Source organism: Centroberyx gerrardi, chromosome 6 (assembly GCF_048128805.1).
Source record: "Centroberyx gerrardi isolate f3 chromosome 6, fCenGer3.hap1.cur.20231027, whole genome shotgun sequence".
NCBI lineage: Eukaryota > Metazoa > Chordata > Actinopteri > Beryciformes > Berycidae > Centroberyx > Centroberyx gerrardi.
Window position 1 is genome coordinate 32,121,604 of NC_136002.1, and position 71,277 is coordinate 32,192,880.

General features: G+C 42.5%; 4 protein-coding genes across 7 annotated transcripts in view; all 4 read left to right on the forward strand.

The window, feature by feature from the left end:
* The first annotated feature begins 6,283 nt into the window (after window positions 1–6,283).
* Window positions 6,284–10,697, forward strand: LOC139927507 (zinc finger protein RFP-like). Its single transcript, XM_078284339.1, has 2 exons — window positions 6,284–6,376; window positions 8,753–10,697. The coding sequence occupies exon 2, from the start codon at window positions 8,755–8,757 to the stop codon at window positions 10,495–10,497; it is 1,743 nt and encodes a 580-aa protein (XP_078140465.1). The 5' UTR covers window positions 6,284–6,376; window positions 8,753–8,754; the 3' UTR covers window positions 10,498–10,697.
* A 2,058-nt stretch (window positions 10,698–12,755) lies between these two features.
* Window positions 12,756–22,671, forward strand: LOC139927508 (ras-related protein Rab-1B-like). Of its 4 annotated transcripts, none has more exons than XM_071919673.2 (10): window positions 12,756–12,838; window positions 14,414–14,506; window positions 15,019–15,123; window positions 15,344–15,448; window positions 16,562–16,633; window positions 18,140–18,209; window positions 18,385–18,480; window positions 18,960–19,055; window positions 19,355–19,486; window positions 21,873–22,671. In XM_071919673.2, exons 1-10 carry the CDS (start codon window positions 12,813–12,815, stop codon window positions 22,029–22,031), a joined length of 954 nt encoding a protein of 317 aa, XP_071775774.2. In that variant the 5' UTR covers window positions 12,756–12,812; the 3' UTR covers window positions 22,032–22,671. The 4 variants fall into 4 exon arrangements, with proteins under 4 accessions (XP_071775774.2, XP_071775775.2, XP_078140452.1 ...); XM_071919674.2 differs by having other exon boundaries at window positions 19,355–19,429; XM_078284326.1 differs by lacking the exon at window positions 18,960–19,055.
* Window positions 22,672–32,051: 9,380 nt separating this feature from the next.
* Window positions 32,052–52,075, forward strand: LOC139914248 (scavenger receptor cysteine-rich type 1 protein M130-like). The gene is made up of 13 exons (XM_078284218.1): window positions 32,052–32,169; window positions 39,429–39,461; window positions 39,563–39,865; window positions 45,044–45,349; window positions 45,445–45,741; window positions 46,961–47,045; window positions 48,230–48,387; window positions 49,733–50,038; window positions 50,134–50,439; window positions 50,705–50,791; window positions 50,876–51,034; window positions 51,388–51,473; window positions 51,593–52,075. Exons 1-13 carry the CDS (start codon window positions 32,127–32,129, stop codon window positions 51,779–51,781), a joined length of 2,358 nt encoding a protein of 785 aa, XP_078140344.1. The 5' UTR covers window positions 32,052–32,126; the 3' UTR covers window positions 51,782–52,075.
* A 9,087-nt stretch (window positions 52,076–61,162) lies between these two features.
* The window catches only part of timm50 (translocase of inner mitochondrial membrane 50 homolog (S. cerevisiae)), a 46,736-nt gene continuing 36,621 nt past the window's right edge, over window positions 61,163–71,277 (forward strand). Inside the window, exons 1-3 of the mRNA XM_078284169.1 lie at window positions 61,163–61,378; window positions 63,656–63,803; window positions 66,428–66,459. Of these exons, the coding sequence (XP_078140295.1) occupies window positions 61,169–61,378; window positions 63,656–63,803; window positions 66,428–66,459 (390 nt within the window). The 5' untranslated portion in view covers window positions 61,163–61,168. The remainder of the gene's footprint in view (window positions 61,379–63,655; window positions 63,804–66,427; window positions 66,460–71,277) is intronic.

A 71,277-nucleotide genomic window follows, 5' to 3' on the forward strand; every position in this document is an offset into this window, starting at 1 on the left:
TTACTTCTTTCATCCTTCCTTCCCTTCTTCCTTTCTTTCCATTCTGCATCACCAGGCAAGCACTGTGTAGCTCAGGGGTGTGTGCGTGTGTGTGTGTGTGTGTGTGAGAGAGAGAGAGACAGAGACAGAGAGAGAGAAAGAGAGAGAGAAACAGAGGGAAGGCAGGCTCATTGGTCGACTGCATCGTACCAGCGACGGCGAGGCTGAAAGCGCTAACGCTAACGCTAACGCTCCCTGTCCATCACTAGCTGCTGACAGCCTGACTGGATTAAATCTATATTCCACTTTAGCAAATGGACAGGAGGCTGAAATCCATCCAGCACTCCCTCCATCATCCATACATCCATCCATACTTCTATCACCATGAGTCTAGAATAGAATAGAGTAGAATAGAGCAGTTAATTATTCATTCTGGCTGGAGAAGACGGTTGACCACAAATCCTCCTTTGGAAAAAAAAAACCCCCAATAATACTGTTCAGATAAGAGCTCAGATAAAAAAAAAAAAACAACAACACAAGAATTAGTAGAAATGTAAGAGCAAAGACATTTACAATCACTAAAATTAATTAAAACAAATACAGGTTTTTTTTAATCTTTGTTTTTTTTAATTGTCCAAATGAAACCAGATTATTGATTTTCAGAAAGTGTTGGGATGTATTCCAAGTGACTGGCCATGGAAAAACTGAGACAAAAAGCAACACCAAACACTGTCAAACCACATATGAAAGTGGCTTGAATCTGATTTTAAAAAGATTGGATTCCATGTGGGTTTTTTTTTGGTTTTTTTTGCTGTTCACACATGAGAAAAAATATCCCGCTTATATCGGATATGTGAAAAAATCAGATTTGAGGCAGGTGTCTGATCACAGTGTGAGGAACAGCCTGAGTCTGGAGGCTGGATGGATAAACAGAAGACGACCAGCTGAAGCTTCTTAATCTTTCACACAGCTGTGTTATCTGTCTGTCTATATCTGGAGCTTAGGAAATGTATACACACACACACACACACACACATTAGTAGGTCAACCCAGGCGCATAAGACAGTCCTATAGTCTGAGCTGTACAGTGTTTTCCTCCCTGTGTGTCTCATCTACACGCCGCAGATCTGGATCCATGGCAGCTCCAGCTCTACATCCACCAGTAATATCAGATTTGATTTTATACGACTTAAGGCCCATGAAAAATGTGTGAAAATGCGTTATTGTTGTCTCTACATTCAAAAACTCGCTCTGAGATTGATCCAAAAATGTAGTTCTAGTTCTGGATGTTTTTTATAGTTATGGTTGTAGTGGGAACACAGACATATAGTTATCTTTATAGTTACTGCTAGATGTGAATGTGCCTTTACAATACAGTTTAAATAATTCTTCAATTTAGGAGCGGACCTTTAACCATGAGCCATCTGCTGGAGGCTTTTATCAGCCTCCATGAGTGGAGATATTTCAGTTTGGGTGTCTCCAGTGGGAACTGAACCGCTAGCCCAGACAGTGTCAGTGCCTGACTCGACCCGATGACTGGAGTCAACAGAAGAAGAAGAACTTGGGTAGTTAGCATGAGCAGTGATAGAGAAAAGAGAAACTCAAACTGCAGCAACAGAAAATCCAAGCTCCGCCCACACTGTTTGATTGACAGGTGATCTGTGGGAAGAGCAGTGCAGAAACACCACAGTGATGAGACTCAATAAAGATAATGAGGAACTTGCGGATTACCACCTCTCTCTCTTTCTCTGTCTGTCTCTCTGTCTCTCTCTCTCTCTCTCTCTCTCTCTCTCTCTCTACCTTCACGTTTTCTTCTTTGTGGTTTATGTAATCTCATCTGGTCTCATCTGGTCGAACAGTAATCACATCTAAACAGGAAGTTCGGACACTCCGCTGATGTGACGATAAACGTTACGCAATATACAACCATATGAGTCAGCATGGGCTCATATGGACACACACACACACACACACACATTAAATAAACTTTATTTTCAAAGGCTTAAGCCAAATTCTCCTGCTACTGCTATTTCACAACCTATTCTGTTGTATTCTATTCTATTCTATTCACTCTATTCTATTCTATTCTATTCTATTCTATTCTATTCTATTCTATTCTATTCCTTGTCAACATTACTGACATTTCAGAGAATTAGAAGATGTTTTCCCCTTCGTCCAGAGTTCAGGCTGCAGGCTTTAACCAGGGAAATGATGGGGAGACAAATGATTGTTTTTCCTCAGATTTTCCCCAAATAATACTTTAAAACAAGGAGGGAGTAATATAGAATTTCTACAATAATAAGTAGTGATGCCTCCTGCTTTCAATCCCCATCAACCCTGCTGACAATATTCTGCTATAAATTCTCTGTGAATGTGAAGAGGTTTGATCCAAAATGAGAAAAGCATGAGAACTAGCCTTCAAAATGACTGATTGCATAAAAAATAACACAAATTAATGTAGGTTTTAGGGTATAGTAGGCAACAAAAGTCCTTTGTTGACAACATGACAACATTTACAAACTGGATCGTCTGAGTTTAGAGATATTACAGTGAACACTTCAGTAGATATTCAATAAACTGAATGACAAATATTAAGTGAAGCATTTTCTTTTCCCAAAATGTAGCTTGTGTACAGTGTTACTGGAGTCAGACTCTCTTATAGGATTACAAAAATATATACAGTAATCCTATATTACCTTTTAGAAGGTTATTGTACAAATACTACAGCAAAAATGCAAACCCTTATAGGAATATTATAGGAATACTGTAGTGATGAAAAAATACCAATAAATACCACATGTGTAAAATCAATACTGACAGAGACATTCTTTCACTTTCTATAGGAATATTATAGGAATATTATAGTGATACCATAGAAGATTAAAAAAAATAACATCATACACCATAGGATCACTGTAAACTCACTATTAAATACTACAGACACACTGTAAATTATAGGAATATTATAGGGATATTATAGTAATATAGGCCTAATGGGGATTTAATGTTTTGTTTTTTATACTGCAACTTGATCTTTATTCTCTTTTTATGCATTTTAATTATTTATTTATTCTCTCTTCTTACACACTTCATTATCTCTTTTTATTTGTTTTTGTTTTTTTATTGATCGTATCCTGTATTTCTTATCTAATGTCTTATATACCTCGTGTAAAGCACTTTGACTTGCCTCTGTGTATTAAATGTGCTACAGAAATAGATTTGCCTATTGGAACTGAATATACAACACTTTAGTACCATAGAATCACTATAGACTCACTATTGATCACCACAGATTCACTATATGTCCCTATAGAAATATTATAGGGATATTATAGTAATATAGACCTAATGGGGATTAAAAATGCCAGTAATATTATGGGATTTTTATGTCCTATAGTAGCACTATACTTTTCCTCAATATTGAGTTTATAGTGTTTTGTTTATGGTTTCAGTGGTATTATTAGGCTATAATATTCCTATAATCTTCCTATAGGAACTGAAGTACCACAGTACTTAGAGAAAAAACACCATAAACATACTATTGATCACCACAGATAGGCTACACTATAAATCCCTATATAGGAATATTATAGGGATATAATAGGAGATTAAAAAACACCATAACGTGCAATAAAGTCACTATAAACTTAATATTGAGCACCGCAGACACACTATAAGTGCCTATAGGAATAGTATGGGTATTATATATAATATTACAGGTGTGATTTGTCATCATGGTGATCATTTTAGTGGTATAGCCTATCAGTAATATTTTTGTTGTGTTATGGGTGGGTGTGTGAGCAGGCTGGGAGGCAGGAGGAGGCCTGTCTGACCCGGGAGAGAGGGAGGCAGCATCCTCCACCCTCCATCCTCCATCCTCCATTTTACACAAACAAACACAGTCCGACACGCAGAAACCCCGGGGATAACCCGTCGGTCTGTCGGGTTCACGCCACCAGCTCTCCCTCAGCGTCCAAATGCGCATTACAGCGCTGTTTTTTATCAAGGTTTGGTCCAAAGAAACGCGACCGTTCCCGATTTGTGCCAATGTGCGTAGCAGGAAAAAAAAACGCCCCGTTGACAAACAATGAGAGAGACGCACGGAGAGGAAATAAAGACGTGATGGAGTAAATATTAAACCCAAACTAATATGAAATGCGTTATGGACGGTTTACCTGCCTGTCATCAAACGGACGGAGGAAAAATACATTTATTTCTGTTTTTGTATGAACAGCGTCTCTCTCTCTCTCCCTCTCCCTCTCTCTCTCCTCAGCATCTCCATCTTACCAGCAGACGGAGGAAGAGAAATAATATGAAAAATAATACAAAAAACTATTAATAAATGCATCCGTTAACAGAAACTGTGATAAAAAACGGTAATATAATGTGTTTTTACCTGAAAACAAGCCTCAGGTGGACGTGATGAGCCTCTCCTCTCTGATGACGCTGCTGTGCTCAGACAGACTCTCTCTCCCGCTGTCTCTCTAAGTCTCTCTACCACTCTCTCTCTCCCGCTGTCTCTCTACGTCTCTCTACCACTCTCTCTCTCCCGCTGTCTCTCTACGTCTCTCTACCACTCTCTCTCTCCCGCTGTCTCTCTACGTCTCTCTACCACTCTCTCTCTCCCGCTGTCTCTCTACGTCTCTCTACCACTCTCTCTCTCCCGCTGTCTCTCCTCCCCTCTCTCTCTCCCGCTGTCTCTCCACCTCACTCTACCTCTCTCTCTCTCCCTCTGTCTCTCTACCTCTCTCTACCACTCTCTCTCCTGCTCCCTCTCTCTCTCTCTCTCTCTCTCTCTCTCTCTCTCTCTCTCTCTCTCTCTCAGATCTGTATTCAACCGTCAGCAGGGAAATAAAAGCTTCTGGCTCTCACTTGTGAAACGAAATATAAAGAACAACTACAATAATAACTGAAAAAAGAAAATAAACAGAATAAACTGAATGACTGGAATTAACAGAAAAAAATATAAAACTGTGTTGGTTGAATTTCAGCCTACTACAATTAAAAAAACTACAACTACCACTACTATTAATCCATCATAATTATTAATATTAATATAATTGTTGTTGTTGATAATGATGCTGATGATGATGATGATGATGATGCTGATGATGATGATGATGTTTTATTGATATATTGTTATTGCCAAGCCTGTTTACAAAGCCAGGACAAGTTCACATATCTTGATCTTTAAAAACTTGAATATGATAACTGATATTTTCCAGGATATTTAGTCTGTAAACTCCTCATTCATCCTCTGCTGCAGTTTTCTCTCTGTCCACTAGGCGTCGCTCTAGATAGGAGGAAGAGACTGCAGTCAGTCTCCATAACATTTGTTTTACCTCCAAAGACTTCTGAGGAGTGGGAAGCTGCTCTGTTTGTTATTTATTTGGAAAGCAATCCAACAAGAAGACCAGAATTCAGATTCATATCAGGATTACTGAACGAAAACAGACAGCAGGGACACAAATTAGACATCAAATGAAGAAATGCTTAATGGAAAGCAAAGTAAAAATCATAGAGAATTATTGTGCAGCTCCACCGGAAAGGGTTTAATCTGTTAAAGCCGAAATATGATCCTCAACTTCTTGATAGAAAGTTAAAGGAAAAATCCAAACTGAAATACTCTCACACTGTTATATCTCTAGGAATGTAAAGTAGACATCACCAGCAGCAGCTGTTTTTAGCAGAGTTGAAGTGTTTTTGGGTGGACTTTTCCTTTAAACTTGTCACTGCTAACATAGCTCTGTATGTTAGCATGGGGATGTTTTTCTGTGAGCTTATAAACAGATGATGTGTTGTGTCATTATGAAGGGTTTTATGTGTTTCTGTTGGCAGGACTCATCAGCTGGAAACAGAATAATAGAAACCCTTCAGTTGGTCTGGGACTTTATTTAGTTGTATAGCATCTATCCTGTCTCTCTCTGCTGTTAAATACAGGCTGAACATGGCAAGAAGCTTTTGGGAAACCTGACACATCTCAGCTTTTGCTTTTGGAGAGAGGGAGAGAAGGGAGGAAGGGTTGAAGGGAAGTGCTTAAGGAAGGGAAGAAGGAAGGATGGATTTGAAGCGGTGGTAAGGTGCTGTCAGGGCTGAATGCTTTCGTTCAAGGTTCAAATTGTTTGGCTGGGTGTGTCAACTAAGTTTTCATGAATGCAAAGCACTCGTTCAGGTTCCTGTACAGTGTAACCCAATGGCCACGCCTCTGTGTTGTGATTGGTCGCGCTGTGTTCAGGTTCAGCCTCCCTGCCTTATCTCACTGTGCCAAGTCGTGCTTGGTGAGCGAGGGGAGAGGCAGTCAGGAAAAACGAAACTTACTGGAAATCACTTCCTCAGCTTTCCCTCTCTGGTCAGTTCCCTGGTTCTCTGCAGAGAGACAGCAGTCCCGTCTGAACAGGTGAAGTTTGGCTCCTTTGTGTTCATGTTTGCAGTTTGCTGTAAAATTTCAATGCTATGTGTCACCATGTGTGGATCAGTGGACGCGTCATTCTGTTAATAATAATAATAATAATAATAATAAACTTTATTTGTGTAGCACCTTTCATACAAGAAATGCAGCTCAAAGTGCTTTACAACAGAGAAATTACATGCACCAAGTGCTTCACATAAAACTTGATAATGATAGTGAGAATAAGATAAAGAGGAGAATAGAATACATAAAATGCATCTTCACATGAAAATAGACATAGAATGAGCATAACATAAGATGGAAAATAAAATCCACTGTAAAATAATAATAAAAAGTTAAAAAATAGAGTACATAGGATGCATAAAATCAAGTAAAATACAAATTTTAAAAGAAGTGCAGCAGTGCATAAGTGCGAAGCAAAGTGGGGAAAAAAAAAAAAAATAAAAAAATAAAAAAATAAAAGAGTTTAAGGCCTGTATCGGGAAAGTCATAGCTAGTTAAAGGCTAAAGTGAAGAGATAAGTTTTTAGCTTTCTTTTAAAAATAAAAAAGAAACTTCTGAACTGGTCTGTGTGAATGCTCGCCCTGGATTATGCGGCACAACGCACTAGATATCTGTCCAGATCATGTCATCATCCAGAAAACCAATACATATGAGCAATGAAATGCTTTTTCCTCACTCTAATTCAGCCGAGGTGATACACTAGAAAATAAATCATGTGATTTCTGCTTGTATCTGATGTTTACAACACTGTTTTCACAGAGAACCTCAAAGTGATATCTGATCTATTCTTACATCTACTCCTTTTTCATTTCCCTTATTCTATATCATAAGGAAAACTGTTCACAGACCTACCCTAATTCTTTAAGAGGCTTCATGAATGTTGCCCTTTTTTTTAAAAAACTTTTTATACCACATCACTGGATTATACAAGCAGATAGATAAGCTCACGCTCATCCTGTTGACCTCTGTTTCTGAAAATGTCTCTCAGTACTTTTTGTGCAGTGAATCTGCCAGTTCAATGATACTTTTTCCCATGAAATCAGCAGCACCCTTTGGGCTACGCACCGATGTGCACGAGTACACACAACTGAACTCGAGTTCCGGAAAGATTTTGAAATAAATCACAATAATTTGAATATCAAACACAGACACAGACTCGTTAAACTGTTGCACACATTTGATGTAAAAATATTGCAATGACGAGAAGTTGTGACGGCATCGACTTCATTTGAGATGATGGTTTTGAACCACCGTTTCATGTTTTTAGCAGAGGAAAATAATTGTATGCAGCAGTTTCTGAGCACTGAACCTTGTGGTACGCCGAAGTTAACTTTGAAGCATTCGGAGATGATGTAGTTGTGAGGAACACTGTGCGTTCGATCAGACAGATAAGACTTAAACCATGAAGGTGCAGTAGGTGTCGTTCGCAAGAAGATTTAGAAGGATGTTGTGATCGACTGTATCAACGGCTGCGCTCAAATCAAGTACAACTAACACTAAGGAAGAGGTAAGGAAGAGGTCATTTACCACCTTTGTGAGTGCGGTCTCAGTTCTATGAAATGACCTGAAGCTGGTTGAACTTGTGGGTCCATGTGACATTTGTTTACAAGCCCTGGTTCACTTGTAATTGAAGTGTGAACCTTAATGAACCAAATGCAAAAATACAACAAAGTTAACATTTCCACAATAGTTTGGACCAAAGAAAACAAACTGTAGATGTGATCGATCCCTAAAACATATTTAAAGACTCCTCTCCTCTCCTCTCCTTTCCTCTCCTTTCCTTTCCTTTCCTTTCTTCTCCTCTCCTCTCCTCTCCTCTCCTTTCCTCTCCTCTCCTCTCATCTCCTCTCCTCTCCTCTCCTCTCCTCTCCTCTCATCTCCTCTCCTCTCCTTTCCTTTCCTCTCCTCTCCTCTCCTTTCCTCTCCTATCCTCTCCTCTCCTTTCCTCTCCTCTCCTTTACTCTCCTCTCCTCTCCTTTCCTCTCCTCTCCTCTCCTCTCATCTCCTCTCCTCTCCTTTCCTTTCCTCTCCTCTCCTTTCCTCTCCTATCCTCTCCTCTCCTTTCCTCTCCTCTCCTCTCCTCTCCTTTCCTCTCCTCTCCTCTCCTCTCATCTCCTCTCCTCTCCTTTCCTTTCCTCTCCTCTCCTCTCCTCTCCTCTCCTCTCCTCTCATCTCCTCTCCTCTCCTTTCCTTTCCTCTCCTCTCCTTTCCTCTCCTATCCTCTCCTCTCCTTTCCTCTCCTCTCCTCTCCTCTCCTTTCCTCTCCTCTCCTCTCCTCTCATCTCCTCTCCTCTCCTCTCCTCTCCTCTCCTCTCCTCTCCTTTCCTCTCCTCTCCTCTCCTCTCCTCTCCTCTCCTCTAGACATGGCCTCATCCAACACTTTCCTGTCTGAAGACCAGTTTCTATGTTCAATCTGTCTGGACGTCTTCACTGAACCTGTCTCAACTCCATGTGGACACAACTACTGCCAGACCTGCATCACGGGCTACTGGGCCGGCCGTGAGCTCAGCCAGTGTCCGCTGTGCAAGGAAACCTTCCACACAACACCTGAGCTCCGAGTCAACACGGGATTCAGAGAGGTGGTGGAGCATTTCAAGAAGATGAGAGTCGTGGGTGACGATGACTCCCCTGCTGAACCAGGGGAGGTGCCCTGCGACGTCTGCCCCGGGACGAAGCTCAAGGCCCTGAAGTCCTGCCTGGTGTGTCTGGCCTCTTACTGCCAAACTCACCTGGAGCCTCATCAGAGAGTCCCGGCATTAAAGAGGCACAAGCTGATCAACCCTGTGGAGAACCTGGAGGAGAGGGTGTGCAAGAAGCATGACAAGGTGATGGAGTTTTTCTGCAGGAGAGACCAGATGTGTGTTTGCGCCATGTGCTTGAAAGACGACCACATGATGCATGAAACTGTCTCTTTAGAGCAAGAGTTTGGGGAGAGGAAAGCTCGGCTGAGGAAGATGAAAAGGCAAATAAAGTGGAATTTAGAAGCGAAATGCTTCAAGATTCAGAAGATTAAACATTCGGTAACACAAGGTCGAAAGGACGCAGCGGGGGCGATAGCAGACAGCATTAAGGCCTTCTCTGCTCTGGTGGCCTCCATTGAGACCAACAAGGCAAAGCTGGTTGAGCTGTTGGAGGAGAAGCAGAGAGCAGCAGAGCAGCAGGCCAACGGCTTCATCCAACAGCTGCAGCTGGAGATCGCTGAGCTCCAGAGGAGGAGCAAAGAGCTGGAGGAGCTCTCAAACACAGACGACCACCTCCAACTCCTCCAGAGCCTCCCGCCCCTCTCCTCCCCTTCACACACCGAAGACTGCTCCGAGATCACGGACCGTAGTCTCCTGCATGCGGAGACGGTGAGGAGAGCCGTAGCTAAGCTGGAAGAGACACTCAGCAAAGAGATGGAGGAGATTTTCAGAGAAGTCAATCAGGTCGATAAAAAGAACGAGACAGCCGAGGAACAGATGAAAACCCCTAGCGGTGAGCCGGAGAACCTGTTCGAGGACGAGCTGAGGAAGATCCAGCGGCAGCATGCGGCGGACGTGACTCTGGACCCGGACACAGCGCACTCCTGCCTCATCCTCTCACAAGACGGGAAACAAGTGAGGGATAGAGGCGCGAAGAGGAATGTACCCGACAACCCAAAGAGGTTCGACTTTTTCCATTTTGTCCTGGGGAAGGAGGGGTTTTCCTCCGGCCGGTTCTACTATGAGGTTAAGGTCGAAGGGCAGGCGGGGTGGGAAGTCGGAGTGGCGAGAGAACACATCGACAGGAAAGGTGTCAATGTCTCCCTCAGCCCCGAAAGCGGATGCTGGACCGTGGGATTGTACTGGGGACATTACCAGGCTAACGCCAACCCGCCGGTCGTCCTGCACCTGACGCAGCAGCTGCAGAAGGTCGGGGTGTTTGTGGATTACGACGGAGGGGAGGTCTCCTTTTACGACGTGGAGACCAGGGCTCTGATCTACTCTTTCACTGGCTGTACCTTCACCGCAAGTCAACCGTTCCTGAAAAATCTGTTTCTGTTTTACAGCCATGGTAGAAAGATTTACCCGTTATTCCGACCCGGGACGGAGAGTTCTGCTCCTCTACAGATCACTCCTGTCAGCTGAGAGAAGCCCAGTTTACACAGAGGCTATCACAGTAAACTAAAAGTAAAACTAATGGTAACTAATAGGCTCTAAGCTATGTTTGGGGACAGTCTTTATTGTTTTAACAGTCTTTACTGTATTTCCATATGTAGGCCTACTCTTTTACATTATACACATTTTCACATAATAGTAATTGAACTGCATTATTACAATTTTGTCCTATCCAGTGCATTTGTTTGTTTTGGTATCACATAGGCTTGGGCCAATATTCGATATTATCGAAAAAAAAAAAAATCAGCAGTTTTGAATAATTAATAATAATAATAATAATAATGATGATGATTATTATTATTAATAGACTAGAAATTTGATATGATTTAGAAGAAATAAAATCAAATACAAGAAAACAACCAAACCCCCCCCCTCCCGTGATAATATTGTATATTGCAATATTTTGGTGGGACAGTATCGCAATATTAAATTTTGGATATCGCCCAAGTCTATCACAGGTCATCAGACTTAACATTCACACCGTCTTACATGGTCTTTAAATCTTAAAGATCAGGCATGGAATCAGCCCTGTTAAGGTAAATAAATAGAAATTAAGAGAAAAAGAAAATCTAAAGGTAAACAAAAGTAATACAAAATATAAAAAATATATATATATATAAAACTGTATTCTGTTATGTAACCCAAAAAAACGATGTATTCTGATTACAGCTACTTAGAGGACTAGCTAAAGAATTAGAGGAGTACTTCTAAAGTGAAAGTGAGAAATTAATTTTAAAAAAAGGTGTCTTTATAAAATGTGGCACAGAAGAAAATGTGTGTTTGTATGCAAACCTGAAATAAATAAATAGGCTTAAATTTGAATGTGTGTGTGAACTTGCAATATCAGTCTCATGTCTTTCATGGTGTTTTCTGCAATACAGCCCTATAGGAAAACAGCAGGAGCTATTTTTTGTGTTATTTTCTTTCAAACATCAAAGGTCCTGACTCCTGCTCATATCAACCAAAACTGATACCCATAAATACTACTAAATGATACACAATCTGCTTGAGCAGCAGCAATAATTAGGACAAGACAGGAGATAAAAACTCCATGGTAACTCAGATTTACCATGGAGGTTAGGAAACATCACAACAGATTTATCACTTATGTGAATGTGATGGTGTGTGTGTGTAGTGTTGTGTGGGAGTACATATGGGTGTGTATCTAGGAAGGAATGGTGTATCTAGGTGTGTTCGAGTGTGTATGTGTGCTTATAATTGTGTGTGTCAGTGTGTGCATATTTGAGTGTAGATGGTATGTGTAGACACACACCGTGTGTGTGTGAGTGTGTGTGTATTTTTTCTTCTGAACAGACAGCTGCAGGTTTCTCTCTCCACCAGCAGTGAACAGCGGCGCCCTCTGCTGGCTAGAACAGGAACAACAGCTGCAGAGAAGTAAACATTAAAGAATAATCTGTGACATTTCCATCTAAATGAACGTCTGTTCTGCTCCTCTCTATCTGATTTCCATAACTCAACAGTGATCCAACCTGTATCCAGTTCATAAATCTCCTCTGTCTGTTCTAAACAGCAGGTGTCTGGTCGCGCTTTCCTGCTGCACAGGAAGTGATGCGTTTTACATTTCGGGTTTGTTTGGAATCAACAGAAGAAGAAGAACCGGGTAGTTAGCATGAGCAGTGATAGCCACCATGGCTGAACAGACAGAGAGAAGAGAAACTCAAACTGCATCAACAGAAAATCCAAGCTCCGCCCACACTGTTTGATTGACAGGTGATCTGTGGGAAGTGCCACTACCACTACTACACTACTATCACACTGATAATTGACAATTTAGATATAAAATGTTTAATATTGTGTATTTATGATATTGTACACACACACACACACACACACACACACACACACACACACACACCAATTTGAAGTTTTCATGACAGCTATGAGATGGATGGATAATAAATCAATTGCATGTCTAATTATTCGCAAAAGTAGCTCTGTGCTGCCTACATTATTGTTATAATAACAATAATAACAATCATAATTACTATTATTCTTATCATTAAGAATAAAATTGACAGCAACATTTTTTTTTTTTTAAATGAAAGCAACATAAAAATAAACAATAAAAGGTGACTTCCCGAATCAAACAACAGTGACCAAACAACCTCGAAGCCGGAGCTTCCGAGGAGACAGTGAAGGCAGCATAGCGTCGGCATAGCTGTGTCCCATTTCCGGGGCCGCCTCCTTCGAGTGTCCTCGCGCTGTGAAGCAACCTGAAGTGAAGTGAAGTTCTGAAGCGCGAGACGGGAGAGCAGCGAAGCAAGATGGAGGAAGAAGCGAAGTTTGAAAGGTAACGTAACTCCGTCCCCAGCCTCGTAAAATCTACATGTTGATACTTCCTGTACTTACTGTCTGTTGACTGGTAACTTCGGTATAAATGCGCTCCACCAAGAAGCCTTTATGTCAGCGAAATGTCAACTTTTAAAACAGCGTGTAACAGTGTTGTCATTAACCTCTCTTTCGGTTTCAGTTGTCAGGCGACTGCACCGTTACAGACGTGATTTGGGTCACAACATGCTAACAGCACAGAAATTAGCATTTTGCGACTCTCGGTTAAAGTCGTCTGACAACAGAAACACAAAAATATATCAATAACAACACCTGTATTGTGTTATGAGCTATTTACAAACACAAAATAACTGATTACAGACAGTTGGAGGCGACAGAAAGTTGACTTCTTAACTTGTCTTAAGACAACACAGAGTGAACGGTGGTGGGAGAAGTATTCAAATCCTTTACCTAAGTAAAAGCAGCAGTACCATAATGGAAAAATATTTAATTAAAAGTAAAAGTTGTGCATTTAAAGGTTTACTTCAGTAAAATAATATAAATATTAGCACTAAAATGTACTTAAGTGTCAAAAGTAAAAGTCCTCATTCTGTCAGTGTTAAATTATTGAAGCATTAACCTGTAAGAAGTATTTTAAAGTTGTCGGTCTAACTGCTCCGTATACTGTTGGGGAGTTCAAACTCTAACAATGCAACATATTTTATGAGCTTATTGTATGTTTTGCGTGTAAAACCTTATTCTGCAAAGTAACTAGTAACTCCAGCCAGCAGATAAATGTAGAGGAGGAAAAAGAACAAGATTTCCCTCTGAAATGTAGTGGAGGAAAAAGTAGAAAGTCTCACAAAATGGAAATACTCAAGTAAAGTGCCAGAACCTCAAAATTGTACTAAAGTACAGTACTTTAGTAAATGTGGTTAATTACTTTCCACCTCTGAGGATGAGTTTGAAAAATTGAAAATCATGCCTGTAGATAAAGGATGTTAACGAGCACATTGATAGCTAATATGGCTGCTATGGTGAAAAGATGAAACCTCCAAATGTCGTCCTCTTTGACGTTGCTATATCACACTCAGAAAAGCCTGAGTGGCATGCTGTAAAGCATGGAGACACACACATCTTCAATACCAGTTTCTATGTGTTACTTTGCCCAAGTAGCAGAATTAGCTCAAAATTACAGAAGAGGATTGGGGCCACATGTGAAAAATGTAAATACAAAATTTGAGATTAATCTCAGAATTCTGAGACTCAAAATTCTGACTTCATTCTCAGAACTCTGACAAAACCCCAGGTGTCTAATCACCCCTGAAATCGAAAGCTGTACAGGACGTCCATGTTTGTTTTTTGTTTGTCTTCCAGGTTTGATTTTTTGATAAAATAGCACGTGAATGCAACAGTTTAGCACCGACCTACAAGTCCCAGATGTTGGACTTTCCCACCAGCATGTGAACTTGGCAAAAGTGTGTGTGTGCGTGTGTGCGTGCGTGCGTGCGTGTGTGTGAGGCACACAGAGAGAGAGCTATTTAGTGTATTTGGGCAGTATGGGGTCAGTGTTTTGTGAATCCTGGTTCCCCTGCAGGTTGAAGATGGAGAACAGGGAGTCTGACTGTCTAGTGAAAACTGACACATCAATGGAGCCTCCCATTGGACTCAAACAGGAGGGAGTTCACAGGTGAGCTGTTATAAACCAGTTCTTCACCAGTCCAAACAATAGAATCGAATACTAATAATCATAATCGAATAATCAGTTAATACTGCATTAACGTTATATGGCAGTAACCGTCTGAATGTCCTGACAGTTTGAAGCAACTGGTTTGAAGCCGTCAAGACTCCACGTTTGTAGTTTTCTGTACTTTGGTTGTTCCTGATCAGCTTCTTCACTCTTAACACACATGAACTGAGTGATGAAACTTCTGACTTCATGTTTTACAGCAAACCAAGCCCTGTAATGTCGACCACAAATTAAAAATCCAACGTGTAGTTGCGTCCTGCCATGGCATTTTAAGAGCTGTGATCACAAACTGAGTAGTGAACATACACAAGAATAAAATAGATAAGATAAAATAAGAATAGATAGCAGTCTTATACCAATCAGACTGTTTGGATGTAAGTCAGTGTGGTATAAAGTTGGAGTAAGTGTAAATAAAGCGTGGTTCTGCTTTACATGACTGTTGGCCGCTTCAGGCTGAAGCTGGAGAGACAAGAGTCTGCGTCCTCCGGATTCCTGTCCATGAAATCAGATCAGTCCAAGGATCCTCCTATTGTATTCAAAGAGGACAGTTCTCACAGGTGAGGCACTAATCATAATAATAATGATGATGATGTAATACATTTTATTTTAAGCACCTTTCATGGTACCCAAGGACACAGAACAGACATGCAGACAGTCAAAAATGTTAAAAGGTACAAGAACACAAAATAATGATGAAAGCATAGTGCAACTGGATCATGAGTAAATCCAGTCATGACAGCGGACACAAACTCAGATTATTTGTCTGTTGTCTTGCAGGCTGAAGACGGACACCAGTGAGTCCGTATTCTCTGACTGTCTGTCAGTGGAATCAGATCTGTCCAAGGAACGTCCTCCTGAGTTCAGTGAGGACACTTCTCACAGGTTTGACATGGAGACTATCAGCCTGATTTATCTTTAAACACCGGTTAATCTTGATTAACAAGCACAGATCCTGTACAGACCCACAGCGTGTGTTCAATACAACACTGTTACCTAAATCCACTAACGTTACTTAAATACCACAAGATGACGTCACCTACTGTAAAAGTCTGTATGGCAGCGAAGACGAGTTACTTCCCCGTTACTGACTGTGGAATGTTAAGTTTCACTTTAGTTTTCACGGCGGGAGACTCTGTGGACTGAGTTCAGCCTGCTGGTCTGCTGTCTGTATCTCCACATGACAGACAGGATGTGATGTCACATCAGGAGCATTAGAGATCCATTTAGATCCATTTCTATACACTGACCAACTTTTGATTTTGTGCCTCTGGGTTAGGATTAGCCTGACTGACTGACTGACTGCCTGACTGACTGACTGACTGACTGACTGACCGCCTGCCTGCCTGACTGACCGCCTGACTGACTGACTGCCTGACTGACCGCCTGACTGACTGACTGCCTGGCTGACTGACTGACCGCCTGACTGACTGACTGCCTGACTGACCGCCTGACTGACTGCCTGACTGACTGACTGACTGACTGACTGACTGACTGACTGACTGACCGCCTGCCTGCCTGACTGACCGCCTGACTGACTGACTGCCTGACTGACCGCCTGACTGACTGACTGACTGCCTGGCTGACTGACTGACTGACTGACTGACTGCCTGACTGACTGACCGCCTGACTGACTGACTGCCTGACTGACTGCCTGACTGACTGACTGTCTGACTGACTGACTGACTGACTGACTGACTGACTGACCGCCTGCCTGCCTGACTGACCGCCTGACTGAATGACTGACTGACTGACTGACTGACTGACTGACTGACTGACTGACTGACTGCCTGACTGACTGACTGACTGACTGCCTGCCTGACTGACCGCCTGACTGACTGACTGCCTGACTGACTGACTGACTGACTGACTGCCTGACTGACTGACCTGAATCTGCCTTGTGATGCCCTTGGCTGCACCGTGGGAAAAACTGCATGACAAATGAGCGGCACGGTTCCAACATTCAGAAGGATTAGAGTCTGGTTTCCTTTCTTCCAGCGCTCAAACCTCGATGGCGGATGAGTCTGTGGATGCCAGCAGGCTTGAGGAGATCCGTCCCCAAAACACAGAGTGAGAAACACCAACACCAACTTCAGAGTCCACAACAGGCTGTTAGCATGCTTGATCCTAATCAGAAGGTATATTACAGTTTTTCTCAGTCGCTTTGGTACATTTCTCGAATCATCCTTAACATTTGCCAAACAGTAAGTGCATTTCTCGAAACAATTCGTACAAACAGCACCACACAATGGATTACCTGCAAAAGCCCGTAACTTGCTCAAAATCCTTAGTCTATCTCTCAAAAGTAAATATTTATGTCAGTGAACATGTCAGTGCCATCAGAATGACAAGTCCTTGTGTCATTGTTTACAAACAAGATAGTCAAAATGTTGTCAATATAACAGTGACTCTGTAAGTATTTCTGATGTAAACTATGGCTAAGGTTTTGATGACAATGACTGAAAATGCACAAGGCTGCACTTTTTATGTATGGCATATTTCAATTTCAACAGTACAAAGTTACACATTACTGCATGTGGGAGATTGATTGCAAGAGATTGGACAGGATTCACATTTACGCTTTTACTGTTTGTACTGTAATTTGTTGACAGACCATGTCATTGCGATACAGAAAAGAAAAAGACAAGACTGTTTCACAGCACTGCATAGCACAAATGAAGCACAATAAAAATTAGAAATGTAAACATAGGAAACACCCCTTAGGCAGAACTGTACATGCAGCGCTGTATGGGGAGTTACAGTGCGGTCTTTCTACACCTCCTGACGATCCTGTCCTGTAACACTGTGTTGTGTTGAGCTCTGTCTGTATCTGCTGCCAGCTGAAGGTTCATGAGATGCACCTCTGAGATATTTTAGAGAACCGGTTGATCATTGGTTGATCTAACGCTTCACACATTCCCCTTCATTAGTGAAAGTCAAGATTCACCTGAGAGCAATTCATCAATTCAGGACACGTTTACAAAAAAAGTCTAATAGAAATGTATAGAAAATATGCTTGACAGATTATGACAACTGGTTCAACCATTTTGCATGTAATGACTTATGCAATGAACTAATGCCTAGATGTTTTGGGGGGTAAGACTATTCAACAGAGAACCAGTATAATACATTTCATTCAACATGACATAAGCAATTGATAATGTAGGAAACAGCAGACAATTGCACATAATCATTTGCATGAATGTGCCAAAGCATTTGCAATTTGTTCAAAATAATGAGAAATTGCTTTTATGATGTGCACAAGTGACTAGATGATGTGGAGGTTGAACAAGTAGTTTTGAGAATTTCAATTCTGACCTGAGAAATGTACCAAAGCGACTGAGAAAAACTGTAACATGATTGATTCTAATGAGACAATATATTGAATGTTTGATCCTAATCAGACGATGTATTAACATGTTACTTTGAATTTAATCAAATTCAAGAAGTCAACGCCCATATTAATGTTTGATGTCATAATAATGAACATTTTTAACTGTAAATGCTGCATGTATTACACTGTGCAGAATACATACAGAACAAAGACTAAAGTGGACATCAAACTGTTTTTCACAGACTCTGCTTCAAGCTGCTTCTTGCTGGAGACACGGCTGTTGGGAAGTCCTGCCTGCTACGCCGATTTGTGGTAGATATACCTCCTGTCTTGACTTCTTTCCTTCTTTCCTTTTTTCTTTCCTTCCGTATTTCCTCCCTCTGTTCCTTCCTTCCTCCTTTCCTTCATTTCTTTTCGTCAGTCCTTTATTTTTGTTGCCACTTTCATTACTTTTTTGCAATGTATTGAATAGCTGTTTCATCCACAGGATGACATATTTCCAACAAGAAGCCAACCCACCATAGGAGCTTCCTTTGCTAATAAATTCATTAAGATGTATGGGAAGACGGTCAGACTGCAGCTTGTGAGTATATAAACGACTACTACTGCAACTACTGTAACTACTTCAACAAATACTAGCGTTGTCACAACTACTGCAAGTACTACTACTACTACTACTACTACTACTACTACTACTACTACTACTAATAATAATAATAATAATAATAATAATAATAATAATAATAATAATAATAATAACAATAACAACAATCTGTATTTGTATAGCACAGACATGGTTACAAACTGCTTTACAAACAATAAAACAAGAATAAATCAAAGGCAGTAAAGTAAACAACAAACACATCAGAGTTGCATTATGTGCTGGATCTTAATGTGTAAAGAAGTTTATTGTATGCTGCATGTTTCTTTTTGCAGAGTTTACAACAGTTTATAACATCTGGAATGAAATCTGATGTGTCTTTATGTTGTCTATCCTGGTGTGTGTGTGTGTGTGTGTGTGTGTGTGTGTGTGTGTGTGTGTGTGTGTGTGTTCTCCCCTAGTTTGACCTTTCTGGTCACGAGAAGTATGCTGCTGTCAACACCCTGCACTTTCGAGGAACGCATGGCTTCATCATAGTGTACGATGTGGCTAATCAGGTTTGTTAGGGTCAGAAATTAAAGGGGACTTAAAGTTCAGAAAATGCCCTTTAAGTTAAAAATGAGGGAGCAAAAAAATGCCCCCGATAATTTGAATAGTAGACTGAAAACATCATCATCTTTTCAAGCAGAACGGTGTCGGTGTGTGTGTATCTCTGTGTGTACACATCAATGTTTAAATGAGAAACTTGAAAAACGATTGAAATCAACATTGAACAACATTTGTTGAAGGATGGTGGGTTGTGTCAGCAGCCAACAGAAAACTATATAATAATAATAATTCCCTCTCCTTCTCCCAGGAGACCTTTGACGATTTGAAAACGTGGCTGTGGGACATCGAGACTCGCTGTGATGACAACGCCTTCAAAGTTTTGGTGGGGACCAAAAACGATCTGACAACCGACAGAGTGGTGGACAGAACTGCTGCTCAGGTCAGATATGTACAGACTAGTCACAACCAGGACAGAAGCTAACTTTAAAGGTCCCATAGTCTCCACTGTCCAGAGTTTTATTCTGTGTCTTTCTGTCCATTCAAAGCTGTGTGTGTGGTGTCATGAACCAAAAACACTCTCAATCCATTTTTACACGTTCATTTTCCAGCATCTCTCTGAGCCTTACCAAGAACAGACTGTTTCTGTCGCCGTGTCTTTTAAGGTCAGTTTATAGTACAGCGAGTACAGTTGACGATCATAAATCGCTGTACTGTAAACTGCCCGTAAGGCTCATTAATATTAACGACCCTCTGTTCTGATTGGCTAACCGTTTCGAGAGTGAAACGTGAGACGCCGCGGCCCGGCGGCTACAGGTAGGGAAAACTCTCCGGTAATAAACAATGACAACCGCTCGACCGCTTTGAAAAAAATACTTTGTTAGTCTATTATTTCTTACAGAAATGATAATGAGCGAACCTTTGTGACGCCACAAAGTTACGGAAGTCCAAACGGCTCGTTTAGAGGCTCGCTTTTCTAATATGGATTGTGTGGATTTAGTTGGCGACCGTGCGTTTTGATACTTTCACCATGTTTAGATAGACCATCCAACTCCTTTATCATCACAGAGGCAAGGGGAGTCCTGCTTTACACCATATGGGCCCTTTAAAGGACACAACCAGGCCAGAAACTAACTTTAACCCTTTAAACTTGGATAGGCCGCCCGCGGCCTCATTTGCATCATGCTGTTTAGATGGCTCTAAAATCGAAACCATAATAGCTAGCATCATAATTATTTTTGCATCTGAAAGACTTCTGTCTGACTTGTCGGCGAGCTCCGCTCTCAGCTCAGCTCTCAGCTGTCCTATCCCCGACACGTCTCCTGCCGCCGACCCTCCCACCCCGGCGAAGAGGATAACCGATGTCACAAAGGACAGAAGGACACAACCGGGACAGAAACTAACTTTAAAAGACACAACCGGGACAGAAGCTAACTTTAAAGGACACAACTGGGACAGAAGCTAACTTTAAAGGACACAACCAGGTCAGAAACTAACTTTAAAGGACACATCCGGGTCAGAAACTAACTTTAAAGGACACAACCGGGACAGAAACTAACTTTAAAGGACACAAACTAACTTTAAAGGACACAATCAGGACAGAAACTAACTTTAAAGGACAAAACCAGGACAGAAACTGACTAACTAAAGTTTCATATCAACCGTCTGTGTGAACGATGCCGTAACATTAACGGCATGAGCAGCTCAACTTTAGGACGCTCTGTTGTCGAACTGTAGGAGGAGAAATACAAACCACTATACAATGGACTTTTGACGAAAATGTGGAATCGGATAGGTGGTGAAATAAGAGAGATCCTCTGAGTCCGGGCGGACGAAGTGACTCACGGTTAAGCGTAATTTCCGGGAAATGACAACAGTGGAATTTAATGGTATTGCCAGTATTGTGTGAACACAGTATCTTTCATGGTGACCTCATGCTGCACCGGTAGGCGTAAATATATATATATATATATTTATATCAAATAAAATTCCCTTTCTCTCCCTGACTCATACTCCATAGGTTTAGACTTTTGAATGATCCCACCCTGCATTGTGTCCCGCCCCAACATCCTGTTTCAACAGGAAATACATCAAATCCAGGAAGTAAAGACGCCGTTTCATGGGGTCTTTAAAAAAGCAGAAAGGCATGTGTTGTGTGAACAACAGAAACTGATAGCTTTACTGGAAAACTTAAAACGGATTCATGTGTGGAAGGGGCTTCTATATGGGATTGATTACATACGGAAAACGCTGCATCTCTTAGCCAAGGACGCCTTCTGGAGGCCATCTGATGAAGCCTTGATGACTGACTGCCTGTCTGACTGACTGACTGTGTGACTGACTGACTGACTGACTGACTGACTGACTGACTGTCTGACTGACTGACTGTCTGACTGACTGTCTGACTGACTGTCTGACTGACTGACTGACTGACTGACTGTGTGACTGACTGTCTGACTGACTGTCTGACTGACTGTCTGACTGACTGTCTGACTGACTGACTGACTGACTGACTGTCTGACTGACTGACTGACTGACTGACTGACTGACTGACTGACTGACTGACTGTGTGACTGACTGACTGACTGACTGACTGACTGACTGTGTGACTGACTGTCTGACTGACTGACTGACTGACTGACTGACTGACGGACCGACGGACTGACCTGAAGTTGGCTCGTGATGCCCTCGGCTGCGACGTGGGGAAAAGACGTCAAGAAAATTAATTCCTGATCTGTTCCTCTTCTCTCTCTCTCTCTCTCTCTCTCTCTCTCTCTCTCTCTCTCTCTCTCTCTCTCTCTCTCTCTCTCTCTCTCTCTCCTCTGCAGGAGCTGGCCACTGAGCATGAGATGCCCTTCATAGAAACCAGCGCTTTGACTGGTGAAAATGTGAACGAGGCTTTTCTCACTGTAACCCGAGCCATTATGAAACATCACCTTGACGGGGTCCGGACCGGACCAGCTAAGGCCAAGTGCCTGGTGTCATAAAAAAATTGTATATTGCGCTTTTGTTTCCAGTAATTGTGTAATTCAACAATATTGTATTTTCTGGTGTGATGTCTGAAGTGTTTCCATCACTCCTGACCAATCACAGCGTCTGAATGTTCAGTGTGCATTATGTGACCAAAACCAAAGTTCAGATGGAGAAGCAGCAGAGAAACCTGACAGAGAGCATCTGATGTTAGAGAGGAAAATCCTGAAAACGTTTTAGTTAAAAGTGGATCATGGTCTGATCTGGAGACTCTTTGGTTAGAAACCAGACAAACACAAACTAGTTCAGATTCTGGACAGTTTGCAATAATCGTTCAGCTCTAGCTGACAGTAGAGGATTGTGGTTGTACTGCTAGTGTGAATGCGTGTTACTGTATGAATGTAATACAGGAGCTGCTGAAAAAGAGCCGTGTGAATCCAAGTTCAGCACACTTTCCCTGGATAAATAAGGAAAAACACAGAATTAATTAAAGTAAATATTTTTACTTTTTAAAGCTGCACTAAGTGATTTTCTGGCCACTAGAGGGTGACAGAAACCGCAACACATTTGTAAATAAAGCACAGCAAAGCTGCTGGACTACGGAGGCCCCAAAGGACAAACCGCGCATAAAGGCTAACAGCTAAGCTAACCGTACCTACTGACTCACTTTGACAGATCTTTGTCCTGCTGAAGGTCACATGTCCCACAATGACAAGTGAAGAGGCAGGTAGCAAGTTTACTAGTTTAACAAGTTTACTAGTTTAATAAGTTTACTGGTTTAACAAGTTTACTGGTTTAATAAGTTTACTAGATTAACAAGTTTACTGGTTTAACAAGTTTACTAATTTAACAAGTTTACTGGTTTAATAAGTTTACTAGTTTAACAAGTTCACTAGTTTAACAGTTTACTGGTTTAACAAGTTCACTAGTTTAACAAGTTTACTGGTTTAATAAGTTTACTAGTTTAACAAGTTCACTAGTTTAACAGGTTTACTGGTTTAATAAGTTTTAACAGGTTTACTAGTTTAACACGTTTACTAGTTTAACAGTTTACTGGTTTAACACGTTTACTGGTTTAACAAGTTTACGAGTTTAACAGGTTTACTAGTTTACAAATTTACTAGTTTAACAAGTTTACCAGTTTACAAATTTGCTGGTTTAACAGGTTAACTAGTTTAACAAGTTTGCTGGTTTAACAAGTTTACTAGTTAAACAGGTTAACTAGTTTAACAAGTTTACTGGTTTAACAAGTTTACTAGTTTAACAAGTTTGCTGGTTTAACGGTTAACTAGTTTAACAAGTTTACTGGTTTAACAAGTTTACTGGTTTAACAAGTTTACTAGTTTAACAAGTTTACTGGTTTAACGGTTAACTAGTTTAACAAGTTTACTGGTTTAACAAGTTTACTGGTTTAACAAGTTTACTAGTTTAACAAGTTTGCTGGTTTAACGGTTAACTAGTTTAACAAGTTTACTGGTTTAACAAGTTTACTAGTTTAACAGGTTAACTGGTTTAACTAGTTTACCAGTTTACAAATTTACTGGTTTAACAAGTTTACTAGTTTAACTAGAAGGGCACTCGGAGAGCGCAGACCTCCGCCAAGGTTCGTGCTATTATTGCTTGTTCGTGAGTCGGATCCGGATCCGCTCCAAAATGTAACGGCTTCTTCCTCGGCCCGTGCTACACCCTTCCACCAAGTTTCATGAAAATCGGGCCAGTAGTTTTTCCGTAATCCTGCTGACAAACAGACAAACAAACAAAACATAACCTCCTTGGCGGAGGTAACAAGTTTACTCGCTCGCTTCATCAATTCCGCCATTACGATATTTTTTTCAGGAATGAGAGGGGGAGAGCGCCGCTTTTAAACAGCGAGGGAAGAGACAAGCTAATTTTTAAAAAATTGAAAGCTGCTGAACGGAGCGGGAGGAGCTTCATTCAGGAGCAACAAGAAACAAGCTTTAGAAAAGAGGTGAAAACAGCAACACAGCTGAAGTTGTGTGGATGTTGGTTTATATCATTATGTCTCAATGAAATCTCCACATAGACCACATTAGCTTCAGGATTGGTTATGAGGTCTGATATCGATTATTGCAGGTTTAAATGAGGAAGTTTAGCATTCATATGTGATACAAGCTAACAGGCGCTCCAAGATGTCAAGTTGTTCTTACTGGGACTGATGCTCATATTCAGCTATTTCTGTTTCTGTTATTTTCATGTGTTGTTAACGCTTAGCTGTACTTTTCTTGATTAATTTTGTGTCATTTTTTTGTTTTCATAGCACGCTGAATTATCTGGCTCCTTACCTTGTTGATGCTGAAGAATGTTCACTTACTTTACTGTTGCACTTATTGAGCGTGTTCACATGCACACTAATAAGCCAATCATACTGGAATAACCAGTGCTATTCCAGCTCATTTTATACCTTAGTGAAAACAGTGTCTGCAGGTAAACTGACACTATTTGACACGTATTTGGGGTTGAAAAGGGTCTCTTTGTTGGTGTTGGAACCTGCCCAAGAATCTCAACTTTGCGTCGAGTCTATGCAAAGTTGCGCACTCTGATTGGTCGATCATAGGAGTGATCATGACGCCATCCAACTCTTCACACTCCAGCTGCTCCAACACATCTAACGAGACACAGAAACCTGACCAGATGAAAATTAACTTTGTTTGGCTCCATGTTCAAAATCCAAAACAACCGGCGGGAAATTTGAGTTTTACGTCACTTCCTTAAGGAGAGAAATCCAACTATGACTGAATCATGCAGCCTAAACTGGGGTTTTCCCAGTTACAGGGTTATTAGTGTGCATGTAAACACACTCACTGACGCTCTGGAGAGTGTCAGCTAAATGCCAAAATTATGAATTGTAGTTGTAAACTGCTATGAGGTTCTGCTGGACCTTAATGACGACTGTGTTACGGGCCAGTAGGGACGAGGCCAGTCTTATATCAGCCTGTTCCTGTGTACATGATGTCATGTTATTGTCTGTTAACTGTATGACATGTCAAAAACCATGAATATAAACCCTGTTGTACCTTGCTCCCTTGATTGGTCTCATGTGTCTGTGAACTGTAAATGAAAACACACATTACATCAAAAAGGACTTAATGAAATGTTTTCCAGTGCAGTGTTGGTTTCTGTCTCAGCAGTACAGAGCACACTGTGACTCTGGCTGGAGAGTTTTTCTGTTCCAGCTTCCTTTGGCTGTAAACAACCTGCATGTTCTGGTGAAACGATGTTCCTGAGTGGAACCAAACCAAACGCACAGATGAAGCAGGAGTCAAAAAATAGAGTTAAATTTAAGAAAACTTACCAGCAAAATTCTGAGAGAAATTTGAATTCTGAGATTAATCTCAAAACTCAATTTTTTTTCTTCACATGTGGCTCTAATCTTCTACCATAGAAACTAATGACTAAATAATACTCAGGTGAACATAATCCACACAAAGATCCCTAAAGAAAACAGCTGAAGCGGTCATCTGAACTCTATGGCCGGCCGTTTTAACATTTAATCCTTAAAATGCACTAGTCACTAAAAATTAAACACTAGTTCTTATTTTTTAGTAACTAGTCACCTATCTTCCTGTTACTAGTCACTAATGTGATTTTACTAGTAACTAAAATAGTTACTAGTTATTTTTAAATAAGCACTAGTCACTAATTTGGCTGTTTGGCTAGTCACTTTTCTGTTTTTAAGGATTAAAAGTTAAAGCGGCCTGCCATATATTACCTTCCTTTTCACTCGAGCATTTTCTTAAATGAACACACTGTATTTTTACATTATGTTTGTTTGCATGTGTGTATGTAGGCTATATGTGTTTTTATGTGTATGTATGCATGGATGTTTCTGTTTATTTGCTCATTTCTGCTGTTTTATTCTGTTTTTATGTAAAGCACTTTGAACTGCCTCTGTATGAGATGGTGCTATACAAATAAAATTGAATTGAATATACTCTGGCAGCTGGTCCTACTCTGTTCTGAAAGCCTAGCTGACTGGTAACATGGTGAGAGCGGCTGCTGGTGAATTTGGGGATCCAGCTGGTCTCCTGTCCTGGTTTGGAGTTAGAGATGTTTCTTCTGTATTCCTCCAGGGTTCCCACACTCCTGGAAAAGTAGTGGGATTTTAAAAACTGTATTTTCCAGGCCTGGAGAAGTTATGAGAAATGGTACAAGGGAGAAAAGTTTTGGAAAAGTGATGACAATTTATTCGTTAAGTTAATGATTTTTTTTTCATGAATACTGTCAAATGGCTGTTAAAATGTTATAATACTTGAGTTTAAGGTGAAAAACAAACTAATGCTTAAATAGTGTAGTTGATGGTTACTTTTTTAATTCAGTGTCATTCAAATTTAGTCATGGGAATTTGAAAAGGAGTCATGGAGAAGTCATGGAAGAGTTTTGGAGTTTCATCAGTGAAAATGTGTGGGAGCCGGTTTCTCTCCAAACACCCAGTGTCAGGCTACACAAGTACAAGCAAATAGTAAACATGTTGTCCCCCACCAGTGATGTAGTGCCACCCTTGGGTCAGTCAGTGATTGCTGAGTGTACTTAATATGAAATATGAGTGAAATTGTATAAGCATTTTGGTATGGGACAATGAAAGGACAGATTGACCATATATTTCTGTTGCCTACTCTCCTCAGAATTAGGCTTACAAGTTATATATTGAAATGTAGTAACTGTAATCTGTTTTTACTCAATACAGCACAAAATATAAGAACTACAATACGCAATAAATACAATCCGTACATTACACAATGTACACTACAATACAATTTATAATACAATATACAATATAATATACAACACCAGGAGCGTGAGTGTTATGAACAATATAAATGGTAAATGATAAGTGATATATGGTATTGCACAGTAGGTAAGTGGTAATATGATATAAGTATTCAACACTGACGGCACAGTGGTAGTGCAGTGATGATGCAATAACAGTACAACAGTCCAACAACTGTACAATAACTACAGTGTCTTGTGGTTAGAGGTTTGCCCAAAAATTCTCCACTGACTCTCACTTCAACACATCAACCCAGTCTGACGTCTCCAAGTGTGTAGACTGTGTAGACTGTTATGTTACCTATGATAACTTTAACTGTATTGCTTTACCACTGAGTCCCCATTCATTGTCAATGCCGCCCCCTAGCGGCACAAAGTCAACGTTACAGTGTGACTAACGAACGAACTAACTAACTAACGAACTAACTAACTAACGGACGGAGACCGATCCATAGTCCCCTCTTTGGTGGGGGACAATCAGGGATGTGCAGAGAGTTCTTCAGGGGCAGGTGCTCAAATAAAAAAAGGGGCATCACAGTGTCAAACAGTCTGTGGAATAATCTCTGTGTCTTCATAATGCAACAATGAGACTACTGAGCAACTAGAGACCAACACACACCAACACGCAACTAGAGACCAACACACACCAACACGCAACTAGAGACCAACACACACCAACACACACCTAGAGACCAACACACACCAAGAGACCAACACAGACACACACCAAGAGACCAACACACACCAACAGACACACCAAGAGACCAACACACACCAACAGACACACCAAGAGACCAACACACACCTAGAGACCAACACAGAGACACACCTAGAGACCAACACACACCAACACACACCAACAGACACAATAAAGTGCCTTGACCTCCACTTAAAACAGGCTACACAGATACCGGTAAGTAATAAACCAGAATAAACTTCAGCACTATCACACAGTTAACAGACAAATGAAATTGGCCAAATACCTTCGCATTCATGAAGTTAAAGAAAGAAACATTCTTAGGAAATATAGACTTGAGGACCATAACTTGGAAATTGAAAAAAAACCTTCCAGGTTTGGTGTTTGGGTTTCCAGGTTTGAAATAAAACTGGAAAACCAAAGAGCAGAGGCTCTGCAGCTCTGCAATCTCAGAACCCGTCCCAAATGCTTCACTTCATTTACCAACTGGCCACATCCACTCATCACACATATAAACACTAATATCTGAATTGTTCACTCAGAAATCAGAGCTTTAGCTCTATAAAAAAAGGCCACAGGTGAGCTCTCTTGTTTTTGAGAACAATGTTGCAGTGAGAGCTAGAGGAAGAGGAGTGACACTAAGAGGAGGAAGAGGAGGACGAGGACAAAGAGGACAAGGAGAACAGTTATCTCAGATGAGATCCGGGTCACTTCGGTCCACCATGTGGTCCACATGGGTTGAGCATGAGGGAGTCTGGGCAGAGAGTCCAGCCCAACCTGAGCTTCACTGCTGCTTCCATCATCCAGACATTCAGACATGAGAACAGGCAAGGAGCCTCCTGTCTGCACCATGCTGCTGCTCTTTATACTGTAGTATACTGTAGTAGTATACTGTAGTATACTGTAGTATACTGTAGTAGTATACTGTAGTATACTGTAGTATACTGTAGTAGTATACTGTAGTATACTGTAGTATACTGTAGTATACTGTAGTATACTGTAGTAGTATACTGTAGTATACTGTAGTAGTATACTGTAGTAGCATACTGTAGTATACTGTAGTAGCATACTGTAGTGGTATACTGTAGTAGTATACTGTAGTATACTGTAGTATACTGTAGTAGTATACTGTAGTAGCATACTGTAGTATACTGTAGTAGTATACTGTAGTAGTATACTGTAGTATACTGTAGTAGTATCTGTAGTAGTATACTGTAGTAGTATACTGTAGTAGCATACTGTAGTAGTATACTGTAGTATACTGTAGTAGCATACTGTAGTAGTATACTGTAGTATACTGTAGTATACTGTAGTAGTATACTGTAGTAGCATACTGTAGTATACTGTAGTAGTATACTGTAGTAGCATACTGTAGTATACTGTAGTGGTATACTGTAGTAGTATACTGTAGTATACTGTAGTATACTGTAGTAGCATACTGTAGTGGTATACTGTAGTGGTATACTGTAGTAGTATACTGTAGTAGCATACTGTAGTAGTATACTGTAGTATACTGTAGTAGTATACTGTAGTGGTATACTGTAGTAGTATACTGTAGTAGCATACTGTAGTATACTGTAGTAGCATACTGTAGTAGTATACTGTAGTAGTATACTGTAGTGGTATACTGTAGTAGCATACTGTAGTAGTATACTGTAGTATACTGTAGTAGCATACTGTAGTAGCATACTGTAGTAGTATACTGTAGTATACTGTAGTAGCATACTGTAGTAGCATACTGTAGTAGTATACTGTAGTATACTGTAGTAGCATACTGTAGTAGCATACTGCATACTGTAGTAGCATACTGTAGTAGTATACTGTAGTAGCATACTGTAGTAGTATACTGTAGTATACTGTAGTAGCATACTGTAGTAGCATACTGTAGTAGTATACTGTAGTAGCATACTGTAGTAGTATACTGTAGTAGCATACTGCATACTGTAGTAGCATACTGTAGTAGTATACTGTAGTAGCATACTGCATACTGTAGTAGCATACTGTAGTAGTATACTGTAGTAGCATACTGCATACTGTAGTAGCATACTGTAGTAGCATACTGCATACTGTAGTAGTATACTGTAGTAGTAGCAGCAGTAGCAGCAGCAGCAGCAGTAGTAGTAGTAGTAGTAGTAGTAGTAGCAGTAGCAGTAGTAGTAGTAGTAGTAGTAGTATTAGTAGTAGTAGTAGTAGCAGTAGCAGTAGTAGTAGTAGTAGTAGTAGCAGCAGTAGTAGTAGTAGTAGTAGTAGTATTAGTAGTAGTAGTAGTAGCAGTAGCAGTAGTAGTAGTAGTAGCAGCAGTAGCAGCAGCAGCAGTAGTAGTAGTAGTAGTAGCAGTAGTAGTAGTAGTAGTAGCAGTAGTAGTAGTAGTAGTATACTGTAGTAGTAGTAGTAGTAGTAGTAGTAGTAGTAGTAGTCCTACACATCAGTAGGCCTGTGCTACTCAGTGATGGTTGGCCAATGTTACAGTAATGTGTCATTTCATATTGAAAAATATAAATATTCGTGTACCCTGTGCCAATCACATCATGTTTTTAGATCTTCTGCAGAACTGAGAGACGACCAGTCTTGGCTTGTGATGTAGACGAGGTGTCCGACCCAAACAGGAGGCAGGATGCAGCCTCATTTTTTTTTACTGTATCCTTTTTCAATTTTTATTTTTTATTTTTTTTTACAGAAACTGTTTTTATCCTACTACATTATGTGTTGTATGTAGAACACTTCACATATCCAACACATTCAAGTGTTGAAATAAAGTATTTGTGTGTTACTATATTACTGTATACTGTAACTGTCTATTCTGTTCTGTTCTATTCTATTCTATTCTATTCTATTCTGTTCTATTCTATTCTATTCTATTCTGTTCTGTTCTATTCTATTCTATTCTATTCTGTTCTGTTCTGTTCTATTCTATTCTATTCTGTTCTATTCTATTCTGTTCTGTTCTGTTCTGTTCTGTTCTGTTCTATTCTATTCTATTCTATTCTATTCTATTCTGTTCTATTCTGTTCTGTTCTGTTCTGTTCTGTTCTGTTCTGTTCTATTGTAAAATAGAGATGCTCAGTGGACTAAGGTGCTGAGAAATGTGAGTAGACAGCGCCACCTGCTGGCCATAGAGACACACAGTAGAAATAGAGTACAAGTATGAGTACTTCATTTGGAGTATTTCCTGATCCAGAGTAATGATCTAATTCTGATCACATGGAAATATCCTTTCCTTATTATTACTATTACTATTATGATGATGATGAGTCTTCTTCTTCTTCTTCTTCTTCTTCTTATCATTATTATTATCATTATTATTATTATTGCAGTTTTTTTTTACAATGGTTACAAGCCTGTCTCAATGCTAGACTCACTTTTTCAAAACTCTTCACACTGTCAGCACAACAGAAGTCTCTGCGGACCAAACTGTGACGACTCTTGCCTCGCTTTAACACAAAATGCATCGGTTTAACACAAAAGACATTCAGCGACCACAGCTTTCCAAATTCTTGAATTCTTTTCTCTCTCAGAGTCGACCAGCAGCAGAAGCATGTGTATCTGCAGCCCGTTCTGCACATGCTCACATACTCTGTTCAAAACTTACATTTACGTTCAAAACCTAACATGCATTCAAGTGGACAGCAATTTGCCATCCCATTCCATTGAAATACATTCAAAATCCTAAAAAAAAAAAGATGGTTATGGAGACAAATAGTGAAAAATTATTGATTGAAATTATGTAAATGAGACCAACCACAGGTGATTCCCATCTCAGTCCCATCTCATTACCACCTATACTGTATTATGAGTAGTAATAGTAGTAGTAGCATTAGTACTATCAGTCTGTGGTCTTTACTAACACCAAACAGCAGTAATGTAACCTGGAATAAACCCCATCAGCATCACTGCACTGCTGTAGAGTTGCGTTACCTAAACCAAACCACAAACAGCTCATGTTGCTCAAAGCAGGAACTAGGATAAGCATCACTCAACATCCCAATACAAATAAATGGAAGGATTTACACTGGGGTCTGACACTAGTTTGGATTTTCTAAAACATATCCTCAATGATTTGATAGTCATTGTGTGTGTGGTGGGGGTGGGGGTGTGGTGGGGGTGGCGGTGGGGGGGGGGGGGGTGCACAGTTATGATGGACAGTGGACTTTAGATGTTGGAGACATCATGAAGCTACAGGAAGTCACTGTGGTTACTGCTAGCAGCTTCCTGTCCATACTGATGTTAGAGAGAAACATGAAGCTGATGAGGAGATAAAGGATGGAGAGGAAACGACACATCTGACTAGCAGAGGAGAGCTGAGTGGAAAACAGAAAGACAGAAGAAGAGACACCGAGTGACAGACAGGCTGGTTCAGACCGACAGGCTGGTTCAGACAGACAGGCTGGTTCAGACAGACAGGCTGGTTCAGACAGACAGGCTGGTTCAGTCAGACAGGCTGGTTCAGACAGACAGGCTGGTTCAGACCGACAGGCTGGTTCAGTCAGACAGGCTGGTTCAGACAGACAGGCTGGTTCAGACCGACAGGCTGGTTCAGACAGACAGGCTGGTTCAGACAGACAGGCTGGTTCAGACCGACAGGCTGGTTCAGACAGACAGGCTGGTTCAGACTCCTGACTGACTGGATATGGATCCCATATTGATGCTGTTCATGTTGCTCTGCAGCTCAGGTAGGACTCTGATTTAATGATGATGTGTGAAATGTATAAGAAATGTGTACATTGTCTTATTTTACAGTAAACAAAGTTCCCATTACAAAATACAGTAAGAATGGTACCTCTGTATAGAATGTACTACAGTATACTACAGGAACAAGTCATAGGAATGCAACAGGACAACAGGAAAAGCTTCAATGTGCTTTTGTTTTGCCATAAAGTCATTCAAAAATAAACTAGAGTAAATGAAAATTGCTGTAAGGAAAACAAAAGTCAGTACTGTAATAGTTTGATCAAAAAACAAAACAAAAAAACAAAACATGTTTGGCCACATGTTTTCCTCCACATCACACCTGCTGTACAGGTGGTAATGAGATGGGACTGAGATGGGAATCACCTGTGGTTGGTCTCATTTACATAATTTCAATCAATAATTTTTCATTATTTGTCTCCATAACCATCTTTTTTTTAGGATTTTGAATGTATTTCAATGGAATGGGATGGCAAATTGCTGTCCACTTGAATGCATGTTAGGTTTTGAACGTAAATGTAAGTTTTGAACAGAGTATGTGAGCATGTGCAGAACGGGCTGCAGATACACATGCTTCTGCTGCTGGTCGACTCTGAGAGAGAAAAGAATTCAAGAATTTGGAAAGCTGTGGTCGCTGAATGTCTTTTGTGTTAAACCGATGCATTTTGTGTTAAAGCGAGGCAAGAGTCGTCACAGTTTGGTCCGCAGAGACTTCTGTTGTGCTGACAGTGTGAAGAGTTTTGAAAAAGTGAGTCTAGCATTGAGACAGGCTTGTAACCATTGGAAAAAAAACTGTTATCAACTGGTCCAACTTCACTGTTAGAGAGAGAGGCTGTGTGTGTGTGTGTGTGTGTGTGTGCGTGCGTATATGTATGTGTATGTGTGTATGCATGTATGTATTTATGTGTGTGTGTGTGTGTGTGTGTGCGTGTGTGTGAGCGTGCGTATATATATGTGTATGTGTGTATGCATGTATGTATTTATGTGTGTGTGTGTGTGTGTGCGTGTATGTGTGGGTGTATGTGTGTGTGTATGTATGTGTGTGTGCGTGTGTGTGTGTGAGAGAGAGCGAGAGAGAGAGTGTGTGTGAGAGAGAGTGTGTGTGTGTATGTGTGCACACAAGTGTGTGTGTGACAGATTCTGTGATAAGAGAGCTCAGCTGGAGCGGTGCTTTGCAACACAGTCGTGGGTGAACAGGGAATAGAGGAGGGGGCTCAGCATGCAGCCCTGGGGGGGCAGCGGGGGGGAGGTGTGATTGCCGATTCTCACCGCGGACCTTTTTGAATGATATCGAGGTCAAGGTCAAGGTCAAGGTTTCTTTATTAGTACCCAAGGGTAAATTTGTTGTGCACACGGGAGATTCAGCAATCCAAAGTTAAAAACAAGACATCACAGCAATATAGATTCATAAGACATCAAAACAAATACTTTAAAACAAGTATCATTATAATTTCAGAATAGTAGTAAAATATAAAAACTCCTAAGAAGGTCATGACAAAGTGCTTCTACACACACACACACACACACTCCCTCAAAAGCTTAAAGTGCCATGCATGGGTGAAGTGCATCATCTCGTGCTTTGTTTAGTAGTGCAACGGCTGCAGGTACAAAAGTATTTCTGTATGGTTTTGTTGTTGTTGTTCTCCACCTCGGGGCCACAAACCGACGGCCGGAGCGAAGGAGCTGGACTTCGCTCTGTAAAGGACGGGAACAGTCTGGAAGAATAGAGCTCGCCTTACGCTGCGGCTGTGTGGAGTAAAGAACTGACAGGTTGAGTTGAGACTCACCTGTAAGCTTACTAGCCCACTTGACAATTTGGTTTAGAGAATTTTTGTTTTGCAGAGACAGGTTACCAAACCATGACACAAGGGAAAAAGACAAGATTGATTCAATAAAAGCCCGATAATGTACTATGTTTAGCTCCAAGAAAGATTTGTCACACCAAGTGACAAACTCATCAATAACTGGGCCATCGCTGGACTCATTATCGTGTAGCAGACTCACAATGACTGTATCATCTGCAAATTTCAATATGGTCCTGTTCTCATGCTTACTTTGGCACATGTTTGTGTACAGAATATAAAGTAAGGGTGAGAGAACACAGCCCTGGGGTGAGCCAGTAGAAGAACATAATGAATCTGATAAAATGCCGTTTACCTTCACTCTTTGTGTTCTGTTTATCAGAAAATCCAATATCCAACCCACCAGATTGTGACTCAACTCAAAATGCTTTGTCAGCCTCATGGCTAAAATGTGGGGTTGGATGGTGTTAAAGGCTGAAGAAAAGTCAATAAATAACAATCTAGCATGGGTTTTATTCCCCTCTAGGTGTTTAAACAAAAGGTTAAGTAGAGGTTGTAGCATCCTCAACTCATCTGTGTGCCCTATAGGTAAATAGTGCATGCTCGGTTTCCCTTGCAAGCTCTGACTTCACAAGCTTTTCAAAGGTTTTCATTACAAGAGAAGTGAGGGCGACCGGCCTGAAGTCACAGCCTGCTTCCACAGGTTAGGTACACATTGTAGGTTCAGAGACATACTGAAAATATTATAGAAGATAGAACTTAATTGCCTTGCACAAGACTTCAGTAAATTGCCACTGATATTAAGTAAGTTTACATCTAAGTCCCTCGACTTCATCTCTAAAGTCAAACTGATCAAATCTCAGGTAGAATTTATTAAGAGCGTTGGCAAATTCGTTATTTGACCTAAAGCCATCCATAGTAATGTTGGTTCTGTTCTTGCTTTGCTGTATGCCTGCGATTGTTTTCATGCCAGACCAAGCTGAGGCAAGGTTCCTCTCAGCCAGTTTGCTCTCTACTTTAGTTTTATACTTTTGTTTAGCCCTTAGGATTTCCACTTTCACCTCCCTTTTGGCTGCATCTATTTCAGAAGCTCCTCCTTGACTGAAGGACAGCTTCTTCTTCTGTAGACTAGACTTAACTGCTTTAGACATCCAAGGTTTGTTATTGGGGTAAACCTTAATCTTTTTGGTGGGAATGATCATACTCTCGCAAAAAGTAACATAAGAACAGATTACATCAGTGAGTTCATCAGTGTCCTTGCAAGAGTCCTTGAACATCTCCCAGTCAGTGCAGTCAGAGCATCCCTGGAGACAAGCAGTGCATTCCTCAGACCAGATTTTAACCTCTTTGGTCTGGATTTTTTCTCTCTTTAGGACAGTTTTATATGTAGGGAGAAGAAGCACACAGTTGTGGTCGGCAGAACCTAAGGGAGGCAGGGGGATTGATTTATATGCTCCCTTAACTGTACCATAGCAGAGATCTAACGTCTTATTCTGCCTGGTTGGACAAGTTACATATTGGTAAAAGTTTGTCAAAGACTTTTTTAGGGACACATGATTAAAATCTCCAAGTATGAGATTTGGTGCTTCGGATGAAATGGACTGTAGTTTTTGCACTACATCAAATACAGTGCTCGTGGCAGTAGCAGGGTTTGCTTTTGGGTGAATATACACAGTTGTTATGAATATTTGTGAGAATTCATGGGGTAAATAGAATGGACAGAGCGACACCGATAGAAGTTCAACATCAGGTGAGCAGAGTCTTTCTCTGACAGTCACAGAGCTACAGTAGCGCTTACTGACATAGAGGCGCACGCCCCCTCCACGAGATTTTCCTGTTACCTCAGCTTTCCGATCCCGGCGAAGTGGAGTACCAAATCCATCTATAGACAGATCGCTATCCGAGTCCTGCTCGGTAAGCCAAGACTCCATGAATGCCATGACGCAACTGTTTCTGTAGTCCCGGAGGAATCGAACATTTCCTTGTAGCTCATCAAGTTTATTCCGTAAGGACTGGATGTTTCCTATAACCAGGGAGGGCAGGGGAATACGGGTGAGCTGCTGTTTCCTTAAGGCCCTGACACACCAAACCGACATCAAAGAACCAGCGGCGACGAAGGCCGACTGTTGCGTCGCCTCACGTCGCCTGTGTCTGGTCCAAAAAGTTGCACTTGAACACACCTTAAAGACTACAGCCAACGGCCAACTAGCACGTACGTTCTGTGCCTGCGTGAGGGGAAATAACTCTCCATACCAGCAGGTGGCGGTAGTCTGTATTCGTCATTCAAAAAGGGAAACCGGAAGACCTAGGACTGCGGATATACAAACCGTAAACAAAGCAGCGTTTGCTTACCATTTTCACACCACTCTCGCTCATCACAGACGGCTTCACTACTTCTAATCGAGAATATGTCTGATAAGAAGTTGCAATCGTCGTTTGCTTGCTTTCGTCACTTCCGTTTCTCTTCTCGTGCCAATCAGAGTGATCTCTCTCACCGACGGGCTCCGCCGCCGATTCAACATGCTCAATCGGCCGAAAAGCCGCCGACAGGGGTCCGACTAGTGCCGACGGTGCGGGACACACCGCAAAAACTAGGGACACAGACGCTTACCGACGGCCCGACATTGACCGACAGCCGACCGTCGGCCTGGTGTGTCAGGGCCTTTAGTCTTTAGTCTGACACCTCCTCTTTTCCCCCGCTTCCTTTTCTTAACTCCACTCAAATGATCACAGATCGGAGTTTTGTTGTAATCCCTTCGAATGAAGTCAGGCAACTGAAGATCTAGCGTTAGCCCGGTAATTCGATTCTGTGTATCCCATTGCAGCAGGAAGTCTCTAGTATATTGTATCCTCGGCGAATGAAGTGTGAGCCCGCTGCAGACGAGAGTTAAGTTGATCAAAGTCCACAAGGCAGCGATAATTAAAAGCTCCATCACTGCAGATCAATAGTAAAATGTCTAAAAGCACTTGTTCATGACGATCATAGGCATTCAAGAATAAAAAAACACGCACAAACTCACTAAAAACATAAAACATAGGACGCCGAAAAAACCCACTGCCGGTCGCCGCATGAGCATGCGCCCTGGATCTGAGGTGATATCCTCAAGTCGGTTACAGTTACAGTTAGCATGCCATGGTCCAGGCCCTCAGTTGACCGCACAGCAGGGGTGGTGTTGTTCGCCTCAAAACGAGCGTAGAAGGTGTTGAGCTCGTCTGCTAATGAGGTGGAAAGCTGAACATCACCGTTGCTTCTCCCTGTGTAGTCCGTGATAGAGCGTAATCCACTCCACATGCATCTGGGGTCAGAGCAATGATAGGTAGATTCCACTTTGTAAGTAAGTAAGTAAGTAAACTTTTATTTGTATAGCACCTTTCAAGATGAGTGTCACAAAGTGCTTCACAAGTTAACACATAAAGACATACACAGTAAAAATACAAGCAACACACATAAGTGCATCACAACACATGGACACATGCGCAACCTGTGCAACACATCATAACTTTGTCCCTGTAGTCCCTCTTGGCTTAGCACGGACATCACCATTAGCCCAGGGTTTCTGGTTGGGGAATGTCCGTATGTTGATTCTCGGGACGATGTCATCGATGCATTTACAGATATAGCCAGAGACAGAGTCTGTATATTCATTGATGTCACCGTCAGCTGCTTCCCGGAACATCGGCCAGTCGGTTCGTTTCAAAGCAACCCTGCAGTGTGGCGACCGGCTCGTCACCCCACTTCAGAACTGCTTGTTGAACTGGTTTGACCTGTTTTAGTCTGTTTGTATGCAGGCAGCAGTAGGATGGAGGTGTGATCGGCTTTACCAAAAGCCGGGCGGGGGAGGGGTTTGTAACTGTCCCGGAATGCAGTATAACAATGATCCAGAGTCTGGTCACCACGAGTGGGAAAGCGAATGTGCTGGTAGTATTTCGGGAGCACTTTTTTCATGTTGGCTCTGTTGAAGTCGCCTACAACAATGAGAGCAGCCTCCGGGCGCACATTCTCTAGACCACTGATAACTCCATACAGCTCGTCTAGCGCGCACGTCTTATCCGCCTGTGGTGGGATGTAGACTGCTGTAAGGATGACTGAGCTGAATTCAGAGGGCAGATAAAAAGGTCTGACTTTAATGGCTAAGAGCTCGAGGTCAGGTGAGCAATATGTTGCCAATACTGCTACATCCGTGCCCCACCGAGAGTTGACCGTAAAGCAAACCCCTCCACCTCTGCTCTTACCAGAGTCCGCTGTTCTGTCCTGGCGGTGGATGGAGAAACCGGCTGGTGAGACAGCAGTCAGGCACCGCGGAGTCCAGCCATGTCTCAGTGAAAGCCAAAACACACGATCTCCCGATTTCATCTCATTATTTATATTTAACTAGTCAAATTATGGATAGGTGATTTAAGTGACCTTTACAACTGAGTTCAGTCCATAATCTCTGTGCATTTGTAACAGGATTGTTAAAAATTGTTGAAGTTCGTCAAAATTCATTCTAGTATTCATTAATTTATTTTTGCTATTTTTATTTCTTTGTGGAAATGTTTTCATATCCTGTATTATTTTATGCAAGGCCTTTTTAATTTGTTTCGTTCAAGCGCCCTCACGTGGGGAGTGGTGGTAACCATAGTAACCGGAATCGCTCAGCTCGCCCCTTTTGCCTGCTGACGATTCCAGACTGGTATGTAGTGAAAACAGCTCCGCAGTGTTTCTACATATTAAATTAGAAAACCTTACTCCAGTCTAAATCAAAGTGCATATAAAGTGACATAAATAGTGTGGCCACGTTTTGTGACTGCATTTGAGTTACTAAATTGAATTTTCATGGTGCTACTTCGAGTGAAATGCAGCTAGCTAAAAGTCTGCTGTGGTCAAGCCGAAATAGAGGGGTGACACATTGTAATTGAGATGGTTTAGTTTTCAAACCTCAGAGCTGCTGGAAAATCCTCCAGTACTCCTTGAGTGTTTAGTTTGTCCACGGCTCTGATTTCAGTTCAAGTTCATTTATTTCTATAACCTTCATCACAAGCCTGTCTCAAAGGACTTTACAGAGAAAGAGCCGACCTAGATCTAACTGATCAACAGATTTAACAATCAATCATAGAACAAAATGATGTAACACAAACTTATGGAAGCAAAACAAACACAAGACACACAATAGCAAGTTAGAGCAAGACACAGCAAGCCCACCTATTGTACATATCCTAACCTACCCAGCACCACCAGCCTTAGACCCTCGAAGCATACAAGGAAAAACTCCCAAGAAAAACTTGGAAAAACTGTTAGAAACCTCGGGCGGGCCGAGTCCCAGAGGGACGGCTGAGCGTGCGACAGCTGCCGGGACAAACAGTGGACTGGACAGTGACATGGACAATGAGTCATGACAATGACATGAGAAAACAAGTCATCACATCATGAAACTCATTTATTTTCTGCTTTTTCTGCTCAGGACTCCAGGCTGAAGAAAAACACAATTCAACAGGTAAATAGAGAAAAGAAACAGAAATGGAGAATTGGCTGAAACAGCTGTCTATTTAAAATCAAATTACTTCTTTTAATAATTACTCTCTTGTCTCTGTTCAGAGTCTGATGATGTCAGGTTGGTGGGAGGAGCCAGCCGCTGTGCTGGTGGACTGGAGATGAAACAACATGGAGACTGGAAACCAGTGACTGACTGGTTCTCTGAGTGGAACCTGACGTCAGCAGCTGTAGTGTGTAGACAGCTGGACTGTGGCTCTGCTGTTTCAACAGAAAGGAGAGAGGATTCCTCAGAAAGATCTGTATGGTGGATCAGATCTTCCTGTCTTCAGTCTGGGTCTACACTGAGGGAGTGTGTATCAACAAGGTCTGCCTCTTCCTCTTCCAGCCTGCAGATCACCTGCTCAGGTAACACCATCAATGACATCAACTATGACAGTAATGTTTCCAGTCTCTTCCTTCCTCTGTCACAGTGACAGTCAGTGGTTTACATTGGACTGAACTGTAAAGTTATCCAGGACAATGGCATCCTAAAGGGAAGAGAAGTGGGCTTGTTGCTGGAAGCTCACTGGTTCAAATCCCCCTCTTTTACTGTGGTGCCCTTCAGCAAGGCAGCTCCCCCCTAACTGCTATAGTGGAGCTGTTAACATAATAATGTATTACGTTAGTCAAGGCAGCAGTTTGTCTCTGAGCTTTTTAATGTATTTTGGAAAACAATGGGAGTCTATGAGTTCAAACCTGCAGTAGAACAGACAGTAGGAGCTTCTGACTGTGGAAATACATCAGAGGATTTAGACTTTTCATGAGAGATAATGGAGACAGGAAAAAAATATTCTGGTATTATCCTTTCAACAAATAAGAACTGAACCTAGATCAATATTGACACTTGACCTTTTCAGCTGCAGTCCTCAGAATTCTCTCTCTCTCTCATTCTGTCTCTCTCTGTTTCTCTGTCTCTCTCTCTCGCTCGTTCTCTCTCTCTCTCTCTCTCTGACTCTCAATTCAATTCAATAAGCTTTATTAGCATGACATATGTATGTGTTGCTAAAGCATTTAAATTGCAAAAAGAAAAAACAAGAACAAAAACAAATGGTACATCAAACAGGAACAATAATAATAATTGATAGTAATAATGAGAGTAGGAAGGATAATTGTGGGAGCCAAGACATGGACATTGGGTTTTGCATGTGGTGTGTGGAATATTTGCTGTGTGGAGGATATACTCTGTGTAATGTTAGAATTATAATGTTATGTTATGTTATTTAGGCATATATATTTGTGGCTAAGATTTGGAATTTTGTTCACCAGAATTTGTGTTGTTTTGGGACAGTGTGGAATCAGTGGGAGCAGCAGCCTTAAGGTGGACTGTTGCTTTAAAGGTCCCATATTATGCTCTTTTTAGCTGTTTAAAACATTTCTCAGTGGTCTTTAAAACAAGGTTACGAATTCTGTTGCAAAAAAACACACAAATCCAGGCTCTGTGGAGCCTCTCCATCCTCTCAGTTTCTCCCCTCATTAACTATGCGCTGTTCTGAGTGGGCGGGGCTGCTATGATAATGAGGCGCTGCTCTGATTGGCCGCCTGATCGGCTGGGTGAGGGGGGAGGGTGCAGACGCCGAAAAAACCCAAAACCAGCATGGCAGCTCCTTGTAGAAGAAAACTCCGTGACACAACATGTAAAACCGTACATGTTTGAGAAGGAATCTGTCAACTGAACAAGAGGAGGCAACTGCCGAAGTTTTACAGACACGGTTACAGCAGGATGTCTCTGAACGGTAGGTTGAAATTTCACTGTTTTTGTACTTTCTTACCGTGCGTGTGTATGTGGTTGCGTCGGCTATGTTGTCTTTCTGGATAGCCATAGCGGACAAATTTATATCCCATAAAAAGGATATCTAACGTTACCTGCCGGAGTGTCTCGCACGGTAACTGTACCGTATGGTTTGTTTGATTCATTTTTAGCCTGACGTTCACCAGTGCCAGTGGTTTGAGGCTGTCTAGTCAACACAGTAGGTGTCGGTAGCTTTTAGCTGGCTACTTGGATAGCTGCTGTAATGTTATTCCATGAAGTGTCTTACAAGTAACCACAACACTTGACTGTTCATACAGAATAAAATTATTTTATTATAGAAAAGGCATAAAAAAGGCACATGTAAAAACATAACACTGCTGCAGGACCATAATGGGGTGCTGTTATGTTACAAAATCTACATCTGTGAGTTTACACAGGGGAGTGTTCCACTGTAGCAGTTACTGCAGTGTAGTAAAGTAGTGCAGTATCAATCACAAAAATGATTTATAATTTGATGTTTTTAGTTATCTGTTATGTATTCGTGGAAAACACCCAACTACAACCTGACCTCATGCCAGATAACCAAAACAACAAAAGAAGAGACTAAGTATTCAAATGAAATATATTGACAGTATGTGTACCCTCTTCTCAGTGTCTAGCCTACAGATCCTTTGTCAGCTAGTGCTGGGGCTTTCTAGGTCAGAGTAGTGATACCAGTGTGTGTGATGCTGTGCATATGCTGTGAGCTCCATGATGCTGCCAGCTACGTCGGGTTCAGACTGCCTCTTGATTGAACCGAGACATGTGGCTGCAATGACGTCCTCCTTGGCTGGCCTGTCAGACTGGGCGCACGGGTCTTCTGGGACGGGGATCATGAAAACCTGGCTCACATAAGGTGCAGGGTCCTGGAAGACGTGATCAAAGATGAGGTCCATCAACTCATCGACGTAATCTGTGGAGTAACGGAAACACAGAAATCATCAGTTCCATTACAAGAGTGTACATCACATACTAGTGTGAAGCAAATTTGCAATTTTCATTTATAGATTACTTTATACTATAGTTTATACTTTATGACATTTGTATATTTATTTAATTTTCATATTTACAAAGTTTTGTGTGTGCAATAAAAATGTGTTGGTAAACATACTGAAAGTTGGCTCGGGGTCGGCTAAGCAGACCCAGGGTCCTCCTCATCCTCCTCTTCCTCCTCTGTTAGGTCAAGACGGGTCTCCTGGATGGTCTCTTGATAGGTGGGGAGGTCAGGCTAGGTTGTGGAGGAACAAAGGGGACAGCTGAAGAGCCAACTCTGAAATCTCTGCAATCCAAAACTACATTACCACAAACTACAGCCTCAATAATTACTATGTAGTTGATTCTAAATGTCTCCTCCACAGTCAAGGAAAATAGGACATTATAACCTCCAGAGAGGTAGTATTTCTTGTCATCGTTCAGGTTTTCTAGGTTTTCTAGGTTGCCACAACCCTAGCTGATTACAAGACTAGACTTACAAGACTAGGTGCAAAGAGAAGAACGTGAAATGTTACATCTCATCAACCATCCATTCATTTGGTGTTAGAAGTGAAATATTCATGATGACAAGCGGTTGTCTCGTGTACAGAGATGTGTCCGCAAAGTGAGCCAGAGGAGCTAACCTTAGCTAGCGCCAACGCTAACGCGCTAGCGCTAACGCTAGATTAGCTTGCTTCAACTAGCCCCTAACGTTGATTATAGTACATGTGTCCTAACGGCACCGGGTTAACGAGACGAGGTGCTCGTTTTGGCCGGCTGAGGTAGCCTACAACCGACTCTAGCTGCACATGTTTTTGCCCCTATTGCTAACTGTTGTCGTTGTGGCTAACAGGCTTCCTCGTATTCACAGGCCCGCATCAAACTCTCTCTCATCAGACTGGAGCTAAATCGCTACCCGATGCTAATCGGACTGAAATACCATGAACTACCTTATCCATTTCTCATTCTCAAGCTACGTTAGCGGACACATCTCTCCAGACAAGGCAACGTATTTAGCAACAAAGCACCATAGACTGTATTAAAAAATAAACATGAGAACAATGTCGCAAACAAGCAAATGGAACATAACTTTACACACGTTAGCAAAGCGGGACATGTTGTCAAGCCTAGCTGAATGTACCCAACTGTAAATATTATCACAAAGTGGCGACACTTACCGATTGCACATTTGCTGTTGGGCCACATCCAGTTGGGATAAATCCATCTTTCAGGAGCAGTTTTGATGAAAATCCTGCTTTGTATTGACACTCGTTTACGAAGCAGTCCGAGGTAAAGCGGTTAGCACAAACATGCAAATTTGGACTAAGTTTACTGTAGTCAGAACGTTATTGTAAAAACAATATTTTTATCTTCCGATGCTGGGAGGCAATGTAGAGCTTTGTGTTCAGCCTTGAAGCCAACAACGCAACATTTAGCATGTTTTGCTCTTGCTTTTGATATCTTCTAAGCGAAGTAGCGAAGTAAAACAATGGCGGCCGAAAGCGCACAGAGGAGCAGAGGGGAGTGGGAGTGGTTATCCAGCTCGGAGGTCGGCATATGCAAATTGCTCCCCTTGGGACGTCACAAGGGGAGCCAAATCAAAACGGCTTGTAGAAGCACATGTTTTCCCAGGAAGGAGGCCAGGGCAACAATGCAGAGGCATTCACTTCTCACATTCTGTGGGTTGGTAGGTTGAAGGATGACTAAAGTATATGTGTATGGGCAAGGAAAAACGTGTTTTTCATAATATGGGACCTTTAAGAAAGATAGGGCACCGTTAATTAGGTAGGCTGCTGGAGGAGGAGAACAATTAGTTTCAGTTTTGTGAGCCATGGAGCCACACGGTTTTCTTACCGTGGTCGGGATTGTCAAGTTTAAGTTAATTCTTCTGGAGTCTATTTAAATCATTGACTCATCATCTATTGTGGAAAAACTTTGTATAATAAAAGGGTAAAAACGCAGGAAATGTGGATTCTATGACTCTCACCCATGTGTAAGGCCAAGGCTATCAAAGGAACTAAAAACTGCAGCTACAATAATGAATAAACAGTATAACGATTATAAAAACAACAATAACCACAACAACAGTAAATAATTGTAATGTAATGGCAGTAATGGGATCATAACAATAAAAAGATAATGTTAAAATAGGAAAAGGAATGAAAGTATAAAGTGGTTTTGGCAGGATTCAGGGTTCAGGTGTTTCGGAGGTGATGGCATGCTGCGACACATCGGCCCGTCACTTCCAGGTTTTCTCTCTTTTCTCCAAAGAGAACAAACATTTTTTTCTTGGTTTTCAAGATTATTAAAATGTGGTGTTTTTTCTTGGATTTTGGGAAAAAATTAATCTCTCAAATGCTCGTATTTTTTGCAGAATATGAGGAAATGCTCTTCACTTTCAATGTCTTCTGAGTTACAGTTTGGGCAGATTCTTCTTTCTCTGGGAAGCCATGTTTGTTTGTGGCGTCCTGTCTCTCTGGTCAGCTGCTGGTCGCTCAGTCTGTACATAGTTCATATTTTCCTTTGTTTGGGGTCTTTAATCACAGTGAGATATTCTGCATATTTGTAATCCCTATGTAATGCTTGGTAGCACTTAAGCTTGTTTATTTGTTTAATTTCATTTTTCCAATGTTTTCCAATTTTTCCTGACTCTCTCTCTCTCTCTCTCTCTCTCTCCTTCCCCCCCCTCTCTCTCTCTGTCTCTCTCTCTCTCTCTCCCCCCCCCCCCCCCCCCCCCCCCCCTCTCTCTCTCTCTCTCTCTCTCTCTCTCTCTCTCTCTCCAGAGTCTGTGAGGCTGGTGGATGGGACTAGTCTGTGCTCAGGCAGACTGGAGGTGAAGTCTAAGCAGTTCTGGTCCTCAGTGTGTGAAGCTGACGTTGACCAGCAGGATGCAGAGGTGGTCTGTAGGGAGCTTGGCTGTGGGGCTCCTTCAGTCCTCCAGGGGGCGCTCTATGGAGAAGTGGAGGCTCCGATGTGGACCGAAGAGTTCCAGTGTGAAGGCAGTGAGTCCGTTCTCCTGGACTGTGGAAGCTCAGGCTCAGCTAGAAACACCTGCTCACCTGGCAAAGCTGTTGGACTCACCTGCTCAGGTAGAAGAGGAGCTGCAGCTTGGATCTGGCTTCATTTCTGTTCTAATCAAAGTGACTTTACTTCTTTTACTAATTACTCTCTTGTCTCTGTTCAGAGTCTGATGATGTCAGGTTGGTGGGAGGAGCCAGCCGCTGTGCTGGTGGACTGGAGGTGAAACACCATGGAGACTGGAAACCAGTGGATGACTCTTACTGGAGCCTGAAGTCAGCAGCTGTAGTGTGTAGACAGCTGGACTGTGGCTCTGCTGTTTCAACAGGAAGGAGAAATGATTCCTCAGAAAGATCTGTATGGGGGATCATATCTTCCTGTCTTCAGTCTGGGTCTACACTGAGGGAGTGTGTATCAACAGGGTCTGACTCTTCCTCTTCCAGCCTGCAGATCACCTGCTCAGGTAACACCATCAATGACATCAACTATGACAGTAATGTTTCCAGTCTCTTCCTTCCTCTGTCACAGTGACAGTCAGTGGTTTACATTGGACTGAACTGTAAAGTTATCCAGGACAATGGCATCCTAAAGGGAAGAGAAGTGGGCTTGTTGCTGGAAGCTCACTGGTTCAAATCCCCCTCTTTTACTGTGGTGCCCTTCAGCAAGGCAGCTCCCCCCTAACTGCTATAGTGGAGCTGTTAACATAATAATGTATTACGTTAGTCAAGGCAGCAGTTTGTCTCTGAGCTTTTTAATGTATTTTGGAAAACAATGGGAGTCTATGAGTTCAAACCTGCAGTAGAACAGACAGTAGGAGCTTCTGACTGTGGAAATACATCAGAGGATTTACACTTTTCATGAGAGATAATAAAAATATTCTGGTATTATCCTTTCAACAAATAAGAACTGAACCTAGATCAATATTGACACTTGACCTTTTCAGCTGCAGTCCTCAGAATTCTCTCTCTCTCTCATTCTGTCTCTCTCTGTTTCTCTGTCTCTCTCGCTCTCTCTCTCTCTCGCTGTGCATGCTGGGAGTTGGGTGTGTAAGAGTGCGTTTGGTGAGAGCGATTGCTGCTGCTGGTTTCAAAGCCTTTTCTTGCTTTCTTGTTATGTAATTTGTCTTTAGTTTCAATAGTTTTATGTTTATGCTGTAATTGTTTATTCTGTATCGGTGTGTTGGTTGGTGTTTCGTGTTGTTTGTTGTCGGGGTGGAGGATCTCCTTCTCGCCGTGGGTGATGTAGTTGGCCATGAAAATCTGTCCCATGCTTCAAGGATGAATAAAGCAGTGGTTGTGTTTCTGAAGGAGGAACGTCTCGTTGCTCAATTGATTGAGAATGGCGTTTTTCTGAATGATATTTACCTTCAAGTTTCCCCGCTGGCCGTGCCGTCCACTTGGGTTTCCATCTGGTGTCTCCCCGTTTATCCCCAACGAAGCGCTGGAGCGAGAGCATCAGCGCTTCGGCAAGATGGCGAGTAGTTTTAAAACGGTGGGCTTAGGGTGTAAGAATGAAAAACCTGGAGACAGGTGTTCATGTTCCTAAACTCACCAACTCAGCCACTAGAGGTGTCATTCGGGGTGAAACATGAGGAGACATTACATGGTGTATGCAAGCACAGGCAGCATGAAGTGTTCTGAGTGCGGGGATGTGGGGCATAAGCGCTTCGCCTGCCCTCACAGACGGGCTGCCGAGAGCTCAGAGGCCGGCGCTCAGCCAGCTGAGGCCGGGGCAGGAGAGGGAAGGAGCGGGCGAGGAGGAGAGGAGGTGCGGTCCTCCAGTGTGCGAGACAGACAGGCGGATGAACACCGAGCTAACTGGATGTTAACATCTCCCTGGAGGAACTCACCGATGCTGTGGGACAGATGGCACCCGGTCGGGCTCCTGGCATGGACGGATTACCTGTAGACTTCTATAAAGGCTTCTGGGACTGTTTGGCTGCTGACCTGTGGGAGGTGCTGCAGGAGTGTGCCCAGACAGGTCGTCTTCCGGTGTCCTGTCGGCGTGCAGTTCTCTCCCTCCTTCCTAAGAAAGTAGACCTGGCCCTAATTAAAAACTGGAGGCCAGTCGCACTTTTATGCACAGACTACAAACTTTTTTCCAGATTGATAAACTTCGACTTAGACTTGCTGATTCATAAAGACCAGTCATATTGTGTGCCAGACAGATCTATTATGGACAACCCTTTTTTAATGAGAGATCTGTTTGATGTATGTGAACTGTATAATCTTGATGTTGGCATTTTGTCTCTAGACCAGCAGAAAGCTTTTGACCGCGTTGACCATGGTTTTTTGTTTTCTACTTTGAGGGCTTTTGGTTTTGGGGAGGGTTTTCTGTCATGGTTGGGTTTGTTGTATAATGAGGCATCATGTATGGTTAAAGTGGGGGGGGTTCAGAGAGGAATCAGGCAGGGCTGTCCACTCTCTGGACAACTATACTCTCTGGTCATAGAGCCGCTTTCACTACTCTCTGTAGTGATTTGCGACTGTGGGCAGAACAGTTTCCGTACCGGACTGTGATGCAGCCGGTCAGCAAGCTCTCCATGGTGCTTCTGTAGAAGTTCGTGAGGATGCTGGCGTTCATACCAGATTTCCTCAGTCTCCTCAGGAAATAGAGCCGCTGGCGAGCTTTCTTGACAACGGTGTCTGTGTGTAAGGTCCAGGAGAAGTCCTCTGAGATGTGAACTCCGAGGAACTTGAAGCTGCTGATCCTTTCATCCACGGCATCACCAATGAGGATGGGTAGGTGTCTACCTCCCTGCTGTCTCCTGTAGTCCACGATCATCTCTTTTGTTGTACTGACGTTGAGAGAGAGGTTGTTGTCCTGGCACCAGCTGGTTAGTGCCTTCACCTCCTCTCTGTAGACCGTCTCATCGTTGTCTGCGATGAGGCCCGGGACGGTCGTGTCGTCGGCGAACTTAACGATGACATCTGAACCGTGCTTGGCAACAGAGTCGTAGGTGAACAGGGCGTACGGGAGGGGGCTGAGCACACGGCCCTGCGGCGCGCCGTGTTGAGGGTCAACGAGAAGGAGGCGTGGCTGCCGATTCTCACCGCCCGGGGTCCGCCCGTCAGGAAGTCGAAGATCCGGCTACAGACGGGGGCGTCCGGTCCCAGATCGACGAGCTTAGTGACGAGTTTTGAGGGAACGATGGTATCGAATGCCGAGCCGTAATCGATGAAAAGCATTCTCACGTATGTATTCCCTTCGTCCGGGTGAGTGAGCGCGGTGTGACGATGCCGATGGCGTCATCCGTGGCCGTGTTTGGTCTATATGCAAACTGGAGAGAGTCCAAGGTGTCAGAAAGGGAGGAGCAGATGTGGGTTTTGACTAGCCGCTCGAAGCACTTCATGATGAGTGATGTCAGTGCAACAGGGCGGTAGTCGTTTAAACAGGAGGCCGCCGGCTTCTTGGGGACAGGAACGATGGTGGATGCTTTGAAGGAGGTGGGGACCATGGACTGACTCAGGGAGAGGTTGAAGATGTTGGTGAACACCTCTGCCAGTTGATCAGCGCACGCCCTGAGAGCCCGGCCTGGGATGCCCTCCGGCCCCGGAGCTTTGCGGGGGTTGACACTTTTAAAGGACCGTCTCACGTCGTCCGTTGTTAGGGACAACGTGGCAGCTTCCCTGTCCACAGGTGGACACGTGGCGGGCGACGTGTTTCCACATTGAACCGAGCGTAAAAGGTGTTGAGCTCATCCGGGAGTGATGCGGTGGGCTGAACAATGCTCCTGTTTTTCCTTTTGTAGTCCGTGATGCAGCGTAATCCACTCCACATGCGTCTGGGGTCAGATCTGTAATTAGACTCCACTTTGGCTCTGTAGTCCCTCTTGGCATCCCTGATGGACTTCTGGAGGTCATATCTGGGTGCTTTGTAGGCGTCAGGGTCCCCTGAGTTGAAGGCGGTGGTCCGCGCTCTGAGTTTAGCGCGGATTTCCCAGCTGACCCAGGGTTTCTGGTTGGGGTAAATGCAGACGGTGGCTTTTTGAACAGCGCCATCGATGCACTTACTAATATAGCCTGTGACAGAGTCTGTGTATTCATTGATGTTGCCATCAGCTGCATCCTCAAACATCTGCCAGTCAGTGATCCCAGTATAGGGGAGGGATGTCCTTTCTGTTCTAGGGAGGAGTCTTTACAACATCTTTTCATCCTGCGTCCTATACTTACTGGTTTATTTATAATATTGATGCTTTTGTGAACATCTGGGGTGTTGAGGACTTGTTATCTCTGAATTTCTGATCTTTTTCCTTGTATTTATTGCTTTATTTTGTTATTTATTTGTTTTTTGTGTTTTTTTTTGTTTTCTCTCTTCTGTGATATAGGTCAATCACACTGTATAGCGTGACTAAATTATGAAAAAACGTCTTTTTAAATTCAAATTCTCTCTTTCTCTCTCTCTCTCTCTGTCTCTCTCTCTCTCTCTCTCTCTCTCTCTCTCTCTCTCTCCAGAGTCTGTGAGGCTGGTGGATGGGACTAGTCTGTGCTCAGGCAGACTGGAAGTGAAGTCTAACCAGTCGTGGTCCTCAGTGTGTGAAGCTGACTTTGACCAGCAGGATGCAGAGGTGGTCTGTAGGGAGCTTGGCTGTGGGGCTCCTTCGGTCCTCCAGGGGGCGCTCTATGGAGAAGTGGAGGCTCCGATGTGGACCGAAGAGTTCCAGTGTGAAGGCAGTGAGTCCGTTCTCCTGGACTGTGGAAGCTCAGGCTCAGCTAGAAACACCTGCTCACCTGGCAAAGCTGTTGGACTCACCTGCTCAGGTAGAAGAGGAGCTGCAGCTTGGATTTGGCTTCATTTCTGTTCTAATCAAAGTGACTTTACTTGTTTTACTAATTACTCTCTTGTCTCTGTTCAGAGTCTGATGATGTCAGGATGGTGGGAGGAGCCAGCCGCTGTGCTGGTGGACTGGAGGTGAAACAACATGGAGACTGGAAACCAGTGGATGACCGGTTCTCTGACTGGAGGCTGAAGTTAGCAGCTGTAGTGTGTAGACAGCTGGACTGTGGCTCTGCTGTTTCAACAGAAAGGAGAAATGATTCCTCAAAAAGATCTGGATGGCGGATTCGACCTCACTGTGATGGGTCTGAGTCTGCACTGAGGGAGTGTGTATTACTGATGAAATCGTCTAATATCTCTTCCAGCCTGGAGCTGATCTGCTCAGGTAACACTGAACAGTGACATCACATCCTCAGCTGCTTCCACAGGGACAGGCTGCTCTCTGACTCCTCTGTATTACATATGAATGTAGCAGTTCTCTGTCTTGTACGGTGGCTGCTAGCAGACAAATCCTGTCGCCTTTCAACCATCAGCGTTCATCACTTTGACAAAACAGATGAGGAGAAAACAGTCAGTTTCTCACTGAGGAAGGAGGCATTAGGATATCGGTAACATGTATTCTCAAGTCTTCATCATCTATCTGTTTACAGATCTGCTGGTTCAGCCAATCATCTCCCTCTCTCCCTCCATGGACGGGGTCTCCGAGGCCCAGCAGCAGGGGCTTCAGGTGTCCAGGGGCTCCAGCTTCACCATCAGCTGCTCCATCCAGCCACAGTACCCAGGAGGCTCCTTCCACCTCACCTCCACCGCCTCCAACACAGCACACAACCACACCCAGCCGGCTGTCAATCACTCTGCCCACTTCCTGTTTCCTGCTGCAGGCCACGCCCACCAAGGGATCTACAGCTGTGTTTATCACATCTCTGTTTTCTCTCATAACTTCTCCTCTGAGAGCCAGCCCCTCTCTCTCACTGTCTCAGGTAACCTGAAGGAGAATCTGAAGCTGAATCCAACAGGAATATGTGACAGTGTTAACAATCCATTTTATCATTTCAACAAGACATGAGAGTTAGTAAGAGAATCAGCAGGCTTTACTTCATTCCTGAAAACTGACTTTCTGCAGATATGTGGCTTTTGTCCAACAACATCAATATAATCTTTAGAGTGGATCAGATTACCATATTCTCTAAGAACTGAATCAAACAGAGATGTTAAAGTGACCTTCATTTAGTGATTTTAAGGGTTTTAAGGCAACATGAACTTTATCTTTAATGGGAGCTGTTGTTCTCATGATGTCAGGTGATCTGATGTGATGATTCTGAATCTGTTTCAGCCTCTCCAACAGATCTCACCATCAGACTAGTTGTCGTGCTGCTGACTGTGGTGTTGCTGGTCACTGCCCTCTGTTTCTACTGCAAGGTACTGAACATCTTTATTCAGTAGAGGATTGGGTTAAATGAAGTAGTTAGACTGTATATTTTTAGCTAGAAGAGAGGTGTGATCCAGTAACAGAGATGGCTGCTGTCGTGTCTCTCCAGGCCACCAGGGGGCAGAAGCCAGGAAGAGAGGAGAACATTGAGCTGGATTATTATAACCTCGGTGGTTCCGGTGCTGAAGGCGGGCCGGGTGAAGAGGCAGGAGCCCAGGGAACAGAGCAGGATCTCCAAGGAGCTCATCTCACTTCCAGATGGATCGCTCAGCTTTCACACAACCGTCCATCACCTTAGTGAAGGATTTTACAGTGACAGAGCTGTTCCCTTTAACGTCAGACTGAAATCACAGCAGGAAGAACAGGATCATTGAAAAGGAAGTCAGGACATTTTGCTGTAATGGACGTTCCCAAAACTCCCAGTTTGTAATGTGTGAAAACAAAGAGCGCCCCCTGTCTGTCATGTGGTAATGCAGGTGTTGAATGTCTGTCCATCAGCATCACTAAAATGCAGCCAATCAGCTGTCAGCAGTGAAGGCTCACAGCAAATCAGATCACAGTTATGACTCCTTGATGTGAATATTCATGACAACAGTCCCTGTCAAACTGAGAGTCTCTAAACCAGGGGTCTCAAACTCAATTTACCTGGGGGCCGCTGGAGGCAGAGTCTGGGTGAGGCTGGGCCGCATCAGGTATTCCACAAGAAAAGCTTTGTTAAAAAAAATCCAATCTTCTCAAATGTCTTTATTTTTATTTTTTAACACAAAAGATTTAAACGTCTTTATTAACAGTTCTTTAACCTCAATGGGTTCTTCTGAATATGAATTGTCCTGAACATGAATGGAACATTGAAGAACATGAACTGTTCTTCTGAACATGGCTTTTCGGCTTTTTGAACGTCATTTCCGCTTCTTTTTCCTGTGACAGCAGCACGGCGGTCGGCGGATAATAGCCCAGTAGCAGTCTCCTTTGTTTTTGCGCTCGATGTTCATGTCTTTCATGATGACATGAACACCATGGCATTTGTAGATGGTAGAAAGTACCGGGATAGCGAGCGCAAAAAGGCGACTGCTCCCGGAGTGTTATCCGCCGTGCTGTTGTTACAGGAAAAAGAAGCGGAAATGACACCGTGCTGTTGTTGTTGTTGTAAACGTAGTCATAGAAACAAAAAAAACAAATGACATCATATAGAAATATATGTAGTGTTCATCGTGTGAGGCAATGCAAATAGCACGATGCAAATAAAAAATAATGACCCACAAATAACGGTGCGACCCTATAATTGGTCCGGGTTACCGGGGACTGTTATCGCCGACGGACAGGTGTCGCTATGTGACTGCAGACTACATTAGGCTACATTGAGTTCCTTACTTTTCTTTTATCCCGCCGCGTACGCATCACTTTGATTTATTTTGTCAGAGAGAGACATATATACGTATAATGTCCCGCTGGGCAGCAACTTAAAAAACTTTTTTTTGGAAGTGTTGTGAACGCAGCGCGCTGGGACGAATGTCCGCGTGTGCCCAATAGAAACGAGGCAGCCAGCCAGGCACGGAAGAAAACTCTCCATGGCAACGCTGCTGTAACTTTCACTTATTGAGAAATGTTTCTCTGCTTGCATCAAGCCGCGGCCCGCGAGACGATATTTTGTGGCCCCCACCTTAATATGAAAGTTTAATGTTAGTGCGGCCCGCAAGTTTTATATGGATGGCACTTTACAGTATTGTGTGCGGAGCTGAACGAACCTACCAATCACGGTGGGGTATATGGCTCTCGGGGGTGGGACATCGACCGGGCTTGATGCAAGCAGAGAAACATTTCTCAATGAGTGAAAGTTACAGCAGCGTTGCCATGGAGAGTTTTCTTCCGTGCCTGGCTGGCTGCCTCGTTTCTATTGGGCACACGCGGACATTCGTCCCAGCGCGCTGCGTTCACAACACTTCCAAAAAAAAGTTTTTTAAGTTGCTGCCCAGCGGGACATTATACGTATATATGTCTCTCTCTGACAAAATAAATCAAAGTGATGCGTACGCGGCGGGATAAAAGAAAAGTAAGGAACTCAATGTAGCCTAATGTAGTCTGCAGTCACATAGCGACACCTGTCCGTCGGCGATAACAGTCCCCGGTAACCCGGACCAATTATAGGGTCGCACCGTTATTTGTGGGTCATTATTTTTTATTTGCATCGCGCTATTTGCATTGCCTCACACGATGAACACTACATATATTTCTATATGATGTCATTTGTTTTTTTTGTTTCTATGACTACGTTTACAACAACAACAACAGCACGGTGTCATTTCCGCTTCTTTTTCCTGTAACAACAGCACGGCGGATAACACTCCGGGAGCAGTCGCCTTTTTGCGCTCGCTATCCCGGTACTTTCTACCATCTACAAATGCCATGGTGTTCATGTCATCATGAAAGACATGAACATCGAGCGCAAAAACAAAGGAGACTGCTACCGGGCTATTATCCGCCGACCGCCGTGCTGCTGTCACAGGAAAAAGAAGCGGAAATGACGTTCAAAAAGCCGAAAAGCCATGTTCAGAAGAACAGTTCATGTTCTTCAATGTTCCATTCATGTTCAGGACAATTCATATTCAGAAGAACCCATTGAGGTTAAAGAACTGTTAATAAAGACGTTTAAATCTTATTTTGTGTTAAAAAATAAAAATAAAGACATTTGAGAAGATTGGATTTTTTTTAACAAAGCTTTTCTTGTGGAATACCTGATGCGGCCCAGCCTCACCCAGACTCTGCCTTCAGCGGCCCCCAGGTAAATTGAGTTTGAGACCCCTGGTTTAGAGTGTAGCAAAGACAGAAATGAACAAAAACATACTTATGACATAAATACTGTTTTAGAAATTGATGATAATTGTTTTGAGATTGTCATTTCAGTCTGACTTTAATACTTTTTTATTTTATTTATTTTCAGTTTATCAGTTTTCCCATTAGTTCAGGTCCATTTATTGTCACAGTAATATCTACAATATGAGGTGTGGAAGAGGTGGAGAAAGCCTTCAGGGATTGTGAAGAAGAAAGAGACACAAGAGTCACATTTATATTCATCAGGGTCCAATTCAGAAACTGAAGAAAACAACAGGAAACTATTAAATACTAATCTCTATAAAGAAATGAGTAAAAACAGAAAGTACAGAGCAAAACAAACATATTAACAGTGGTGCATCACCTTGGTAGACCATATATACTGACCTCCATGTCAGTTGGTGAAGGCTTGACAACAGACAGCAGGAGTCCTGCTCTGTTTACAGCCTCCATTCATTCCTCTGGGAGGAGAGAAGCTCGTCTACAAATCTTGGTGATAAAGATCCTGAGGAAATTATTTTTGCTGCGTCTGCAAGTAACAAGTCATTTTAGCAATTTAGTCATTTTGCTTGGCTGCCAAATTGAAATATTGTTCCTATATAACATATATTGTCACTGTTGGGGAAAAACCTCATAACTCAGTTTGGTGATTTTCCTGTTTTAATTTTAATTGAAGTGTCACATGCTCCTCTATGGGTTGAGAAAATTCTACAACCATTGAGTTTATGAAACCTTTTCTAAACCAATTAGATAAACTCAAAACTGCATGGTGGTCAAGCTAAAAACAAAGCTGCTTTTCTTAACTCCTGAAAAGTTGATGTTTTGGAGATAAGAGGTTTCCACAGGTCAGCAGCAACATGTTGGCAGCTCATAGCTGGAGGGCTTTCCACTGGTTGGTAGAGACACTGAAAACAGAAGAAGAGGCTTTTACCTTCAGAGAAACTTTGATTTTTAGACCAGCCTGCAGATCTGAGGCTGGAAAGCTTGTTTCTCTTTTTAAATCTCTGTACAATAGATCATTATGTGCTTCAAATGTATTGATTTAGATGTGTAAGCTTAGTGTTGTGATGTTGTGTGAAGCTTCAGTCAGCAGACTTGGGAAGGAAAAGCAAACTTGTGAAAAGATTTGAAAGAGTCTATCGTTCATCTTCATGAGTGTTTGTACTGACTGGCTGTGACGGTCCGAACCTCCACCGACTTTACCACACAGGAGAGGAGAGAGGAGACGGTCTGGTGGTTTTGGTCCGACCCAGGTCTGGATAAGACTGTCAGCTAAATGCTAAACACATCTACAACACTCATTTGTGTATTGCTTTATTTTGTTATTATTCATTTTGTTACTTATCACTTCTATCCTGTAAACACCTTGTGTAACTTCAACTTTCTCATTTTTTTAGTTGAAGATTTTTCTTGAATTAAAAGTTTGCATGGTCCGATCTTGATGAGCTCAGGGCCCAAGAAACCCATTTAAGAGCTCAGACCTAAAACTTTTCTACTTTTTCTACTAAAATTGGCTTTTTAAAGAGAACAGTGTTATACAGCTGAATTTTTATATTTTCTCAGTTTTGATTTTTGTTCTTTGTAACTCAAAAAACTGAATAAAGACAAAAAGTGGTTGAGGAAAAGGAAGTGTCCGTCCTGCTGAGTGTGTTCCAGCCTTTCTGCAGTGGAGGAAGTCAGTCTGTGTGTCTTTACAGCTCTGCCTTCTGATTCTCGTTGGTTTCAACGCAGCACAGCCATGTTTTTACAGACTCTGAAAGTTAAAGATATGAACTTTATCAAAAGAGCGCTGCACTTCAAACAGCCTGTCAACAGTCTCCTACAAACTGCAGGAGCCGCTACGCTTTCAACAGCATCTGATGACACCTAATGCTCTGTTCTATTCTATTCTATTCTATTCTCTTGACCTGCTGGATGCTGATAGATGAAAATGATGCTCAGTGGATTCAGGTGTTGAGAATTGTGAGAAAACAGCTCCATCTGCTGGCCATAGAGACACACAGTAGAGCTGAATATATTGCTGTGTACCACTGAATATAACTGTATTACTGAACTGTATATATTACTGAACTGTATATATTACTGAACTGTATATATTACTGTGTTGAAGCAGAGTTGTGATGCAGCCGTTTCATTTTGGTGACAAAGTGTGAGACTTATGGAGCGTTTGATGATCTAACTGATCTGAACCGTTTTGCCCTTTCAGCACTTTGAAGATTTTATTTGAATGAAAAGAGAATTACAGTGAGTTAAGTGAGATTTTTGACAAGATGATGATGAATAATATTAATATTGCTGTTGATGTTAAAAACATCAATTGTTGCTCAGCGGGAAAGCAGGAACTAAGAGACGTAAATGGAAGGATTTATCTTATCTTCTCTTTTCTGTTCTGTTCTCTCCTCTTCTCTCCTCTCCTCTCCTCCTTTCTTCTAATCTCTCCTCTTCTCTCCTCTTCTCCTTTCTTCTAGTCTCTTCTCTTCTCTCCCTCCTCTTCTCTTCTCCTTTCTTCTAGTCTCTTCTCTTCTCTCCCTCCTCTCCTCTTCTCCTTTCTTCTAGTCTCTTCTCTCCCCTCCTCTTCTCTTCTCTTCTCTCCCCTCTCTCCTCTTCTCTCCTCCTCTCTCCTCTCCTCTCCTCTCCTCTTCTTCTCTTCTCTCCTCTCCTCTCCTCTTGCTGGATGCTGCTGGCTGAAAGAGAAGCTCAGTGGACTCAGGTGCTGAGAAATGAGGAAACAGCGCCACCTGCTGGTCTTAGAGACACAGTAGAGAGCTGAGATGGTGACTGAGTACAAGTACGAGTACTTCATCTGGAGTACTTGCTGATACGGAGTACTGATCTAATTCTGATCTGATGTTCTTTCCTCTTTGCACTTTGAGATCTGCTGTAAATGAACCGTGAGTTACAGTGAGTTATTCTGATCATTATTGTCGTTAGAAACAGCAGGACTCAGAAAACATCACTCACCAGGCCAACAAAGTCACTGGAAGGAATCATAACAGGCTCTGACTCCAGTTTAGATCTGTGTAAATGAAGGAATATTTTCTGAAACCTCTCCCCTCTGATTTCTAGAAGAATCCTCTCACATTCTGGAGTTGTAGTTTCTCCTCAGAGTCCCTGCAGGTTTCAGACTCACCGCCAGAGGGAGCAGCGAGCCTGTCCAGCCCTGCTGATTCTGCTCTGTTTCTATCTGTTTCTGTTTCTAATGTTTCTGCCTGTTTCTACCTGTTTCTATTTCTAATCTGTTTCTGTCTGTTTCAACTCTGTTTCTATCTATTTCTACTGTTTCTGTTTCTATCGGTTTCTGTTTTGAATCTGTTTCTAGCTGTTTCTTACATTTCTGTTTCTTACACAAACAGTTAATATTGCTCAAAGCAGCAGCTAAGATGAGCATCACTCACCTGACTGGTTTTCAAAAAATGCATATCTGTAACCCTAGTCATGTGAGATCCATAGTTCAGTGCCTAATAAATGTCTTTTTTCAAGATAAAACTGCACATTTTAGAGTGGCCTTTTACTGTGAGCAGCCCAAGGCACACCTGTGCAATAATCATGCTGTTTAATCAGCATCTTGATATGCCACACCTGTCAGGTGGATGGATTATCTTGGCAAAGGAGAAGTGCTCACTAACACGGATTTAAACAAATTTGTGAACAAAATTTGAGAGAAATAAGCCTTTTGTGTGCATAGAAAAAGTCTCAGATCTTTTATTTCAACTCATGAAAAATGGGAGCAAAAACAAAAGTGTTGCGTTTATATTTTTGTTCAGTATAGTTAGCTGAGGAGTGTGTTTGAGTTTTGTATTGTGAAATGTTTTGTAGTGTAGTGAGTGTTTGTGTGTTTGGTGTTGAGTGTTTCCCTGCTGACTGCTGTAGTGACACCTGAGTTTCCCTCTGGATTTAATTCAGTATATTTAATCTCATCATTTATATTTAATGAGTCAAACTATGAACATTGATTTACAGTGACCTTGACAAAATGAATCACAGCTGAGTTCAGTCAAAGGAGTTAATGGAGCTTTAGCGAAGGTTCAGTGTGGAAGAGTATCTTTTGCATGCTTAGGCTGTAGTTTTACTTCTCATACCATCCTGCCATTCACATCTCTCACACATGCTCACTCATTATTTCCTTGCTGTCATTTCCCAGGGCCGTCAATTAAGATATCAGCTGTTCACATCAGCTGGTCACATCTATCCAATAGCACAGCGACACACCTCCATCGTTAGCCTATCATCTTGCTGCTGTCTTTTTAAATATGTTTCTCTCTCTCCGCTTTAGTCCGTTCATGCTGCTGTTATGCGCACCCCTCCACCGCCCCGTCACCGCCCAGTCTTCGCAGATTCATCAGCTTCATCAGCTTCATCAGCTTCATCAGCCTCACCAGCCTATCAGTCTCAGCAGAGTCATCAGCACCACCACCAGTGTCTGGACTCCACAGGGGGATTTATCTTGCTGCTGCTCAGGGCTGGTGCCCCTCGATTACAAAATCTCCCTGTAAAGTCTAAGCGCCAAAGACTTTCTTGACAAGTCTTAATTTTCACTATATCATCTGTTATAATAAACAATTATCTTTACTTCATTCACTTGTCTCTCCTGATTGAAATGGTTATACAGTTGTATTTGGCGGAAAAGGCTCTGCTCTTGAGGAAGCTTCCCAATGAATCCAAGCAGCATGCGAGAGATTCTGCAGGGAGCGCAATAAACCCCCCAAGGCATAGTAGACAAATCTTTAATAATATGAACCAACATAAAACCAGATATAATTCAGAGATAGCTTGCACAGCATCCTGGGAACAGATAATACAGGAGGAGGTCGGGGTGGTGGAAGGACAGACTGATCTCACAGAAAAACGTGAAATGAACACGACATGTTAACAGTGAATTACGTGTTGGTGGAACGTAAAGTGTTAAATTTACATGTTCCCAGCATGATATGGGTCTGTGAAGGAGACATGACTATAAACAGGAAGTACTGTGACATTGAAGTAGCACTGGCTACTCAGGTTGGTGGATGGGCGAATATGTTTGCCTTTGATGTCAGCGACCGGGGTTCGACTCCCAGCGTTTCCACAGGACATGCAACCGGAAGTCACATTTTAATTTTTAAGGAACGCTTTTCTTATTTAACCACGACCAAACCATTTCCCTAACCTTAACCAAGTTGTTTTAGTTGCCTAAATTTAACCGTTAACCGACCTTTGGGACGTAATTCAATTCGTGGTCGAGACACGTTTTCTTCCCATAATACGTGTCCACAACACGTAAATCGCCGTTTTAGAGTTTGTGTTCATTTCACGTATTTTTGTGAGATCACGCTGCAGAAGGAATTGCATCGACTTCAGTCAACAGCAGCAGTGACATGAATGATCAGCAGTGTGAGCTGGCAGATTATAAAGACTGCCTCATTGACTTGTTTGAATGTAATTGGTGATGAGAGTCAGCTTGGATTGGACCGCTGATAGCCAATCAGCTGATAGCGTGCACGACTTCAGTGTTCTGCCTGAACTAACGCGATGCTCCATTTCAGTCCATAATCTCTGTGCTTTATAATTAAGATCCTCCAGTACTCCTTGAGTGTTTAGTTTGTCCACGGCTCTGATTTCAGTTCAAATTCATTTATTTCTATAACCTTCATCACAAGCCTGTCTCAAAGGACTTTACAGAGAAAGAGCCGACCTAGATCTAACTGATCAACAGATTTAACAATCAATCATAGAACAAAATGATGTAACACAAACTTATGGAAGCAAAACAAAGCACAAGACACACAATAGCAAGTTAGAGCAAGACACAGCAAGCCCACCTATTGTACATATCCTAACCTACCCAGCACCACCAGCCTTAGACCCTCGAAGCATACAAGGAAAAACTCCCAAGAAAAACTTGGAAAAACTGTTAGAAACCTCGGGCGGGCCGAGTCCCAGAGGGACGGCTGAGCGTGCGACAGCTGCCGGGACAAACAGTGGACTGGACAGTGACATGGACAAGACAATTAAGTAATCTGTGTTTTTATCGACCTCTACTGGCAACCAAAGGAACTGCAACAATAGCGACAGGTTTCTGGCACTGTGACCTGCAACTGACAAATTATAAAGTCTAATTTTCACAATAGAGATGACTAAAAGTCAGCTGATTGGAGCAGAGATCCAACAAAAACATCTGGTGTTTAGAATATTTAAGTAAATGGAATGGGAATTAGTTGCCAATTTGAAACCCTGTTGTTTTGTTTGTTTGTAGACTGGTTTTGTATGTGAAAACGTAAAGTAATATTAATAAAAGTAATAATTTTGAGATGTTCATGCTTAATGACAAGTTGTGATTGTGTACAAAAGGTTTTGTTTGCAGGCTTTCTGTATTACCAGCCTACTTCCACTTGGTTATTTAAGCATATCAGATAATGTGTTTTCTGTAAATATTCTACTAGGCTAAACGTGAAATAGAAAATAGATGATAAGTCACATAAAATTAAACTTAGGTTATCTAAAAATATTTGAAAACAAGGGCCAAGAGTTTTCTTTCTTAATGTTATATTCTAGTCCCTAGGCATTATGCAGAGATAAAGGTTGATTGGAAAACAGGATGAATCCAATAAAGGAAATATTTTTTACATACAGGTGATGTAATTGATCAAACTTTGGGCATTTGCCATCACTCATCATGGTAGTTTTGCGTCGCAATCGAAGGTCAGCGCAATCTTGAGTTTGATTGGACCAGACGCCCTAAGCCCCGCCCACCAAGCCTCCACATGGCCTCTCGCCGCTCTGAATGCGCCTCGTCCCTGCCACTCAAACCGGCGCGAGCCAATCGGGCGCGTTTGTCCTTTTCACTCGCGTCACGCTCGCCGGCGGTGTCCTATTCAAGATGTCGGCTACGGCTATGTTCCCCATGTGTGTGCGAGCGAGCCGGGGCCTCCTGAGGCTGAGGCGCGGGGCCTCGGGCGCCTCTTCCCCGGCTGTGGTGGACATTGTACGGACACTCTCCACGGACAAGCCGCCGGCCGGGGACGGCAGCGCCACGGGCGGCCTGGCTCAGGCTATCCTCCAGGAGAGGCTCCAGCAGCAGAGGGGTCAGGTGAGTGGGTTAGCCTGCCTGGGTGCGCTCGGTTCTGTGTGTCTGGTCTACGATGTAGGCGGGGAGACAGAATATGCGGCTGCTCGTGTGTTCAAATGTGAAGTCCCGCTCGCCCGGGCTGTCAGTAGTAGCTAAATCTGTGCCACTTAACTGACATTTCCAACCTCAGGTTAGGCAAGCTAGCTTACATCACTGTTTCTAGCTAGCTTCGCAGACAGACAGCAGGCAATGTTGTTTGCATTTTTGGAGGACACAGCACACTTTATTAAAACGATTTGTTTTGTGTCGATTCACTACAAATGTCAGCTTCAGAAATGTTTGAATTCATAGTTGTACAAGTTGCACCGCCTCGCATGTGCCCCACATTCGGCTGAATGAATGAACCTGAGAGAAGAAGCTAACAGGTTAGCTGGCTAATGTTAGCATGCCTGTTGACCGAGATTGACAGGCTGACTGGCTCGGCTGACAGGTTCTGTGCTTCTGGAACAGACACATTACATGAGCTCAGTGCCTTTTCCCAACTGTGTTAAAGCCTGGGGCGGTCTTGATCTGGATAGCTAAACGAGTTAGCCTTAAGCTAGCATCAGTTTGGTAATGCTTGATATCCAGACCTGTCCCTCCCCCTCCTTGCTGTTTTAACATTATCTTATCTACATGTACCAGCTCTCCAGACACATATTGAATGAAGCTTGTCTGCCAAAGATAATGTCTGTCTGTTGGAGTTGTAGTAGTTAGACAAATACCAGCCAAGGTTTATGTTGGTTTGAAGGTCAGATTAACCCCCGCCCCCCTCCTTGTTTAGTCCTGAAGTCCCTGAGCCGAGCTGACACACACAGACTGGGTACCATGTGGTTGACCTGTTGCTGTTAGGGGGATTTTAGGGGTAAACTAATGGCTCACCTGCATGTTGTCAGGCAGGATGCATGTCTTGGATTAATGTCACCATCTCACCTCCCCTTAACCCACATGTCCATTTCTCTAATACTGTTGGAGATATAGGTGATTTTACATTGAAATCTATAGGATGCATACGTTGTTCATTCTGTGGTGGATATGCACATCTCCCAGCTGGGCAGTAAATCGAAATATTTCCCAAAGTAAATCAGGTAAATGTGTATATTTCCAGTGACAGTGGCGTGAAGCTTTCTCTGTCCTGTCACTACAGTTTGTTGTGGGTACAATGTACTGTGTGGCCAAAGTAGGGATGAGAGATTCAGCCATGTAACGCGACAACATTATAAGGAAAAGATAGCTTGCTTTTCTAGCTAAACTAATACAAATCCGCTGCAGAAAAAGATAAACAAGAGGGAAATATTCACAGAGAAACTGGTACACATGGTGACAGCCCATCATGAATCGTAAATGTTTTTCCTACATTTGTCGTAACACATACTGTCTGGCCCTATGTATCTGGTAAAGTTTCTACCTCTTCTTGCATTATATGATTAGACGTATAGATTGCTCACAGTTGAGCATTAGTGTTCCTCCGGTAGTGAATATGGTTTGTCCAGGCTCTTATAACGGGGAAAATGTTGGTAAATGTTCATTACCTCTCAATATTGTGTGTGTTTATTTTGTTGCTGACTTCCTGTTTATCTTGGATGGATGAATTGAGACAGAAGCTCATTAGCCAGCTAACAAGACCAGTAACTGTTAATACCTACAGTGTTGATGTCCTTGTCCCACACTATCTCGGACACCACTGATTGGATTTTGACAAAACTCTGGAGAATGATGTGTGTCGCTGCTCCGTTCTGGCATTTTTAGACTGACACTGATTGGCATAAGAGAGGCGCTACAACGTTTGTTTAAAACCCCATGAAGTGTCATGGAGAGCGTGATTTGCTTCTGTGTATTGATGTATCTCTGAATGAAACAGAAAGTTATGGCAGGAAGTGTCAGTGGGAGGGATTTTTTTTTTAATATTAATGAGATATGGAGGAAGTGGGCGGACAGCAGTCTGCACTCGGTTGTGGAGGAATATTCTCCGCCTCCGTCGCCCGTCTGGGAAAAGAGTTTTAGGTGAAGCAGCCAGAAACTAAAACACTCCTTCGTGATGCAGCTTGCCGCTGCATTCAGCATTCAGAACGACTCTGATTGGCCCAAGAGGAACTGTAGTTACAGCTCAAAACAAGGAGACATGTTGGTTACTGATCGGCCCAGACCAGGTCTTCATCATTTGTGGGGGGTGACATGTTTACTGTTGTCTTGTTGGTATTTATGTTAGTGAGGGAAATACTGAAAGTGTATGTTGTTGTTGTTGTTGTTGTTGTTCAGGGCCAGCCCCCTCCTGAGGGGGAGAGGGAGGGGGAGCAGACAGATGATAAGAAACAGAAGGAGAACACCGCCTACGCCAAGAAGATGGTGCTGCGGCTGGCGGGGCTCATGGGCCTCGGCGGCGCCGTGGGCATCGTCTACATATTCGGTGAGTACGTTAACGTTCATTTTGTGGCCTGCAGAAACATTGAAGTCCTTGAACGTTTGTGCATTTGAGAAAAATCAAAAAAGGCCATGACAGTTTTTTTTTGAAGATAAATGCATAGCCTTGAAAATAATTTATTAAAAAAGATAAACTATAGTGTTCAGATTCATCAGTCTCTGGATCAACACTTTCCAACCTTGGTAAAACTCTGATGGAGATCTGCAGGTTTAAAATGAAGGATTTCACCATGAAGCCTGTATGTCATGAAAATGTTTTACTCCAAAACATGATAATTTTGCGTCCTTTTTCACCAAACAAGACATTGAAAGCCATTGAACTTTAGATCCAAGTGTGCTCTGTTTTTATTGTCTGTCTCTCTGTCCGTTTATCGCTGTAATTCACAGCTGACGTCTCATGTTTAGCAAATATGTGACCATGGAGCAGAGTCACAACCTTCACTAGCAAGGAAGGAAACTGGTTTTGTCTGCAATCCAAACTGGCTGGAATTCCCAAAATTCACCACTGTCACCCTTCTGACAGCTAACTACATCTTTAGAGCAGAACTGGGTGGCTTTTTAAATAATAGTAATGATGATAATAATAATAAAAATAACAGTAATAATTTTATTTATATAGCACTTTTCTTAACAGTTACAAAGTGCTGAACACCAAGGAGATAAAAAAATAATTAAAATAAATGGCATAAAAAAGACACTAAACAATAAAAGCCAACAGAGAAGGAGCAATTAGGAAAAAAAAGTTTAAAAAAACTGATGTGGAAACAGTCCTGTCTGGGGCATCAAATCAAACTCGCCCCTAAAGTGACATCACAACATCTGCAATGAGTGTTTGGCTCGTAATCAGACCGCCAGTCCCAGGCCGTCCCAAAAAGCGGTGGATCTTTCTTTCCATTCATCTCAGCAACCCCTCCCCACCGAATCATCTGGGAGTGACGACGTCGTAAACACTGGGTGTGATTGGTCAGCACCCGTACCTTCCTGTTTGGAAGCACCGCCCACATGGGTGGAGCTTGGAGCTGTCAGACAGAGACAGACACTCTGTCTTCAGGGAAGGAAAGGTAGGGAGGAACAGTCAGATAGAGAAAGAGTCTTATATCATCTGTCTGTAAGGTAGAGTGAAGTCAGAAAAACAGTCGGTCTGGATCTTATCGAGGTTTGATCAATCCACTGTGTTTTGAGGCAGTGACAGCAACAGCCGGTGCGATGGAGGGCCTGGAGGAGAAGCAGAATATAAAGTTAGATCTGAACTTTCTGTTTCTGTTAGCCAAGCTTTTGGAGTCAGCCTGTAAGCGAAGGCCACGTCAAGGGCTTTGTAACAAGGCTGTCGGCAGAAACAGTCAGTAAGTCAGAGCGACTGATGGTGACCGTCACAGTAAGCGGTTCCCAGCGGGTCAGAGGAGCCGTTAGCCTCGAGCAGCAGCCTGTCAGCCAGTCAGTAACAGAACCAGGCTGAGCGGTGGAAGATGATCACCAGGAAACTACTGATAAACCCGCTGGGACACAGAGCGCACCGACTGTTTCATCTGCTGGATTCAAGAGTCAGGGGCGCGTTTTTGTCTTTTTTTTTTTTTAACCTCCAGGCTTTTTGAGGACCTCAAGTATTTCTTTGTGGATCAAACACTTGGACACAGAAGATGGAAAAGGAATACATTTGTATTTTTTTAAGGTTTTTTCGAAGACATCGTTTGGATGCCTTTGGATGTAGAAACTCCCTTCATTCAATTTTCATTGGAGATTCCCATTTTTTTAATTTACATTTTTTCCTCTTTGTCGTCGTCTCAGTCATGTTGTGGAATATTTGGATGCATATGTTTGAATACACACGGTCGATTTGGAATATACTCTGAATATTTGGGATGTACGCGTGTTACTGTCATGTGGAACGATCTTAGGATGCCATGGGATTCTGGATTATATAACCTGTTCAGGGAAAATGTGTGTATTTACACATCTTTTTGTTTGGCTGCCTGTGTTGTGTTGGCAACAGACCAGCAGATGCGTCTGTAAGATATCACTGTTTGCCTGTAACACTCTGTAGTGTTGGAAAGGCCACGTTTGATGGTGCACCGGGCTAAAGCACATACCAAGAACTGATGATGTTGTGAGTTTGAGTTTGAGAATTTTATCTCCCTTCTCTTTCTCTCTTAATGAATGTCTCAGACTCTCTCTCCATGCTGTGATAATACAGCAGAAATGCCAATGAAATTCAGGGTTCATACACAGGTCTAGAAAGTCTGGAAATCTATGTAAAATTAATTTGGTAATTTCTAGGTCCTGATAAGTTTGGATATTGCACAAAAACTAACTACTGCACATGTTCTGTGCTTTTAGACTGTCATCTCGCATAGTCTGGGATTTGTTGCTAAGAAGAATAATCATCTATAGAGTGATATGGCAGAGATTGTAGGGGCAAAACGACTATCAGCATAAATCACACTGAGTACCAAAATCTTCAAAACAAATCAAGAAATTCAGGTCTGGAAAAAGTCTGGAGTTTTGAGATTGAAACTGTGTAGGAACCCTGGATATCATCTTTGAATGGTGATGATCCAAACTGCAGACTGGCTGCGATAACAGTTGTTTTTCTTCCTCTGTGTTTCCTTTCAGGTAGCAATTCAGTGGACGAACAAGGAAACAAGGTAGGTTTTATTGTCACACACACACACACACACACACACACACACCATTCATCCAGGTGTGATCCTGCTCACATTTCATTGACACATAAAAATGGTCCTCTATTGACAGTCCACTGCCTTTCAGTGCATGTGGTTTTTAAGGTGATAACTAGGTAACTAGGCAGTGAACACACATTTACCAGTCCATTCAGGTTAGAATAGACACTTGTATGCCTATTGAACAGAGCCAGGCTGAAATTACCTGGTGATTTGCATCGGCACACTCGGCATGTTGCTGCAACTTCCAGCGGCCCGGTCGGAGAATGTGCGAGTACGGGAACGTAGCGCACTTCAAAGAGCACACTTTTCACAGTTTCTTTTATGTGTGGTTGCATTTTGTTCACTTCACAGGTACAGTCCTTTTCCTGTTGTTGTGCAGGCGGCTTTAAAGGGCACACTTCACAGCTCCGTGTGACATGTGTCTGTCTGACAGAGGCGGGGATCTGGAAAGCAAGGGCACTTCAAAGGGCACACTTCTATCTTCTTTACATGACCATAGACCTCTTGGTAACGTTACGAATGCCCTCATTACAAAGAGCAGACTTCTGAGGCGGCTGTAACGTGGTTTTTGTCAGTTGTCAGAGGTGTAAGTATGGGAAAGGTAGGGAGCTTCAAAGGGCACACTTATCTCACCTTCAACATCCCCTTTGGTTCACATTTTTGTACTCTATTAACTAGTGCTGTGATTCGCGGGCACACTTGGCAGGTAGTTGAGACAAAGGGTTTGTTCCAGTTGTGAGGTCGGGAAAGTCAGGAACTTCAAAGAGCCCAAATTTCCCACCTTGACATCCCGAAGGACTGTCCCTTCCCCTATAGTAACTGTCACTGCTCTCAAGTGTTTTCATGGTAACTGAAGTTTTGATACTACTTCACTGCTGTTGATATTTCATTTTATAAACATTCAATACTTTTGGCAATTGTGTTCTGCAAGCCGAAATTCCATTTTAACGTCACGTCCAGAAGGCGTAAACGTTCCGATTTGGAATAGGAAGAAGAAGGAGGATAGCAGCAGTCTGAGTCAAACTGCTGAAAACGTTCAACAGCATTAAACAGTCCAGCAAGTCTTGAACTGGATCCCAGTCCACCTAAACTGGTTGATAAAACTGCTACCATCAGCCAAATATGGAACCATTTCACTTAGCAAGGATGGACACCCAACCGACATCACAACCTGTGCAAAGGTTGCTAAAAAGTTGTTAGTAGTGGAAACGCATTGCTTAATGTTTTTTCTTGTTTGCCATGATAACGTAGCAGTATTCAATTTGTAGATGTTAAACACAAGAGTTAATATTGCTGGCTATTGTTCAGCTTTTGCAATTTTATGAGGCTTTTCTTTGTTTTTTTGAGTTGAGCAGCAAGCAAAAATTGTACTTCTTTGACATACTGATGGTTACTGTATGACAGAAAGCCAAAACTGTTTAAAGGGACTGATGTCTGGCATTTCTTTTGAGCTTGCAAATGACAAACGTCTCTAAGAAGGCAACATAACAGTCATAGTGGCTTCTGATCAGTTCAAAAGCTGTAATATCAGATGTTACTGCAGTTACTGTAATTTAATCACCATTTTTTTAGGACTCCATTTTCACATCAGAAGACCTTGCTTGGAGTCTCAGTCTCACCGTTTCTAAAAGCCGGCTCTTTATTGTCCTTATCAAAGAGGACTCTTCTCAGACAGGATCTGTTATTCAGAGGTGTTAGTCTGGGAAGACTTCAAAGGGCACACTTCTCTCACATTGCATCCTTTTGTTGGTACCAAGGAACCAAACTTCTCAGGAAGGCTACCTGCTAAGTGGCCATTGTCATTCATTTGTAGCTGTAAGCCTGGGAAAGTAGGGTTGTCCAAAGGGGACTGTTTTTTTTTTTTTCCTCAACAGGTTACAGCTAGAACGAGAAGAATGTCCTAGAACTGGTGCCCCCAATATCTTCTTGGTAATTTTTATCTATTTTGTGGAGCATGATATACGTCATTAAGAAGCATTTTGACAAAGCTTTGTAGGGAAAAAAGCTGAACATTAGTTTCTTGAACATTATGTCTGATTTCACTGGCAAGGTTTAGGGTGCACACACCAGGCATGTTTGATGCAGTTTATTTGAACTTTGGAGCGTTTCCTCCTTTTTAGTTGGGTTTGTTCGTCCAGGTGAGAACAACAATGCCACTCAAACTCTGGTGGCACAAATAACAGCACTGAGACGCCTGAAAATGTGAGTCTCGGTCCTCTTCCGAGAGAACTGCGGTGCAAATACAGGAAACCCCAAAACACAAGGTTTTATGGGTATAAAGAGATGGATGTTGACATCTGATAGCCAGCAGGGCAAACTGCAGTCTGGACTGATGCTCGTATTCAGCTATTTCTTCATGTGTTCTTAACTGGTTTGACGACCAGAGAAGGTAAATTATGGCAAAGAGCACATCCAAGTGAAGTGCATCATGCTTAGCGAAAGTTACAGGGAGTGGAATCAGATCTGATGTGTTTATGGATGCGGGAAAGAAGAATCCTCTTGTCTCTCTGCTCCTGGGCCGTTCACTTCCTCATAGCTGGAGCTAATTGCTTCCTTCAAAGGACACACTTGTCTCACCTTGACAGGACACACTTCTTATGTAATTGTGATATCTGTCTTGTGCCAATCGTCGAGAGTTTTAAGTGTGCAAACGGTAGGGTGCTTCAAAAGGCACACTTATATCACCTTCTTATCCTGTGATTTGTTATTTTCTTCAAAGAGCACATTTGTTAAGCAGGACTACGACGTGGCGTGTGCCAGTGCTGTCTGTAAGGTGTCTGTCTGGGAAGGTTTACTTCAAAGAAAACACTTCCCCCGTCTTCTTCAAAGCACACACTGAGCGTGAGGATTGTGTGTGGGCTTGGCTGTGTTGTCCCGCTGATGGCTTCCTCCTGGCCAATAAAGTTACTGTACTTCCTATACATTGTTTTTTTCTCAGTGAAAAGTTTGGATACTACAATTGAGGCAGGTGTGCTAAGTTGAATCCCGCATCTATATTTTAAGCATACACCTGATGCTCTTATCCAGAATCCACAAATGGTGCAAACAGACTAAGTAAAGGCAGCATCATAGTTACATTTTGTTAGTTGAAGATTTTCACAGAGCTGTTTATGTGTTAAACTGCTTTCTTTGCCTGAGGCAGTGTAAGACAAAAGTTTGCCTGTAGTTTTTCGGGACAGTAAACAATTTTGTGTTGGCATGCCTCAGGCAGAGTCTCCTTTTGGAATCTGGGTCACAGCACAGAGTTTTTTCTTTTTTGTAATACTCTGTTGATCCCTGTAGGGAAATTGGGTTTTGTCCACAGGGAGGTCATGGTCAGCTACAGCAGAGAACCTCTGAAACCTCTGGAGCTGGCAGGGATTCAGTGTCTTGCTCAAGGACACTTCAGCAGTGTGAATGGCTTCAGCACGGGGCTTGAACCTGGCTCTCTGTTTGAAGGATGGACTTGATCTCACGATGCCACTGTGCTTTCTTAATAGGCAAGATTAGTGTGATGAATATTGGGCCCACATGAAATTTGTAATTGCTGCGAAATAGTCATTCTTAAACTTAGTTTTAGCGTTGGATTTTAGAGTATTGTTATTTAAGTTTAAGTCTAGATGTGAGCACACGGGAAACAGGATGTGTCCTCGCCTCCGTACTGTATTGTAAAGTAAGGGCTTTCCTTCCCATTCTCACACATTATAAAACCCTGGCCAGTATCCTGTCTAGCCAACAGGCAGACTAAAACACTTCAAAGGCAAGGCACACTTCTCTCACCTTCTTAATCCTCTGTTGTGCCCCCTTCAAAGGGCACACTTCTCAGGTAGTGCCAGTTGTCAGAGGTGAAACTCCGGGAAGCATTCTTCAAAGGGCACACTTCTCACTGTGCTCACTTCAAAAGACACACTTCTTTCAGGAGGCTGTGAGGTGTGCCGCGGGGCATGAGAAGCCAGGGCACTACAAAGGGCACACTTACCTCACCTTGTATTTGTGTCTGCTAGCACGGCCATCTTGGCCGAAATTTCAGTACTACTTTGATAGCATTGCAAGAAATTAAATTCAAATTTTAGAAATGTTTGCTACTTTGACCAAATGTGTTCTGTAAGCTCAAATTCCATTTCAGCGTCCTTTCCAGAGGGCGCAAACGTGCAGATTGGTATATTTAAAAGAGCGTCAATCTTGCTCTTGACAGTGGACTGCAGCAGTTGGAGTCGAATAGCTGAAAACAATCCACTACATCTCGAACTGGATCCAAGTCTACCTTCATGTCATTGCATTCTACAGCAGGGACCGTCTTCCATGCTGTGGCTCACTGAGTGGTGAGACGTGTTGGCATGGGAAAGGTAGGGCACTTGAAAGGACACACTTATGTCACCTTCCATCCTAGGCTTTGTGCTCTTTTCAAAGGACACACTTGTCTCACTGTACGGATTGTCTCTTCCTGCAATGGGTACATGTGTCAGGAACTGGACATTTGTTGTGCTGGGAAGAAGGCCACTTCTCTCCCATCTACTTCAAAGTGCACACTTGCGACAGCAAGGTGTGACGGGAGATGGGAGTGTGCCAGGCACACAGCTGGTGTTGCATACGACACATTCGGTATCTGATTGGGTTTGGATAACACATCTTTTTTCTAATTGGGTCTGTCTTCCTTAAGTCAGGGCCATTGATTATAAGAGAGGTGATTATCAAATCCAAGAACTTGAAACTTGTGTCTTTGTGAAGAATATTATTTCCAAGTCATCTTGAAGAGAACGCATGCTGTGTAGGATGATCAAAAGCTTCACCAAAGAACAT

Coding starts and splice junctions, on each gene's coding strand:
- LOC139927507 (XM_078284339.1), top strand. CDS start 8,755: ATGGCCTCATCCAACACTTTCCTGTCTGAAGACCAGTTTCTATGTTCA.
- LOC139914248 (XM_078284218.1), top strand. CDS start 32,127: ATGGATCCCATATTGATGCTGTTCATGTTGCTCTGCAGCTCAG. Junction 48,388..49,732: donor GCTACAGACGGGGGCGTCCG/GTCCCAGATCGA, acceptor CTCTCTCTCCAG/AGTCTGTGAGGCTGGTGGAT. Junction 50,440..50,704: donor CCTGGAGCTGATCTGCTCAG/GTAACACTGAAC, acceptor ATCTGTTTACAG/ATCTGCTGGTTCAGCCAATC.
- LOC139927508 (XM_071919673.2), top strand. CDS start 12,813: ATGGAGGAAGAAGCGAAGTTTGAAAG. Junction 12,839..14,413: donor GAAGAAGCGAAGTTTGAAAG/GTAACGTAACTC, acceptor GTTCCCCTGCAG/GTTGAAGATGGAGAACAGGG. Junction 16,634..18,139: donor ATCCGTCCCCAAAACACAGA/GTGAGAAACACC, acceptor TGTTTTTCACAG/ACTCTGCTTCAAGCTGCTTC.